General features: G+C 41.4%; 3 protein-coding genes across 3 annotated transcripts; 2 read left to right on the top strand and 1 right to left on the bottom strand.

Moving 5' to 3' along the window:
- Positions 1-20,916: 20,916 nt before the first annotated feature.
- Positions 20,917-23,298, bottom strand: LOC146617593 (uncharacterized). The gene has a single exon (XM_085373491.1). It carries the CDS (start codon positions 23,296-23,298, stop codon positions 20,917-20,919), a length of 2,382 nt encoding a protein of 793 aa, XP_085229617.1.
- Positions 23,299-37,264: 13,966 nt separating this feature from the next.
- On the top strand, positions 37,265-40,893 carry LOC146617592 (inositol polyphosphate-4-phosphatase type I A-like). Its single transcript, XM_085372542.1, has 4 exons — positions 37,265-37,387; positions 37,760-37,845; positions 40,100-40,283; positions 40,349-40,893. The coding sequence occupies exons 1-4, from the start codon at positions 37,265-37,267 to the stop codon at positions 40,400-40,402; spliced, it is 447 nt and encodes a 148-aa protein (XP_085228668.1). The 3' UTR covers positions 40,403-40,893.
- A 13,869-nt stretch (positions 40,894-54,762) lies between these two features.
- On the top strand, positions 54,763-57,144 carry LOC146617591 (uncharacterized). Its single transcript, XM_085373490.1, has one exon. It carries the CDS (start codon positions 54,763-54,765, stop codon positions 57,142-57,144), a length of 2,382 nt encoding a protein of 793 aa, XP_085229616.1.
- The last annotated feature ends 14,945 nt before the right edge of the window (positions 57,145-72,089 follow it).

Below are 72,089 nucleotides of genomic sequence, written 5' to 3'. Positions count from 1 at the left end.
GATTATAAGTAGAATACAAGGTCCGTACAATAATGCTGAGTCATAAATATACTCGGAAAACCGGTGATTTCTGCCAACATAAGGAAAGATATTGGAATTTAAGGATAAAAACACAGAAACTTCGTGAAACACCGCGTGAGTTGAGTACGAGCCAATGAGGGTACGAGCAAAAACAGGGCTCGTACTCAACCGACCAATCAGCACGCCCCTATGGTTTTCTGTCCGAAGGGGGTGAAGCAACCTGAGTCCAGGGTGTCATCATTCGGATTGGAAGTGGTCTGTGTGGCGGGTTTCTTCCTGTATTTATTGAAGGACTTTCTTCTCGGATATGCACTTCTGAGTAAGTTCTATGAACCAGTTGCTGAGTCTGCTAGCTTTAGCTTCCTACATTTGGGTAGTATTTGTGTAACCGGTAACAGCAAATGACCGTACAGTAGTACAGTGACACGTTAGCTCGTCTGACCTGACCGTCTGAAGCCAGCCAAGATGCCAACTTATATTCAACGGTGTCGATTTCCGTAATTGTACAAAGAAAACGTGCGCTCATTATGTGCTGTGTAAATGCTAAGTACACGCCGCATATCTGTGGTGGCAGTGGTGGCTCGCTGTGTGACGCAGTGTTTGTGTTGAAGAGCACCGGAGAGTTTGCTGCACAGAGCTCGTATCGTATACAAGACTGTACTGGGAGTAATCACTGCTAAATCACTTGATGTGACTCATCGGTGTCATTATATTAGGAACTGTTGCACAGATGCTGAGCGTTTTCTTGATGGTCCTTTTGTGATGTGTTGCTCGCTGATTTTGGCATTATGGATATTCACTCGGCATCACAGCAGACTGTACTTGCCAGATCTATCAAATTTAATGAGTTTGGGATGAGCTGGCATAAAGCACAGAGTAATGTAAGGTCCATCATTTAAACTTCCTGCTTCCCTCCCTATAGTGTTAACGGATATAACATCTGAGTCTCAAATTAAAAACCAGGCAGGTAGCCAAGAAGAAAGAGTTTAACATTGTACTACTGCCAAAAAAAATAGGAAACGGACAAATCAGCTGTTTTAGTCATTTGGAAGACACTCTGATTTTTCATTGTTTTGTCTCCTGAAAACCGCAGATATTTGTATTATTTTACATGAAACCGTTTTTTCTCTTATTTCCTGCAGTCTGACACTTGTGCCCATGCTCCATTTCCACACCTCAGCTGCCAATAACCACTCAAGAGGAAGAAGATGATTTTCACAGCCCGTTCAATCCTGTCACCACAAAGATCGTGCAAAAACCTCTCGAAGTAAGTTATTTATTGTGATAGACTTAGTATTAGAGTTGTCATATGTCTGAAAGTTTTCAAAACTGTTAGTTTGAAAGTTCTTTTTCTAGCAAATAACTTTACCCAGGAAACACTTTGTGATTTAAAGGATGTATCCCTCTGTCTTTATTGTTTCTTCAGGATGTGTCTTCAAATCTGCATATGGCTTTCTTTGGCGCTTACTTCAATAGTTGACGCTGTGGGTAAGTAGGTTTTGCTAAAAAGTTTGTAAACTACTGTTAAATCCTCGGTTACATTAGATTGCTATAACTGAGAACAAGACTAGTTATAACTGACTGTATTAATAGGTTATAAAGTCATTTCTTCCTTCACCCTCGTATTCCTCACACCTCTCTTCTTCTCTTGCTCATTCCCTGCTATGGCTGTGGGATATTATATGTATCGATTTAGAAAATCAACTTTTACTGCACTGCAAACAACTGCACTCAGAAAACAACTTAAATATATGAAAGAAATATGATAGTATTCCCTTAAAAGTAAATACTGGCTAGACAGTGAGCTCCCTTGGTGGAGGTTTGCGCTCTTGGAGTGCTTCTTGTTTAGTACATGCATTTCTGATGTATATTTTTATTCTTAAACCTCTGTCTTGTTTCTTTTGTCCTTCAGACTGCAAAAACATCATATGTTCACTTGGCCAGCAGGTCATTCTGCCATGTAATGCTCCTGGAAATATGGTAGTCCTCGCCATGCAGTGGTCCAGACGTGACCTGACAGAATACGTGCTGCACTATCGTGATGACCAACTTGATCCAGACGACCAGGATCCGTCTTATACGGGCCGGGTAAACCTGACCAATACCCACATGCAGAATGGGGATTTCTCAATGATACTGATGAACATGACGACTGCTGACATTGGAACATACGAGTGTATAGCCTTCCAGAGAAGACCAGGGATGGACTCTGAAATCCTCAGCATCGTAAACCTGAATGTCAGTCAGTCAGGTGAGTTTGTGCTCATGTCAAATGATGACACTTTAAAAGAGTTTTCACCTCCCTGACTCCTGACAATTCACACCAATGCATTTTTTTTTCTCGACAGATGAAGGAAGCAGGAATGGAGTCAGCAGTGGCGCAGCTACAGGAAGAAACCATCTTGGTCTCATTGTGTCACTGTCAGTTATTGCAGGGATCATTCTGGTGGCTGGTATTCTCTAATCTATATTAGGTGCCAAACTAACATTGGATCCTCAGCTTCCCCCCACTATGAAATGACATCAACATCTCAGCATGTCTAAATTAGAAAGACCCTCAAATTTATTCCAAACATCTAAAACTTAAAATGACAGTTAAAAGCTGAGGTGTGGCTTGTAGTGAAAAGCACAGAGAAGTTAATTAGAGTAGAATAATAGAAGCTCGGATCCATTTATCGTTTAACCTACATTAAGCAAATTCAGATTGTGGTTCGGCTCGGAACCACTTTGATTTGTGCCTTTGTCATATGTTTTCTAATGCTGGCCGTATATATGTCACGTGATAGATTGGCTGGGATTTTTTAGAGATTTCTTTGCACTGTTTACCACTAAGAGCGCTCTGGAGCCCATCGAGAATGAAATTTTAACTTTGGTTAAAAAAAAATTACCGAAAGAATTTATATTTCATAACGAAGTCAACAGAGCAAACATTATGGCGCACAACAAGTTCATGCACCAAATTTGGAACGAGTCCAAATTAAGTTTCTTTCAAAGCTTTACTTCACAACATGAACCTTAACAAGTCATACACTAAATGTGTAAACCTTATGCAAAAGTATTTATTATAATGCACTGAAACTTTTTCTTATTTATTTATTTGGTTTTTAGTATAAAGGTGCTTTTAAAACTCCTAAATGAAAAAAGGTCCTACGTTTTCCCGACAGAATTTTGTGTGTTTTACATCCAAGCACAAATTTCCTGAAAAGAGAAACATGTTTTTATTGAAGTTACTTTCTGCCAGTAAAATGTTTTCATGTTTGCAGATCCGTTTTGTCTTTAGGTTGTTCTAGCTGCCAAAAACAACAGTGTTGTGGTGCTAAGAGGGAAAAGTCCCGTAAATTGTTTAGTAAGATTTAAATTATGAGGGATTTTTACTGACACCGTCTTGATGTTTTCGAACTGGACATGACAATGAGGGATGGATCTCTCTGAAAAACTGAGTTTACTTACAGGGTACCCACACGCTTAAGGTATTACCCTGCTTCATCTCCCTTATGACTCTCATGGGGATCATGGTTTAGAAAGTGAGCATCATGTTTATCTCATAAGACTAGAAAAAGGTGGCTGACAGCATGAACTCATCTGGGAGATGTTTACAGAGTTCACAAAGTAAATCGCCAGTCGACCCCAAGCTGTTCAAGTATTTAAGCATTATTGTATTTTCACTAAAGCACTGCATTATACTGAATAATAGAAGTCTTTAACTTTGAGTAGCATTCCAGATGTGGTTATGTATTATGTGATACTGTATGGTAGACAATGTGCCCATTAAGCATTAGGGCACTTTATTAGATACTTTATCAAATGTTGAAAGTTGAATGTGAAGGATCATAGTCAGAGGGCTGTGGGACATTGGCTACCAGCTGCTTATCACTAAAGGAAAGAAAGGTGATTCATGCCTTACGTTTTTATCTTCTGTCGTTTTCTGCTTCATGGCCTGATTACAGTGAATTTGTGGGACCATACTGTATGTTTTTTGACTCCCCAAGAAATGCATTAGGCACATACAGAGTATACATTTTTGTAGCAATAATAACTGCTCTTTAACTGTTGAAATGGATGTTTTCAGGTACATGATCACATTTTTACCTGGTTAATGAAATTTCCTTGGTATCTCTAACAAAAGGGTAATGATAAGTGGCCCTATCATTATATTTATAGCGACAGTTTCATGTCTTTCAATGTGCTTTCCTATGTTACACTATTTAACATTGTGTTTGTTTTTATTTCCTTGGTCCAAAAAAGTTTGGGTTTAGTATTTTACAAAGGGCAAAGCATCCATACTTTTTACTGTGATGATGACATGATGACACTAAAGCCTTGAAACAAACTTTGAATATTTGTTCTTACTTTGTGAGTCTGTATATTGCTATGAACTGTGCTTTTTTTAAAAACATTTTTACAATGGAACATTCCAAGTGCCATCGTTTCTTTTGTATGTTCTGCACATGCTCTGTACAATCATGACCCTGAGACCAATAAAGATCTATTTATTCTTTCACTTGAGTGTGCTGCTCTTGTTGAGTCTTTATGGTTCACATAAAGATAATGTAGAGCAGAATTTGCGTTTTATTTTTTTTTATTAGTTTACATTTTTGTTTCCTCTTTAAATGTTTAGCTTTTGTTATTTTCAATGTCTGTTTTAGTTTTTAATTGAGAATATGAGGACTGTCAAATGGAAGATAGGTGTGACGATACACATATATACTAGCCTAATGATAAAATGGATCAGTTTGGCAAATATATTTTACAGTGTTTATTTATTCGACAAAATACGTTAAATGTCACCGTTATTATTGGCTGGCCGGAAACAGCGGGGGTGTCCAAATTCAGAGGCTGCTTCCACCTGAGGACCCGCCTTCGCGGTCTAAAGAAAGCCGCGTAGTACGTCACGAGCTCCCTCGGTGGAGTGAAACTGCTTCTGCTCCTTGCTGTCTAAAATGTAACCGGGCGCTGGCGTCAATTCTCCACCGTCTCACACTTTGTTTAATCAGTTTTCTGTTTGACGTTTATTCAGCTTTGTGAAAACCCCAGAGGACCCCTCCCGAGGGATTAATAAAGTTACATTTAAAGGAGCCAGCATCAGCTGAGAGATATAGAGGAGAACAGGGGGACAACAGACAGCTCTCTGTAGTTGACAGACTGGTAAAAACATTGAAAACAGTTTTTAGATATTTGCTTCCTGTATTTGCAGAAGTATCTCCAACACAAACTGTAACAGCTGCATGCAGGGAACCACTCAGTCATGTTTATCCTGCAGGACAGGATCTGACAGGGAAAGAAGGAAAAATAAGGGAACCACGGACAACTTTGATAATGCTTTGATTTATCCACAGTACATTTAGTTCAAATATTGTTTCCATCACAGAGGGATTGTGCTGGTTTCAGTGGGGAAAGTATGCAGCTCATTTAAATGTTCAAAGAGCTGTGAAAAGTTGTCCGTTCATAAAGTGTGTCAGTATTTTATAAGGATGCCATGTTTCTGTATCATCTCTCTCCTGTCAGAGCCTCTTCCAAACATCAGCCTGTTTAATGCTCTCATATCTTCAACATCTCGAGTAAATTATACTGCACAGTTTTCTCTCCAATAAAAGAATATTTACTGCATGAGTCTGTTTTCCATTTTATCTGAAACATTCAAGGAGGAGATCTTTTACTGTATTTTGGTGATATTGCCCTTAAATGTGACTAAAGCTTTCATACAGTGGTGATCACGGACATAACTCTGAGATCAGTCTGACTGAACTCTGAAAATCACTGAGTGTTATTTCACAGAACCATAATTAGATTAACTCAAACGGAAACACGCGGTGTTAAACAGTAGTATAATTATCATTAACTGTCAAAGTAAGTGCGTATTTTGCTTGTTTCCGTTTCCATCAAAAATCGAATTAATTAATAATTGTTTGATTTGTGTTGATGAAGGCCTGCCTCCTTCTCCTCACAGTCACTTTTTACGAGACCATGAGTGTGTTTCATTTTTTGTTCTGTCAGTCTTGGATGTGACTCCTGAAAAGAGATTCACCATGATTCTGGTTCTCCTTTCACAGTCAGTACTGCTGGTTTCTCTCTCAGACTGACTGAAGATGAGTGATCTGGAGTCTCCAGGATCCAGCCGTCTGTCTGTGACCGACACAAAGTAAGATACTGTCTCTAATGTACACGAAGGAAATAGAGAACATAGGTGAAATCAGTATGTAGAAACAATTACAAGTTTAAAAGGACAAGTAAGATTGAGTGGGAGAGGACTGGTTTAACAGGAAGAAGAGAAAATTCCACAGTATCCGTGCAAAAAGTTTCACTTTGAAATCTTTAAAAGAATGTGGACAAACAGGTGGACCTGGTGTCAGTGGAGTTTACTCCTGGAAGTTTGAGATTATGATGATTATTACTTCAAAAACACCTGTACAGACGTTTATCACTCATTCCATACCAGCGCAGTGCCCAGTAACACTTTGAGGTGACTGGAGCTTTATATATAAAATGAATGCAGTTGTGACGCCCACGAGTGTATGGTCACAATTGTAATTTTGTTGTGAATTGTTTTTGATGTAAAAGACCTGATTTTATGGTGGTATTGCACTTTTCATTTAGCGTTATGGACAATGTAATTGCGTGGCATTGCCACAAGGGGGAGATAGTGGTGAGTGCGATAGGCTGTTGCAACGCGTCTCGGCCTCAGACGAGGAAGAGCCTGCAGACCGAACGCAACTGATGTCTCCTGTCTCTGCTTTTCTGTTAAAAAAACAGGTCAGTAGTTCAAGTTTGCTCACCACAATGTACATATAAAGGCAAGAAACCTTTTTCTGTCTTAGTTTAAAGACCGCAAATGTTGTGAGAGAGTGTGTTTTCACTGATTGAGAGAAAGCTAACTATACCGCCATTTGTAATGGCAGCCGCCATTTCACTCATAGTCTAAATAGGCAGCTGGTCTTATTACCTGTTTTATTTTGTGACAAATGGAGCTCTTAGACACTTCTTTTATCCTGGCATTATTGGAAGTTACAGTTGATTAGGACCTACCCAGTTCTTATGTGTCAAATGTAAATAGTCTGATGTATACTGTTTGTGGATGATTGTGAACTGTTTGTGAGCAAGGGAAGAATATTTTTGTTTATTGGTTACAAATGTAATATATTGTTTGAATCTGTTAAAGTATAAGAAAAGTATAAAGGTGACATAAGCGGGTTAATTGCAGTGTTAGTGGTGCTGCACAGAAATGTTTTTGATGCTGAAATGCAGCAAAATTGGTTACAGATTTATTGTAAATAAGGACGTTCATATACAATGATTATTTTGTAAGTTTATTCTTGCGAGAGTGCAAGGTAACCAAAAGGGTTTGAGCTATGGACCTAATTGAATGTTTGTGTTGTTAAAAGCGAAATGTGTGTGTCTAAATGAAAAGAAAAGGACGTTGTTAAACTCTGTTAATAAATCAGACGAGGAAGAGCCTGCAGACCGAACGCAACTGATGTCTCCTGTCTCTGCTTTTCTGTTAAAAAAACAGTTTAAAAACAGACCCCATCGAAGGCCTGTAACATAATTTTGGTGGCCCGTACGGGGATCAGCATGCTACGTGGGTGACTGCTGATCCTTTAATCAACGAACCAGAGACAGCCATCACAGGGCAGGCGTGTTGGAACAGCAGACGTGCAACTGAGGCAGCAGCGGGACCTGTGTCGAGGAGGGGAACCCCTGCTGGAGAGGTGACGGGCTGCGTGTTTGAGCTGACTGCACTGTGAGGAGTGCTAGCCAAAAGACACAGAATGGAGGACAGTGAAAGAAAAGAACTGGCTTGGCAGATCAGAAAGAGTCTTTATGCACTGACAGCAGAGGAACTCTTCCAGATTGCTACAAACATCACACCAGTACCTGATGTGGACCCCGCAAGTGTAAGACGTGGTGATGAGGAAAGTTGTTTTGATTATGTTTGTGCTTATCTACGCTGTAAGACATTGCTTGACTTAGAGGATCAGGGGTTTTCACACCTACTGCTGTTGAAAGATGCTATTATTCATCTCATTGATAGTCATGCCGCTGAAGTATCTCACCCTGTAGTCTCAGAGGAAAATGTTGTTACTCTCACAACACTTAAGCACCCGGAACAGAGTGATGTACTTACCTCAGCTATATTGCCTCTTGAGTCTGTTAATCCACAAATAACAGAGTATGAAATGCTAAAGGCTAACTACGAGGCACTTGGTAAAAAGTTAGCAGATTTACAAGTGACATCTGCAACACAAGACACACCCACCCCCACTATTACACAGTCACTCCAGCCTCGAGCTGAGAGCGTGACAAACAGCCGCTCCACCACAGACATGCGACAATCTAAGCCTGATCACATGGTTTCCCTAAGAGACCTGCCATTTTTGCAACGCAGAGAGTTTAAAGTACATGGTGGTCAGGTTGGGGACATTGCATCTGACATTAGCTACCATGGACTGTGTAAGCAGATTGAGGAGGGGCTCAAGGTGAAGCACACAGAGGGAGAGATCATTCAAGGTGTGCTCCGTATTATCAAGCCTGGACAGTTTAAGGACATGTTGATCAGTAAAGATGACTTGACCCTCATTGAACTCAAAAGCTTACTATGTTCACACCTGAGTGAGAAGAGTGGGAGTGAGTTATTTCAGGAATTGTTGAGCACTAAGCAACATGACCATGAAACTCCACAACAGTTCCTCTACAGGATGATTGGACTGAAGCAGAAAGTCATGTTTGCATCCAGGCAGGATAACATGGACGTTGCGTATGAGACACGTACGATCCAAAATGTATTTCTACGCACCATTCATCAAGGTCTTCTACCAAAATATAGTGACATTCGTAATGAACTCAAGCCACTACTATCAGACTACAGTGTGTCAGATGAAGCCTTGATAAGGCAAGTGAACAAAGTGTCAAGCGAAGAGAGTGAGCGACAGCGAAGACTGGGATATTCCACTCGACAAAAGGTAACACATGCTCATACTGCTCAACTTGAACCTGCTAAAGACACTGAAATGACTGACTGTAAATCTAAGAGTAAGAATAAAGTCATAGAAGAGCTGGCTGCGAAGGTGGAAACCCTGACCAAAGTGGTTGAGTCTCTCACAGCCAGTCAGGCTCGTGAACCCACTTGTCAGTGTGCACACCCAAAGCAGAAGCCCAGACAAACTGCAAAACAGTATGGCTGTCCCAAGTGTATTGAAAGTGGGGCTACTTCATGCACTCATTGTTTTATCTGTGGGGAGACAGGTCACAGGGCAGTGGGATGTCTCAAACGAAGCCAACCCAGAAGCTCTAGTTGGCCTCCTGCTGATACACACACGCCCAGAACCAGTGGACAGCCAGACCCAAAATCACGAGGTATGTGCTCAGAAGAGTTTGCTCATGTCAGAAGTAGTTGGGCGACCCTTCCAACGAAAAATGCAGACACAGGGGCAAGTGAGAGAGTGGCACAGCTTGTTGGGAAAAAATGTAAAATCAAGTGTTACATTCATAGCTTTGCAGTGGACTGTTTATTGGACACAGGTGCACAAGTGAGTCTCATTGATCGCCAGTGGGCAAAAACCTACCTCTCTGACCACAAACTCCGGCCACTGACAGAACTTATTGGAGATAAGGCTCTTAGTGTGCTTGGTGTTAATGGCCAGCCATTACCCTACGACGGCTGGGTGGGCGTGATGGTGAGTCTCCCAGAGAATAGTGACCCAAACTTGACTGTACAAGTCCCCTTTTTAGTAAGCAGTGTGCCCATGGACTGCCCCCTGATTGGTTTCAATGTAATTGAACAGCTGATACTGGGGCCAAATGCTAGTACAAACCTCATACCCACCATTGTGAGCCTCCTGCGCAGCGCGATGAACCTCCAGGATGACACAGCGACGGCACTGGTCAACTTCATCCAGACCAAGCTTACCAGTGATAACGTGGTCAGCCAGAGTGTCCTAAAAGTGGGCCTGTATGATGTAGTAATTCCAGCTGGTCAAGTTAAGTATGTTAAGTGTAAAGTCTCCTCTACAGTTGACAGGTCCAACCCTCTCGTGCTCTTTGAGCCAACTGAGAGCAACCCACAACTGCAACAGCTTGATGTTGGCAACAGCCTCCTCACAGTTTGTGATGCCAGAGTCCCATATGTCAAAGTACCTATTGGCAACCACACTAAGCATGATGTGACCCTCACCGGCAGAGCAGCCCTTGGAACTATTGAACCAATAGCAGGAGTCGTACAAACTGACTTACCAAACCTCAATGAGCCCAAAGTGACTCAAGATGTCGACTCTGGTGTATCTCAAATACCCCAGCAGTGCAGTGAAGATCAAGCAACACAGGAATGGGATCCACCTGTCGATGTTAGCCACCTGACTGAAGACCAACAAACTGTTGCCAAGAAAATGTTAAGGGAAGAGTCAGGGGCTTTTGCACGTGATGAGAATGACATGGGGTGCATTCCCAGCTTGGAAATGACGATAACACTCAAAGACACAACTCCAATTCAGAAATCGTACACCTCAATTCCAAAACCCCTCTATAAGGAGGTTAAAGAGTATATTGAGGACCTCTTAGCAAGAGGATGGATTGTAAAGTCTAGATCCCCTTACTCTGCGCCAATAGTTTGCGTGCGGAAAAAGGATGGCTCCCTAAGGCTCTGTATCGACTACCGTCTCCTGAACCAGCGCACAGTACCTGATCGCCACCCATTACCAAGAATCCAGGACCTCATTGACACCTTGGGAGGGTACAACTGGTTCTCCATTTTGGACCAGGGAAAAGCCTATCACCAGGGCTTTATAGCAGAAGGATCCCGCCATCTGACTGCATTCATCACCCCCTGGGGCCTTTATGAATGGGTGCGAATTCCCTTCGGTCTTACCAACGCACCTGCTGCATTCCAACGCAGTATGGAAGAAATGCTGGCTCCCCTTCGGGATGAGTGCTGCATTCCATACTTGGATGACATCTTGTGCTACGCCAAGACTTTTGAGGAACATGTGGAAGGGCTGAGGAAAGTCTTGAGAGCCCTGCAGAACTACGGAGTCAAACTCCGGCCGACAAAATGTGACCTATTTAAAAGAGAAGTGAGGTATGTTGGGCGCTTAGTGTCAGCTGAAGGAGTACGCATTGACCCAAAAGATCTCGAGGCAGTGTACGCCCTGAAAAAGGAGACACCTGCTACAGTGGGAGATGTGAGGAGGATTGCTGGGTTCCTGAGTTACTATCGCTCATATATCCAGGATTTCTCGAGAATAGCAAAACCCATCTATGAGCTTTTGCAACCCAAGAAAACCAAAGAGGAGCATCTTCTGGGGAAGGTTACAGGACAGAAGGGGAAAGGCGCACAGTTACCATCCAAAACACCAGTTGAGTGGGCAGAGAAGCACCAGGGTGCCCTGTGTAAGTTGATTGATATGTTGGTAAACCCCCCTGTACTTGCCTACCCGGATTTTGAGCTTCCCTTCGTCCTTCATACAGACGCATCTGATAAAGGACTTGGGGCCGTTCTCTACCAACATCAGAGTGGGAAGCTAAGAGTGATTGGATACGGCTCCCGAACACTGACACCGGCTGAAAAGAATTACAGACTCCACTCGGGCAAGCTTGAGTTTCTCGCCCTCAAGTGGGCTGTCTGCGAGAAGTTCAGGGATTACTTGTTCTATGCCCCGTATTTTACCATCTACACAGACAACAATCCCTTAACTTATGTCATGAGTACCGCCAAGTTGAATGCGGTTGGGTTCAGATGGGTGGGAGAGCTATCAGATTTCAGGTTTGATATAAGGTACAGACCTGGCAAAGTAAATGTTGACGCAGACACCCTGTCGAGGAGTCCCCTTGACATTGACAGATACGTCACTGAATGTACAAAAGAGCTCTCCAAAGAAGCTGTTGCCGCTACTTGGGAGGGATGTGGAGCAGGCAAGCATGGAGATGTCGCATGGATCGCTGCTCTGGTTTTAGCGCAAGGTGACCAGCTTGAACCAGTAATCCAAGAAATGGTCACGCCCATCAATTTGGATGAACTACAAAGGGCTCAAAGAGCAGATCCTGCGATAGGTGAGATCATGAAAATGAAAGACTCAGATCAAAAGCTGACAGATGACATGAGACGGAATGTGAGAGGTCTGGCAAGGAAAATGATGCATGAGTGGACAAAGCTGAGCTTAGAAGACGGAGTTCTGTATCGTAAGACTGCAGAAAAGCGCCAACTAGTCTTACCAGCTAGCTTCAAATCCCTGGTCCTGAAACATCTGCATGATGACATGGGGCATGTCGGGGTAGAAAGAGTTCTCAGCCTGGCGAGGCAACGGTTCTACTGGCCATACATGAGGCGAGACATCGAAGCCTATGTCACCCGGCAGTGTCCGTGCATCAAACAGAAGAAACCGGTGACACATGTCCGAGCTCCCATGTCCAGCATTACCACAAGCTCACCAATGGAATTGGTTTCAGTTGATTACCTCCACTTAGAGCCAAGCAGGGGCGGATATCAGTATATCCTAGTTGTGGTAGACCACTTTACTAGGTATGCCCAGGCCTATCCAACCCGCAACAAGAGTGGCAAAACTGCAGCTGAAAGGATTTTCAGTGATTATATCCCCAGGTTTGGCTACCCTTTAAGGCTGCACCATGATCAGGGGCGGGAGTTCGAGAACGAGCTTTTCCGGACTCTACAACAGTTGAGCAATGTGGGGCACTCTCGAACAACTCCGTACCACCCTCAGGGCAACCCAGCTGAACGCTTTAATCGTACCATCTTGCAGATGCTGAGGACCCTGAGTGAAGAAAAAAAAGAAAGATGGAGAGAATATCTCCCACAGATGGTTCATGCGTACAATTGCACTCGCCATGAAGCAACGGGTTACTCGCCATTCTTTCTGCTTTTTGGTCGACATCCACGAATGCCAGTAGACCTCCTGTTCAAGTTGGTTACTGATGGAGAGCCACAAACTGCAAGAGGTTATGCTGAGAAATGGAAAGAACGAATGATTGAGGCTTACAGGATTGCATCTGGAAACAGCCAAAAGTCAAGTGATCGTGGAAAGAAACACTATGACCGGCATTTGAAAGGAGTGGTACTCCAACCTGGAGACAGAGTACTAGTGCGGAACCTGACTGAGAGGGGTGGTCCTGGCAAGTTAAGGTCCTACTGGGAGAACACCATTTATGTGGTGAAGGAACAGATCAATGACAGCCCAGTGTACAGAGTGACCTCAGAGGCAAAGGGGAAGAAAGTGCGTGTTCTGCATCGCAATCTATTGCATCTTGTCAATGAGCTTCCTGTGGACTTGCCTGCTGTAGATAAGGGGGACGGGCCATCCGCCGTCAAGAAAAAGAAACCAAAACCAGCTCAAGGAGAGACAGAGTTTCAACCCCACTCTGATGCAAGCTCCGATGAGGATGAGAGTTCCATGTATTATGAGTTGAGGTATGATTTGAGAAGTGGGAACAAAGAGGATGCACTACATACCTGTAACCATACTGTTGGACCCCCAAGAGGAACAGCTGAGTTCAGCAGAGTGGTCAACTGTGGAGCACCTCAGCCAACAGAAGCAACAGATGAATTGAGGGAACAAGGAATGGAACAAGATGGTGGACACCAAAGCACTGAACTTGACAACGACATGGGAGAGGAGGAACATGAGAGGGTACAGGAATCAGGAGTCACTGAAGTGCCTTTCACAGTCGACGAAGGAGAAGTTGGACTGCCGCTTTCAGAAAGGGCACAGTATACACCTAACGTGGCCCCGCCGACTAATGAATCAGTTCTAAGAAGGTCTACTAGAGAACGACGGCCTGTTACACATTTCACATATGACACCCTTGGCCAGCCCTCTCTCCGGGTGCATCCATCAGTCAGTTGTGCTGAAGTGCACGAGTCACCAAACACAACACACTACACCATGCCACCATATCCCCTGTTACCTTACTTCCCCCTAGTGCCATATCGCATTCCAACATCTCACTGTGCACACCCAGGCACCTTCCCTGTATATTATAACTGCCCAATCTATACATGTTAGTACACAAGGAATGTGGGTATGTGGGAAGGGGATGTGATTTGAGTTGTTTGAGTAATGAGTATAATGAGTTTTAAAGGGTAAGAGGTTAAATGTCAGGAGCCATTTTCTTTTTGTTGGGGAGTGTGTGACGCCCACGAGTGTATGGTCACAATTGTAATTTTGTTGTGAATTGTTTTTGATGTAAAAGACCTGATTTTATGGTGGTATTGCACTTTTCATTTAGCGTTATGGACAATGTAATTGCGTGGCATTGCCACAAGGGGGAGATAGTGGTGAGTGCGATAGGCTGTTGCAACGCGTCTCGGCCTCAGACGAGGAAGAGCCTGCAGACCGAACGCAACTGATGTCTCCTGTCTCTGCTTTTCTGTTAAAAAAACAGGTCAGTAGTTCAAGTTTGCTCACCACAATGTACATATAAAGGCAAGAAACCTTTTTCTGTCTTAGTTTAAAGACCGCAAATGTTGTGAGAGAGTGTGTTTTCACTGATTGAGAGAAAGCTAACTATACCGCCATTTGTAATGGCAGCCGCCATTTCACTCATAGTCTAAATAGGCAGCTGGTCTTATTACCTGTTTTATTTTGTGACAAATGGAGCTCTTAGACACTTCTTTTATCCTGGCATTATTGGAAGTTACAGTTGATTAGGACCTACCCAGTTCTTATGTGTCAAATGTAAATAGTCTGATGTATACTGTTTGTGGATGATTGTGAACTGTTTGTGAGCAAGGGAAGAATATTTTTGTTTATTGGTTACAAATGTAATATATTGTTTGAATCTGTTAAAGTATAAGAAAAGTATAAAGGTGACATAAGCGGGTTAATTGCAGTGTTAGTGGTGCTGCACAGAAATGTTTTTGATGCTGAAATGCAGCAAAATTGGTTACAGATTTATTGTAAATAAGGACGTTCATATACAATGATTATTTTGTAAGTTTATTCTTGCGAGAGTGCAAGGTAACCAAAAGGGTTTGAGCTATGGACCTAATTGAATGTTTGTGTTGTTAAAAGCGAAATGTGTGTGTCTAAATGAAAAGAAAAGGACGTTGTTAAACTCTGTTAATAAATCAGACGAGGAAGAGCCTGCAGACCGAACGCAACTGATGTCTCCTGTCTCTGCTTTTCTGTTAAAAAAACAGTTTAAAAACAGACCCCATCGAAGGCCTGTAACACAGTCCGATCAGTTTATGAGAATAGTCAAAGTGACTTTGGTAATATTAGTTGCCAATTTTTAGTTGGTATTGGTTTGTAAGATTAGTTTAAAATAAAGACTTCATTTTAACTGAATTTTTTTTACGTCTCAAGAATTTGGACGTTTAGCCTTAAGGACAAACCTAAGGAGGAGGTTGGACTTTAGAGTTGAGCCCAGAGATGTACGGCTGAGTGAGGGGCTACTTTTTGTCATCAAACTAAAAAGAAATAAAATGTAGGCTTAGAAGACACGGTTGGTTGTTTGGTTCAGCATCTCTGAATATCTTCAGAGCTGTAGAGGCTTCAGAATGTAGAAGTTTGGATGGAAACTCCAAATACTTGAAGCCCACAAGATGCATCTTTAAAAAGTCAAAAAGAAGCGAAGAATTGCTGTCGCTAAAACCAAAATAACATTTATAACAACAACAAAAGTGTATGATTTGGTAATATGATTGGAATGGAACAAATGGATTCTGAAAATCAGAGATTGAGTTTCCAAGTGAATAATGCAGCTGAAAAATTTTCCTGTTATATGAAGACTTTTAACCTGTAGTTCAGTATTGATCTGCCACAGTCAGCGAACAAAACTGCCAAAAAGGAAAAAGACATTAAGATCCTCAAAAGCTTGGCATAATATAGTCATACATTTTCACCTGAATACATCTGCCCTGTGCAAATCCGTTTCGAAGGCCTTTGCAGCTAATAATGGTCAATATATTAATTTAAAGAACACAGAAAAACAGCTGGTTCTTTTTCAGGGTTTCATAGCTTTTTTGTGTAGAATGCCAAGCTTTAATATTATAGAGATTTGCAAGTATCTACAAAGCATGATATGATGTGAAGTTCAACATCTGGGACATGTGTCCCGCTATGCATTGCAGAAAATGACTCAATCTCTTAGTACAGCAAACAAACAATGCAGGAGGGCGGGAAAATAATGGTCTCCTCTGCCGTGGCATCAGAAGTTGAGAATTGACGGGACAAAGTGTTGGGTTTCTCGTTTTGGGTTGCCGGGTCTATAGATCATAACACAGTTGAACCAAGCAAAGGAGAGGGCCCACCTGGTTTGTCTTGAGTGGCTGCTGTGAGATATGCAAGATGCTTGTGGTCAGTCAAACGATGAACAATGAGCAGGTGTTCTGCTCCCTCCCGCCAGCTAGCAGTTCCACTTCTCCCACGTCATAGTTTTGCTCAGTTCGAGAAAGACAGCAGAAGGGAAAAAGCTGCATTTTCCCTTCCTTGTTCTGGAACAAGATGAACTCCATCAACGATAAATTGTTGGGTGGTCACACACAGCTGACTGCAGCTTTCCAGTCTTATAAACAGTACATTTGTACAATGACTGAAACCAGCCCACTGGCTGTGACGTCAGTTCCTTGATCATGAATATGCAAATTGTCATGACCATTGATCAACAATCATTGATCAAAGACCATTGATCGTGGAATAATCTTCCACACTGCACCTAACGTGACAAACTGAAAGCAGTCATTGGGTGGGAAACCTTGAGGAGAACACTTTTGACCTTAGAGAAGAGCTCTGCATAGAAAAGGATCAGGTTTGAACTTAGTTTGTGCAGCTGTACCTTTAACTAAGGCAAGTTCCTGCATCAACTCGTCCTGTTGTCTTTTTGAACTGTGCTTCACTATTCACTACAGATGAATGCACTGTAAACACCTGCGTGTGAGTCACTTTGGTCACTTTGACAGTTGCACTGGTAATAATAATTTTCCCTTTGTGTCCTCAGAGAGAACAGTGATGTTGGTGTGGAGGAGGAGGAGCAGTTGTCCTGCTGTGCTTTGGGTCAAGATGTCTCAGAGGATTCAGTCGCTACCAGTTGTGGCATCTCTGTCCAAAGTAAGAGTCGGTATCTGTGTGCTGATGAACACATTTTTGAAAACTTGACTTCTTGTTTTGTAGGTGCATGAAAAAGATTTCATTCGATTTTTTATGGTATAGGTTTTTTTCCTGTTTTACTTTGAATGTTGTTTCCTTTCATGTCTCACGTTAGTTTTACTTCCTGCTTTGTGATTGTCTTAATTATTTTTCACCTGGTTTGCTAAAGTTCAGCTGTCATGTTCCCCACCTGCTCACAATATCAGGCAATCCTCAATATATACTACTCAAAACAATCAGAGGAACACACTGAAAACATAATGGCTCTCGCGCGGAGAAAAACATGCTGGAGATCAATACTGATGCAAACTGGGTGATGTGTTAGAAAAGAAAGGATTCAATTGTTTGTTGGAAATAAATGATCAAAATACTGGATACTGGCTGAATCCAAATACAAACAGAAAATCAGAGTAAAAAACGCTGCAGCAGGCTTTTCCATTTGGCTCTGATTTCATAGCAGCAGCTCAAAATGAAATAGTTTGTATGGCTGCGTGTGCTGCTGGGCCAAAAGTTTAGCTGGTCATTTGTAGATTTTTAGATGAAATAAAAAACAAAAAAAAACACTCAACAAAAGATCATCTAAAGAAGAGCAGAGTTCATGTACACACTTTATTAAGCAGCTACTGTACAACAAGAACAGAATCATGTAAATGGCCAAACAACAGCAACAGTAATCCCAGGGTGTAGCACAGCAGGCAAAGAGACGCAGTAGCACAGAGAGAGTAAAGGATCACATGGAGAACAAATGGAGCGCGCTCACGAGCCCTCTCTTCGTACAGAGCCAGAAACGTCTGACCCACAGAGCTCACTAAGACGACAATAACTCGTTTTTCCCACACAGATTACATATAACATCACACTGAATGAAATTACATGTAGCAGATTACATGAACTATATAAGATGAGGATTCGCGTATTAAGCATATTCAGAACTATTTCCTTCCATTATTTTCTTGGGTTAACAGTTTTTGTTGCTTTTCTGCTATCGCTTAAATTTTATTCATATAGCACCAAGTCACAACAGCCACCTTAAGGCACTTTATAGTGTTAGGTAAAGCCTCAGTAATAAAGCCTCAGACAACTCCCTACGAGCAACGACTTGGAGACATTAAGAAAGAAAAACTCTCTCTTTGTACAGTCGAACACTGAGACGGAACCAGGTTCAGTGACGGGCCGCCATCCACCACGACTGGTTGGAATGAGGGGAGGAGGGCAGGATAAAACCTGCAGGCTGAGAGCAAAGTGCTCCATCTATCTGATATGATACTGTGAGGCCTCTCAGATAAGATGGGGCTGTTTTATTATGGCCCTTTTTATGTGAGAAGCATTTTGAATTCAGCTCTGGATTTAACAGGGAGCCAATGATGTGAAGCCAGTATGAGGGGGATTTTACCTCCTCTTAAAATGTCTCATTAGGAACATTTTTAACAGTTGCTTCTTGTCTCTGCTGTGACAAAAAAGGGTTCTGATTATGAATCAAAATGTTTTAAATAAGTCACACACTGGTTATAACTTAATGCCGAAAATGTCATGTTACACGATTTACTATTTTCTGAAGCTTATTTACAATTTACAATGCTTAACACCATTCCCATCCCTCCCGTCAAAAGATAAAAGTCTGTTTTTCATGCAGTTTCACACACTAAAGACATTTCATTCTTTTTGGTTTCTTGTTGTCAATCAGCAGATGCGAGTCTGGAAGAGGTTTTAGAAGAATATAAGATCAGTCTGAGGAGGAGGTTTGAAAGTGTGACTGAAGAAACTGATAATACAGGAAGTGGAACCCTCCCGAACAGGATCTACACTGAGCTCTACATCACAGAGGGACAGAATGAAGACGTTCATAACCAACATGAGGTGATGCAGCTGGAGACAGCTTCCAAGATGGAGGCTCTTGATGACATTACAGTCAGGTGTCACGACACCTTTAAAGCCTTACCTGACCAACAGAGACCCATCAGAGTGGTTCTGACCAACAGCGTCGCTGATCAGAGACGAGCAGTACAGTCTTCTGGAGCTGCTCCATGTTTTCCATCCAACATTACAGAAGGTCACAGCAGAGAAGCTCGCTGTCTGTAAACTTTTGTTCATCTTTGACGGCCTGGATGAAAGCAGACTTGGATCATTGGATTTCACCAACGGGAAGCTGCTGTCTGATGTCACAGAGAAGTCATCAGTCAGCCAGCTGCTGACAAACCTCATCCAGGGGAATCTGCTTCCCTCGGCTCTCGTCTGGATAACTCCCCGACCTGCAGCAGCCAATCAGATCCCTCCTAGACGTGTTGACAGGGTAACAGAAGTACGAGGCTTCACTGATGCCCAGAAGGAGGAGTACTTCAGGAGGAGATTCAGTGATGAAGAGCTGTCCAGAATCATCTCCCACATGAAGACATCCAGGAGCCTCCACATCATGTGTAGAATCCCAGTCTTCTGCTGGATCACTGCTACAGTTCTGGAGCACATGTTGACTACAGAGCAGAGAGGAGAGCTGCCCAAGACCCTGACTGACATGTACTCACACTTCTTGTTGGTTCAGATGAAGAAGGGGAACAAACATGTGGGGGGACATGAAACAAGTGAGATGGCTGAAAGGAAATTTCTTCTGAATCTGGGGAGGCTGGCATTTAAACATCTGGAAAAAGGAAACACCTTCTTCTACCAAGAAGACCTAGATCAGTGTGGTCTGGATGCTACAGAGGCCTTGTTGCACACAGAAGTTTATACGGAGCTCTTTAAACAGTGTTTGTTAATCTTGAAGGTGGCTTTTATTTGTGATTCAGGTCTCAATGTCTCTTTGTGTATACTTATATGCAGAAGTAACACAAAAGAAGAAGTGGGAGCTGGCCTGACACCAGTAACTGACTTCCAGTGAAAGCTTTGGCTAATAATATTTTTTAGCGAACATTTTTCTTGTAAAACAAAGGGGGGCCTAGCAAAAAAGGTTTGGGAACCACTGCTCTACAAGGTTGGCGAAATAAAAAAAAATGTATTAACATTTTTTTATTTGGACTTTTATTAGTCCAAATTTTTTTATTTGGACTAAAAAAAATGTTCGAAGTGGACTAGGTGCTAATTTTCAGATGTCAGGTCTACATCTAGAATCAAAATGAGCACATACATAAACAACCAAAGTGAAGCATTAAGACAAAACATAGCAACGTCAAACAGCGTCCACACATTTTGCCACAAATACATGCAAAACAACTAAATTGGGCCACAAAAGTGATGTAAATTGACCAAACTAAGACACAAATCAGACAAAAACAGATGCAGGATGATCACAAACAGACACGTCGGCTACAAACTGATGCAAAATGACTAAAATCACACGTGTAACACTTTCTACATATTTGACAACAGAAGAAAAACACAAACAAACTTGGAATGCATTTTTAATTTGGATTTTTTTTATTTCATGCCGAATTAGATATTTTAAAAATCAAGCCAAAGTCTCCTCCCTGTTTGTACTGTAAGGTCAAAGCCCTACTGTACTACAGAGAACCCCAACAATCAAATGATCCCCCTCTGAGCAAGCGCGAGGCGACTGTGGGGAAGAAAAACTCCCTTTAACAGGAAGAAACTTCCAACGGAACCGGGCTCAGAAGGGACGGCCATCCGCTGCGACCGGTTGGGGGGATGGAAATCAAAAGGAGACGAGATGGCGTGAACTACAGTTCTAAAATTTGGATTTGAGGGCTGATCCCAAAATTTTATGGTGATGTTTTTAAAAAAAGGATTTGGTGCTAAAAGTCTGCTTCAAGATTTTAAAAGAAGCAGGGCAGTGGGAAAAGCCAAAATGGTCATTTTAATGATCTCTGGCTTTAGTGAACCACCTGAAGGGTTTTAGCAATGTTTTTCCCACCGCAGAAAAAAACCTGGATATTTTGGACGTCTTTGGGGGACCCGGGATGACTCCGAGAGTGATTTTTAGATGTCTAATCAGAGCCTCATCAAAAGATGAATCATTTGCCATCAAAGCCTTTAAGACATTGTCTGGGGAGCCAAACTCCTTGATGAGGCGTTTGGCTATTTTCTTGATGAACTTTGTCTTGTCATTTGTCAGACTTGTGGCAGACGCTGTGCTGCTGAGTTCAGGCTGCATTAGATTGCTCAGACGGTTGATGACCGTGTCTATTTCTTTTGTAGTAGTTGCGATCCGAGCAGCAAACTTTTGGGTCTCAGGTTTAGATTTATAGATGACTCTCATGATAAGGAGCAACGCAAGGTCATTGGAAATTTTCTCAACATCAGAAGATGAACCTGACACAGAATCCATCTCTGATATTTTGGAGGAATCTTTGAGAGAGTGTTTCAGGCTCAAGGCTCCAGATGATTTATCTGGAGAAATGCTCCCAGGTTGTGGCATTTGAGGTGGTTTTTCAGATGCCACAGAGCATTTATCTGGAGAAATGCTCCCAGGTTGTGGCGTTCGAGGTGACTTGTCAGATGCCACAGAGCATTTATCTGGAGAAATGCTCCCAGGTTTTGGTGTTGGAAGTGATGCACCAGATTCTTTTCCTCTGCCATCTGAATTAGGGCTTTTTTCCTGTGTTGTGGTCTGTGCTCTTTTAATAAAGTTGTGGATGTCTTCCAGGGCCCCAGAAATCTTGTCCATTTGAATCATTTGATCTTTCTCTTCATTGCAGAAGAGTAAAAGCTTCTGCAAAAACCTTTCTACTGTGTCATCTATGAGGACATAGAGGACTTCAGCAGAAATGCGACGCTTTGAGCCCTGTACTGATTTCGGAGTCCTGGAGATGACCGTGTCTGAGAGGGACCTACCCATTAGAGGTATGGGGATTTGATAGCCTCGATCCACCGTAAGTAGATCAAACAGGTTTGCCACTAAGTCCTCCGTAAAATTCCTGATATGCCCACTATTTTTAAAGTCCCCCAAGGTCTTATCGATGAGGAAGAGTTCTTCTTTCTTTGTTAATTTGTCAAATAACTGATTAACGTCTGATCTAATGACGTTAAAGTCGACTGAAGAAGAACGTTTAATTGCGGTTCCCAGGCTTGCCGTATGTGGAGAAGGGGAGCGATGAGCCTCTGTACTCTGGGGAGCAGCCGTTTCAGGTACTGACCCTGGGAGAATGAAAACTATACTTTCATTGGAGGGCGCAGTTTCCTTCTTGGGGTGATTGCAAATGTTTTGTAGACAAACAAAATGTTTCCTGTTTGCCTTTATTCTTTTTTTCAGCTCTGTTTTCATTTTTTCAAATTGTTTTTTTGCAAACATGGAAAAGTTGTGTTTGCGTGCTTTGAGCCTGGCGTGTGAGGTGGATGGCACACATTTGGAGAAGAAGTGTCTCACCTTGTGGATAATTAAGCCTGCATTAAAGGCAGGTTTGGGTAAGTTACATTTCTCACAGAGCTCTTCACTGCTTGAATCCATGTTAGCAAGTATCTCACCTACGATGTCAACTGCAACCATTTCTACTGGGGTTGGAGCCTGGATACTTTGTGTTTCTGCAGTGGGTTTTATATGGCTTTGTGATTCTTCTGGGAGCTCATCTTTATCTTTTCCTGTCATCTCTCCATCTGAGCTCCTTGTTGACAGAATAACAGAAATCTCTGCGATTGCTGATTTCACTGATATTTTTGAACCAGTACGTTCTGTACTGGAATGAGACCCATTTGTCCCACACTGGCAGCGCAGCTTACATGCTGCATACCTTTTCAGGCATGAGGCAGCGCAACAAACCATGCGGTGTAGTTTCTTAATACTACTAAATTTGCCGCTAACATAAACGGCAGGGTCTACTGGGAAATCGGGGCTTTTTTCAATCAGTGCAATGGTTGAGCTGACCTTTTCTGAGATCTCTTCCTCAACCATCAGCGTCAGCTTGTCAGCGCTCTTATCTTGCTGTTTTGAGACATTAAGAGCGCCGGCGATGGCAGCTGAGATCGAGTCTCCGAGGGACACCCTTATTTTCCCCTCATCCATAAACTCTTCCCTTATCATGGGTTCCTGAATAACAGAAAGGGCAATCCTCAGGATGCTGGCAGAGGCGATCTGAATGATTTCAGAAATCATATCAGCGAGCACGGCATGGACGCTGGAGTCGCATTTTCCATTTTCTATAATGCTCCACTGAACTTCAGAGAGCCTTTCAAAGCACCTGTTGATTGGCGGGATAATCTGGTCTGGTGTGACCACGATTGAATTTTCGTTGATGGTTTCCATTGTTGTGTCACAAATTAGATTTTCTCCGTTTGAGCGTGTGAGAATTTTCTTGTATTACAGAGCGCCGACTGCTGAACGTTTTGCAAACACATGAGCATCGAGTTCTGATTTTTCTGTCTGAGAGCCGTTATTTATAGGCTCGGTTGTCTGTGACGTTACTGACAGACCAGCGCGAACGCCTTTGATCTGCCAGTGACGTCACAAGAAACGCACGCGGAGAGGCGGCGTTCCTTGCGCGCTCACAGATTTGAATGACGCTTTGGAGTTGACGGCACGCCGCAATGCATTGTGGGAGCCCGGCACCATTTTCGGGGTCTACGAATCAAAACAAACACGCTGTGTTGGAACGACGATTACAAGATGCTTAAAAGCAGTTCCTGACCCACCAGGATTCATTGGAATCATAGGTTGGAGGACGTTTTGGGGAAATGGCCGACGGTCGAAGCGGAGAAGAAATAAACTCTTAAAAGTTAGTTCTGGGTTTTTATCCCACTTCATATATACACCAGGACACATGTTAGCATAATGAAAGAATTGTAGAATTAAGTGGAGTCAACAACAGCAGCATAGTGCAGTCATATCACAAATGTTAGCGTAATGAAAAAGTCTTACAAAGTCAAATTTAGCTAACCTTCGGCTAAGTTACGTGACGTTAGTGATATCGCCACTTAACGCGGCTCTTTGGTCGGTTAGTTAGTGTCATCCAGGGAAGACGGACGTTGTTTTGCTGTGCTGTATTTTTATGTGAAGTGTATATATTTATTTTTTATATTGCATGTATTTTGTGCAGTGTTTTATTTAGTTTGCATGTTTTTAGTTGCCGGCAAATTGTCCTGGAGAGACTCCGCCTTTTCCCCCCCGTTTTTACTAATTGGACACACCTGAGAGAAAAGAAAAGGTAATTTACAGAGTGCTCAAGGACACATAAGAGGTTTGGAGCCGGTGTTCAACAAAAATGTAACACGGAGAATGCGAGACAGACAGAGGAAAGACACAGACGATCAGAGGGGAGAGCGAGAGACGATCAGAGAGTAGAGATGATCAGATGGAGCAGACGACCAGCGACTGGGAAGAGAGATTACCAGCGACTGGAAAGGGGAAACGATCAGAGGAAAAAAAGGCAGATGACCAGCGACTAGGGACGCGTAGCGGCAGTCTGGTGGCAATAACGACAAGAGCCAGCTCGTGCACTGCGGGAGAACAGAAGCAGTGAGACCGCGGTGCCGATTGCAGTTTGAGGAAGCGGCGGGCGGAGTTGAGAGCTCTGCCCACCCGGGTAAGTCTTTGACTCATCCTTTTTATAAAGTAAACTGCCAAAGGAATAGTGACTGCCGCTCCCTCCCTTTCTTCAGTGCACCAGGACGTGGAATGCGGGGAGGAAGGCGAGGACTCCGCTGGGTTTCCCTCTTTTAATACTACGCTGGACCTCTTAGTTTTCTGTGACTTTTAGGCCGTGGTGGATTCCACTGGACTTCTAATGTTGTGTGTTATTGATTTTTATTGTGTCTTCCCTTGGCCAAGGTTGTTTTAATTCATTTTATATTTTTAACTATTTAAACATAATAAATTATATTTTTAATTCTACAGTTTTTGTATCGTGTGCTTTTCCCTCGGCGGCTCCACTGCTCTGCCCGCTTTGAGGAAGGTTTCCTTCCTTTTAAAAAAACACAAACCATCTTGGAAACATAATCAGCCTTTCCGCTCCGGTGTCATATTAGTTTAGGTTTGTGCCGAAGCTGGGTCTGTTTGTCAGTGTGAAGCCAAACGTGCTTTAACGTTTTAGGAAACACCGAGCAGACGGTTCATACTTGCCAACATTCAAAGGGCTGTTGGGGGGGGCAAATATATTTTACAGTGTTTATTTATTCGACAAAATACGTTAAATGTCACCGTTATTATTGGCTGGCCGGAAACAGCGGGGGTGTCCAAATTCAGAGGCTGCTTCCACCTGAGGACCCGCCTTCGCGGTCTAAAGAAAGCCGCGTAGTACGTCACGAGCTCCCTCGGTGGAGTGAAACTGCGTCTGCTCCTTGCTGTCTAAAATATAACCGGGCGCTGGCGTCAATTCTCCACCGTCTCACACTTTGTTTAATCAGTTTTCTGTTTGACGTTTATTCAGCTTTGTGAAAACCCCAGAGGACCCCTCCCGAGGGATTAATAAAGTTACAGCTGAGTAGTGAGTTGTATGTGAGGCTGGACACTAAGGAGAAAATGATTTTTAATGAATGGCAAGGCACATAAATTGTGCTGGAAGAGAGTAACCAAGTATAGAGATGGAAATGTGCTAATGTGAAGAAAGTGTGTTGAGAAGGAGTACTTTGGACGAAAATTGAATTAGAGAAGGAAGTGAGGCAACTCTGAAGAGGATGGAGACGGGAGGCATAGAGAGGGTAGGAGTGAAGGCTATGATAAGGTGCGAAGAGAGTAACTGTGGTGCTGCATAAGAAAGTCCTGAGGGGCAGAGAAGTATGTGATGGGTTGAGATTACATCAGAGAGAGGCTCTGAGCCCCTTCTTGTTTGCACTGGTGATGGAGAGGCTGACAGATGAGATCAGGCAAGAGTCTCCGTGGATGATGTTTTCAGACAACCACAGAAAGGATTTGTGGATGTAGTGAAGGTGGACATGCAGGGGGTTGGTGTGACTGAGGAGGATGCTAGAAATAGAGAGATGGAGGCGGATGATCCACTGTAGCGACCTCTAAAGGGAGCAGCCGAAAGAAGAAGAAGCACAAATAATTCTAATCATGCTTTTCTTTTATTCTCAGTACTAAGCTATGTAAAGGAAGTCAAGGTTGTTTCCTCCTACAATCACTTTGGTCATGCTGTTCTTACAAGTGTGGAGGTGCCAGATGGTTTAGACTTGTTTAGATTGGTGCTCTGTCTCCCTTTATCCAAACTAAAACTTTGATGGGGTTTTTTATCTTCACTAAACACTTTTTTGCTTTGTGTTTATTATTGTGCTACTGCAAGTATTTCATATATTAGTCAGTTGATTGTTACTGTAGGGCAGCTCTAGGACAATCCCAGATGTGATGTAGCTTGCTTTTATCCAGCAGATACGACATCTCATGAGGAGGTTCGAACCCTGTACCCTGACCCTCCTGCTGACGCACAAAGTCTGGACATCCAGCAGCAGGCCCTTCTACGTGAACAACAGCACAACAGTTTCTATTTCTTTTAATATTAGAAGTCAGTTATTCATTAATGAATACAAATGGTGACTGAAGTTATTTAGACAGGACATTAAACAATAAACTTCCAATAAATGATGAACAATGTGTGACTGAATGTGTTCAGTGAAAGACTTTGAAAATATCGCAGCATAAAACCAGTGTAAAAGTACTCAGACTACTTTTGGGGGTATTTATTTGATGATGCAACCAGAAAATGTGCAGGTTGTGAGTTTAACATTTTCAACACTGGAGAAGAAGTACATGTACACAGACTAGCTAATGACAAACATTTTTTTTAAATTAACCTTTATTTAAACAGGTTGTTCATTTTTCTGAGCTTATCTGGTGTCCAGTTTCGGTGGCAGTAGCATAAGCAGAGAAGACCCAGACCTTACTCTCCCGAGCCAGCTCCTCCATTATTTGGGGGACACTGAGGCATTCTCTGCTGAGTGCTGTGATCTCCCCAACATGTCCTGGGTGTGTCCTGTCTGTCCTGGTGGGACATGCCTGGAACATCTCACCCAGGAGGCGTTCAAGAGGCACCCTTGTCAGATGCCTGAACCTCCTCAACTGGCTCGTTTAGATGTAGAGGAGTAGCAGTTAACTCGGAATGAGACAGACAGCACCTACTGCTGGGGTGGGCCTACAGGAGGGAGAGCTCATGTCGTCTCTTCAGGACACATCACTGGACCCCAAGAAGCTCTCCCCGGAGCTCCCTTTGGCTGCTGGGGTCGGCATACGTTCAACTTTAAAATCACTCTTGGTTCTTGGCTAGCTTTGTGTTAGCATCCTTTGTGTACTGATGCTTGCAAGAAGCTAAAGTTGCTTTGGCAGAATTTTCTTTCTCATATATGCACACATAAGGAGAGAGATGTTTTATAAGCTTTAGTCATCACCGTGCACTTTTCCTGATTCACACAAAATACAGCAATCTGGCACCTTCCCACAGGGTCTTGCACGAGTATTAAACATGTTCATTTGTGCTTTGGACTGTCACCAGATTTCTTCTAGAAGTTTCTTGCCAGTCAGCAACTATCTTGGCAACACCACTTGAGTTTGTGTGTTGCATGCTAACATCCTTATCATATGTGTAATAATACTAAAGCTTCATCTTATGCACACACAAAAAACAAATATGGCTCCTTCGTGCAGGGTTTTCTGGTATGTTCATTTATGCTTCCCAATTAAAAAAAAAAAAAGAAAAAAAAAAAGAAGAAAAAGCAAAGTTCTTGCTTCTCAGCCACTGCGGCCACATCCTCACCGTTTTTTAGGCAGTTATATAAACATACTGTGAGTGAGTCATAAGCTTAAATACAATAGTTGAAGGAACAAAAACTTAATGTTTAAAAATACCAGTCAAATCTGATTAAAGTAAATAAATAATAAGTATACAATGTAGTTTTAAGACTTCTCAATGTTTCGTAACATTAATGTTCTATGAACTCGTGAGTCCAGAAATCTGAATGTCATGAAAAGTTTATTATTCGTGTATTATTATTTTACAATACAAGGTTGTTTTTTTCCTGATACTTCATGCAAACCACATTTCTCCAGGCCTGTCCTAATCAGCTTACTCAGTATCACTAGATCCAATGCTGCTCCTCCAGCAGAGCACACAAAAGTAGGAGAGACCAGAGATGCCATGGCTTAGTTAGGAGACTGTTTGCTTCAAGGCCACTAGAGGGTGCTGCCATAAAACTACAATAAATGAATTGACCTTTTGACCTGCTCACACTCTTTTATGCAAAACCCTGTTGATGTTACACACACACACACACACACACACACACAAAGAGATTCTAGGTCTGACCAACCGTGGGCAAAAAGATGACAGTCAATAAAATTCTAAAATTTTATTTATAAACACAATGAATAGTAGTTAGAAGTCCAGTGTCCCATTTAGGTACAAAGTAAAAACACACAGTCCAAGGCCAGAGCCAGCTATGCCACAAAGCCAGTTGCACTCCACACGTTGTTCACTTCAACAGGGGTAGCAATTGTCCTCTGAGACCCACCACCCTGTAAGTAGAAAGCCTGCACAGAGCGACAAAATAAGACAATTCACTATATAATTCACAGCCCATCCATCCCAAACATATCAGATCATTAGAGGTTTTGTCACATTACATACCTGCACTGAGAGACAAAATAACACAGCAGTGTTTGTAATGTGGGCTATAAGTAGACTAGCATATCAGTGCAATCAATTACACCTGCCTCCAATTAGTCCAGCCCTTTTACAGTCATTGACTGGGTGAGAAAACACGAGCAAATCAACCCAAGAGACAAGCAGGAAGACTCTCTGAAGGCTCCTGTGGCTGCACAGGCAGTCTTACAATTACGAGGTTGGAGAGTTGTTGTTTCAAAATGTTCACACTGATTTCACATGCTCATTAACTCACAACCAGCTGACCATATATATTTCTGCTGCTGAGCTGCTTTTTGATGGAGATTTTCTGAATTTATTTTGCTACCATAAGAGCAGACTCCATGCTGAAAGCATGTGCACTGTCACTTGCAATGAGTGGCACTAATGACGCTAAATTTAATTACAGGTCATGGACAGCCTTCATAAATGCTCATATTACTCACCCACACTGAATTCCAGCACAGGTTCATCTGGGTCCTGACTATTTCCTGCAAAGTAACACAAACGTCATCAGAACATTAAGTCAGAGAAACAACATTTGGAGCTTTTGTACATGATAAATTATACTGCAGTAGTAAAACAAAGTCAAGCAGCAGTACATTTATTAAAATCACCTTCAGCTGTAATATTTAAACTGATTTAGTGTCAATTTAGATTATGTTTAGATTAAAATGAAACTAGTACCCTTGTAATGTCTTTTTAAATTAGAGGTAAATATTTGTATATTTTTTACATAATATAATTATATTTACTGGATTTTCTCTCTATTGTAGTTTAGTATTATAGTTATTACTTGTTTTTTATTGACTTGTCTTGTTTTTACAATGATTTGCTCTGAATGCAGCCTTTAAAGAAAAGACTATCTGTTCAGTAACTATCCATCAGACTGGGTCCATGTTACCAGCCAAATGGGTAATAATTAAAGTAAGTTTTGAATTACGTATATTTGGGTGTTTAGGTGACACTTTTGCAAAAAAAAAATATATAATTAGGTTTAAAAGAACTAAACATGTATGTATTTAAAAACAATAAGTGTGTTAGAATTACTACAGCAACAGGTTGTAGCTCACTGTACTATTTTTGAGCACAACTTTGGTGCTTTTGCCTCATTTTTAAATCAGTGATCCCAGTAGCACAGTCTAAGCAGAGACCTCAGTGCTTGGCAAACAATCAATAGAATCAATATAATTATTAAAAAGAAACAAAATAAATGCCAACCATATAAAAAAAAACATAAACTTAAGGAAAAAACTAAACTTGATTTTGTGTCTTTAGGCTATTGTTAACAGCAAGCATGAGGTTAGTGCATATGTATTATTATTGGAAAGATTACTGCAAAGAAAAAAAGGTTGAACCAGGAGGGGGCGATATTGCTCTTCTTACCATGAGTTACATGCAGGCTATTACTTACCATGTCACTCACATTTATTTCACAAAACAGCTGAACCCACTTAATTCGATTTAATTGTATTTATGCAGAGCTGAATCACAACAACAGTCTCCTCGAGGTGGTATAGATTGTAAGGTAGAAAGTCTACAATTAAAAAGAAAAAACCTCAATACAGTGGGAAGGAACAACTCACTTTTAACAGGAAGCACCCTCTGGCAGAACCACGGTCAGGGAGGGGCAGCCCGCTGCGACCCTTTGGGGATGAGGAGACGAAAAAGGGGACAAAAGACACACTGTGGACGAGAGCCAGAGATGAACAAGAACTAATTATTGAATGCAGAGAGGTGTATAAACACATGGTGGGAATCCCCCAGCAGGGTAGTCCCAGGGTAACTAAGGGAGGATTCATGGTCACCTGATTCAGCCCTAGCTATATGCGTTGGCAAAAAGGTAACTTTGAAACTTAATCTTAAAAGTAGAGATAGTGTCCGTCTCCTGCATTCAAACTGGGAGCTGGTTCCACAGAAGGATGATCCCCTTCTACTTCTAAATATCCTAAAAACCACAAGGAAGCCCACAGTCTGAGAGCAAACTATCAAACTACGAGGTCTTTAAAATAAGATGATTATTCAAGACCTCATGTGTGATGGGAAGGATTCTGAATTTGATGCTGGACCCACAAATCATAAAAGAGAAACACTAACTCACACACACCAGAAAGTGCCAAGAATTATAATTATATGTAATTTAGTTTTGCGTTCCTTTATAATGCTTTCAACTATACAAATAAGACACTTCATGGGGGCGCCTGAGCCTTGTAGACACAACAAATACTGAACAAACCTCATGCGCCCTGTTGTTGACAAAACGATAAAAATGAATGTGTACTTCTGTCTTATTTAGGTCATTTTTGTAGTTTTTGTAGACAGACTACTGTAATTTCTCAATAAAATGTCGCTTATTATCGCTCACTCTCAAGAACAAAAACGTGAGTAATTTCCCAGTAGCTCACCATATTTGGGATCTTCTAACATCCACACTTCATGTTTAAACGGTGGTGCGGAGGCGGTGTACCGTCGCAGGCCGGATGTAGCATTCAGCGCGGTGTGCCTTTTTTTTCAGTTGCTAAGCAACAGATTTGTCCCGCCCCTTTCGTTATGACGAGCCGGGCCAGTCCTTTGACTGGTGACGTTACAAAGAAACGTCAGGTGACGTTACAAAGAAACCTTAAACCGACCTTATATATAGACCTGGCTGTTCAGTTGAAACGCATTCACACAGCGGGACAGCAGCGCTTTAAACGTTCAAACACGGAGTTTAACACAAAACAACATTTTAGACATAAAAAACAAAAAAGTGAAATGGCAAGCTCGAACTGTAACACAATGACAAATGATGAAACAGTTCAGACCAATGGGGATAATTCTACAGTACATGCTTTGGTATCCCTCTTGAATAACTTGTTCAGTAGTTTTTCGATCAAGCAGTGGGGAGAGCTTATCTCAGGCTATCCGGATTGCTTCACTGCTAAGCGGCTTGTAGGTTTTGTAGAGGAGGTAATGGACCTGTGTGCACAGTCAGTAGCAGTATCACCACTGAGGTCTTCCCAGAAGTCCCCTGTACATGAAAACTGTTCTGTCCACACCACTACTGGCAAAACGGTTTTGTCACGTGTGAAATTTTTGGACGATTCTGCTGAGCAGGAGTTTGATACAGCACAGAATATAGATGCTAACAGCCAAGAAACAGCTAACACAGAAGAAAGCTGTCAAAATGCTGACCAACACAGTGCTGCAAAAGCAGAAAACAATCCAATTCCAGATCCCCAGCAGCAGAAATCCTGTGTTGAACATGAAGCCAGCATCCCACCGTTAACAAACGTAAGTCAAACGGAGTCATATAAAAAGATACAGCATCACAGATCTTCTGTAGACTGTGAGCCACCTGAAAAAACCTTAGACTTTGAAAGATGGTTAGAGACATTAATTCAGGCTGTGCTTTCAAAGCTTGGTAAACTTTTAAAGTGCCCTCATTCTCACCAAAAACGTTTGTTGGATCTACTCTTGGACAAATTCAAGGGGATGGATTTGCATTTAGACCGAAAAGTGCAGAATTATTTTGACTGCATTGCTAATGCGATTTTCACTGATATTTGTGACAAATTACATAAATTGTCACTAATATCATTGAAAATGGGGAGGAGTGGGGAGGAGGATTCAATGAATTTAATGGAACAACCAATATTTAATATCATAACTACTTCAGTATTCCAAGAACACCTGTTGGCAGTAACAGTTACTGATAGACTGGAATCATATGAAAAGAAAGAAAGATGCAGATTTTCAGTGGAAATCTTTGTGGAAGGACTGATTTCCCAGGTTTCAAAAAAATCAGGCACAGTCTTCAGCATTGAAAGTGCTGAAGCTATCTCCAACCGGCTTACCATGAAAATCTGGACTGAAATCAGGGCCAGATACGACAAAATCCCACCAGAGAAGTTCAAGAAACTCAGCGAGAGGGTTTTCAAATCCCTCTGTAAAAGATGGAAGCATGCATCTTTGGTGACATTCTGGCAATTAAACTTCCAAGATCTTGATGAAGATATTGTTAAAACTTTCAAAAGAAAGATATTCACAGAACCAAGTTGCATATCTAAGTGCTTCTCATCGGTGCGGGCATTTTTTGGGAGGTGTAAGGGAAGAAACAAAGTTTCCACTTTATAGTGACATCGTGATATCAACAGCAAAATATTTTCTAAAACTCACTGGACACTTTAAATGAGCTAGTTTTACATTTAGATCAGATCAAGTCATTTTTGAAATCCCCAGGAATGGTCGCGGCAGATGGCCACCCCGCCCTGAGCCTGGTTCTGTCGAAGGTTTCTTCCTCTTAAAAGGGAGTTTTTCCTTCCCACTGTCGCCTCGTGCTTGCTCAGAGGGGTTTGTTCTTTTGGGGTTTTCTTTTTAATACTGTAAGTTGTTACCTTACAGTGTGAAGCACCTTGAAAACACCATTGTTTCCTTTGGTGCTATACAGATTGAAGTGACTTGCACTGATAACATAACTAAGCTGGGACTTTAATTTAACATCAATAAAATTATAAAAATATTACATCTTGATTTCTGCTTGTTTTCATTGTCTGTGACTTAATGAATACAAATGTGTAATTTAACAGATTCTTTCTTTATGTTAGTCTGACCGGTGATTCCACGTTGGCCTTAGGTGTTGGCGCGGATACGCTGCAGCCCCTGAGCCATTAATGGCCCAGCACACTACAGTAAAAACAAAACAACAGCCATCTGTCCAACTAGGAAAGGAAAATAATAAACTGCCTCCTTGGAGGCAACCTGACTCAAAACAGTTGCAGTCCAACTCAGACCGACTGCAATCACTCTCAGGCAGATTGATGAAGATCTGCAAATAACTGTTGTCTAATTTATAAACGCAGACAGATTGCCAACACGTCTGTTCACAATAGAGGACTGTACTTACATGGTTGCAAACTGGTTGTTATCTTGCTTATATGAAAACATTGCTTTGGAGCAATGAAACTCAAACACATTCATTTTTAAAATGCTTCAAAATGAAATTTTGAAGCATTTGGCTTTATGCTTTGAAAGTGCCGTTGTGAGTGGGAGTGTGAAATCCTTACTTGATGTGTTCCCTTTGCCTTTACTGTTTTCAGTTTTATCAGTTTTCAGTTTTATTTGTCATATGCAAGTTAGCACAGGGTCAACATTGCAATGAAATGTGTTTGACGAGCAGCAGTCACTCAGCAGCATGGTACAGTAGAAGAAAATATAATAAAATATAATAAAATAAAATAAAAAATAGAAAAATAGTAAAGAGCAAAATATTTGAAAGACGTGGTAAAAGAGAAAAGATGACTAAATATATATATATATGTATCTATAAATATATGTACACTAGTGATTAAATAAGAAAATCTTGAAAAGAAATATGACGGGAGGTCAGATGGGATATTGCACAGGAATGAGCAGCAGAAAATTACAGTATTACTCAGACTTTTAATAGTCATATTGTCAGTTTTGGCCGACGGTCATGGGTCACTTCCACTAAAATAGCACGAGACTGGAGTAAAATGTACTTTATTAATGAGAACACATGGTGATACAGCAAAGAATCCAACCCTTCTGAAAAGCAAATGGCTTCCTGTTATACTCTACCTGATTCAGGTGAGCATCTGGAATAGACCAAGTCTGGGGGTCAGCAAACCAAAGGGAAACAAAACCCTCCCCATAAGAAAACCACTACAATATAACCAACACATCATAGACATATGAAGATTTGTAACAAGTCCTATAAATAACTCCATAACATATAAACTTCAGTCTCTTCTATATACATTAAAACAGCGGTCCCCAACCTTTTTTGCGCCACGGACCGGTTTATGCCCGACAATATTTTCACGGACCGGCCTTTAAGGTGTCACAGATAAATACAACAAAATAAAACTAGTACCGATACCGGAAAAAAAGAATATTTATTCATAACACACGTGAAAGACCCAGGAAAACAGAGTTAACGATAAAAACGATAACAAAATAACGATAAAAAACGATAAAAACTCTGAAAACCATACATTTCACACCCGAGCCTCATCTCTCGACCAAACGACGGTCCGTGGCCCGGCGGTTGGGGACCGCTGCATTAAAACACCTTAACCACAGTTAGGTTTCAGCCCTCGCTGACTCAGAACAAAGTAAGACAATCAGAGTTCGATTGGTTTTTACTTGTGCAGGGGAAGCCTGGTCGGATTCTCAGAGTTGCAAGCTCTACACCCAAACTCAGACAACTCCAACTCCAGCCTCCACTCGCAGCCTTTTATTGAATGAAAACAGTTACACAACCGCCCATTGTAAACCCCATATGTTGTGTGGTAAAAGCTAAGGCACTGTGTGTGTGTGTGTGTGTGTGTGTGTGTGTGAGTGAGAGAGAGTGTATGTGTGTCTGTATACGTGACTTCCTGCTTACAAACGTTTTAACCGCATCTCTAGTCATAAAAGGGTCATCTCCCCTCAACCTCGTATATGGCTTAACCTCTCTAACAGTCCACCATTTACATGGTGAGCCCATAAAGGGCAGGAAGTGAACACTCCTTACCAAATAAGGAAACCAGAATCTTACATAGATTGTGCCTGCAGTTGAAAACTATAGCTAGTAACATCCCCAACATCCTACATGTGGGGGAGGAACAGAAAATATCTGAACATACAGTTCAAGACAAGGTCCAAGCACAATAATGACAACTTTTAACAAAATCACTCCAACACACACTCCCCTAGCCTGGCACATTGGTTTTCTCCAGGAGCTCATAAGCAGGTGATTGAGCTGCTTTTACTCTTTACAAAGTGAGTACTGTTAACACTTCTCTTTTTACATATACAACTAATTTAGGTTACAGACAAATGATTAAATGTGAACAGCTCTAACACAGGTTCTTTTCCTGACACAGGTAGGATGGCCAGTCCCCCTGTCTCTTCACCTTTAACGAGTCACTTAAATAACAACCCAAAAAGCCTAATAAAGAATCACAATCAACCAGTGTGTGTTTTTCTTCATTACGGTTTTTAAATACAAATCAGTCAGTCAATTAATAAAAATACAAGTAAGGGTAATGGAACCCCTGGTCTCCATTACACACATAAATACCATAAAGACACTAAGTCGTAGAGCTCTGAACTCCTTGCTTCTATGATATTTACACTTCTTCTTGGCCTTCTCCTTCACTCTGAGTCACTCCAGGATAAACGCATCAGCTCAGACATACAATAATTAAAATATGTGTAGGTGACCGTTTGGCAGAAGACGATGTCGAGGCGGTACTGCAGTGACACGTCCGTGGCTATCGTCGGGGCGGTGTCCTGCATCAGAAGGAAGTCAATAGACTTCTTGGCTTTGTTGCTCATCATGGCGCTGTAGTCCGTGGGCGTGGCCTGCAAAAAGTGTAAATAAACCATCAGAGACCAAACACAAATATGCCTTCCAACCACTAGTTTAGACAACATCTTGCAAAGAGTGTGTATTTCAGAGTGCAGTTGTTTTTAAATTTGACAGAAACAGAAAAAAAGACGGAAGAGAAGGACAACAGGGAAAGCAGAAGCACCGACACACTGAAATCTTTTAGGGTCAAGCTCCAGAACTAGCCACAAATCCTGCTGGAAAGAACCTAAAAATACTTAAAAATACTTGCAGAGATCGAATGGAGCCGTTAACTCAAAAGCCTGGTGTCAGGCATGTTCTTTAATAAATAAGAAACGAGCTGATATGTTACAGACCCCAGTCTTTACGTAAAGAAAAAGCTGACATTTAGAGAGAGAGGTCTGGGCTTCTCTGCTTGGGCTGCTGCCCCCGCGACCCGGCTCTGGATAAAGTGGAAGAAAGTGGATGGATGAATGAATCTTGAAAATGAACAAGTCTTCCAGTACAGAGTAAAATGTGAGAGTGAAAATATTGCGTGTACTTAAAACCCCTGGAGGGTCTTGGGTCGATTTGTGGCTATTTTCAAATTTTGATTACATGCCATTTGCACAGTGTTGAATGGACTATAGCCAAATTCTCCAAAAAAAGAGTTTGATATGATTTTATTTCAAAATTCAAGTCTGACTTCCTTCAATTAGCTTCAGTGGCTAAGCTACAGACAAACTTACACTATTGTGCTTAGTGGTCGATTTGTGCCCCATTGAAACCCATTATAAACGCTATTTTTCACTGCAAATTAATTACGGTCAAAGGGATCGTTGATGTTTAGCGTTCATTTTCATTTTGCAGGACGGGCCTTAGAGTTGTAATGTTTTTATTTGTCCACCGGGTGGCGCCCTTGCTCCACATTTGACCCCGGGCTGGAAAACAGCGGGCTGCTTAGATAGACCTGCGGGAAATGAAGCCTCATTTCCGGCGTGCAGCAGCGGCTTCGCCCGCTGATCGGGCGGGACAATTTTTTGGTCCCTAGGACCGTGAGAGGGTGCTTTTTTTTTTTTTTAGTCAACAGGAAATGACGTATTTGTTGTCACGTGGTATCGGGCGTGTGTGCTGGAAAAACGGGTCCCCGGTGATCGTGCCCCGGTAACAATGGCGTGTCCAGCGGGGTGGCCTGGGGGGGCACAGGCCACCCCCCAAACCAGACTGGCCACCCCAGGTGCCACCCCAAAGGCAAAACAATAAAATTCAATCAAATATCAAATGTCCGATTATGTTTTCACGGTGACGCTCAGATATCCGAGTGTAAGTGAATGCAGCATCGCTTCTGCGCTATGTGCATCACGTTAGCAAAGGTAGGAGAGCCAAGCGCGAAAGATGGCACTGCAGGAAAGAATTTTTCGGTGAAAGAAAATGAGGACAGAATAAATGTCCCGGTAAGTAATATCAAGTTTGTTGAGTTTAGTAAACTTCGGTGAAATTAGAATACCAAGGAAAAAAATAACACTTAAAGAATTATTGCAGCTGTGGAATATTTCAGACAGTATGCTACTGAGGGCAGCTAACATAAGAGTTATGCGTTATAAGATATAATCTAAGTCGTAACATTGCTGTATGGAGCTGCAGATTTGGTTGCAGGTTAACATAGCTGGACTGGCCATCGGGCATACCGGGCATATCCCCAGTGACTTATTTTTTATTTTTTTTGTAATGGCATGAACAATGAGAGGTGGTGGATTGGCCAGATGCAGGTCGATGTGTAGAAATAACTCCGTTGTTTGGTGGTGGCTATGACGGGGCTTCCACAGAGGCAACAGGTGGATGAGGGAAGGGGAGGCAGGAGGAGAGACCCGAAGCAGCCACCAGTCCGAGTGTCAGGTGAACTGAACTTCAGGTAAGAAGTTATGACCTGCAGTCTATCTGGGTCAGATATAAACCAAGTTTAGGTGGAGTTTATTTTCATGTTGCTGACTTTTTACTGTCAGTTGCAATAACTCATACTGCGTTCTAGCCAGTTTGACGGAGTTTTTATACAGCTGGGTGGGTGCTATGATGTTACTGATAGTGAACTTTATTTTATTCATAAGGTTAGTAGAGTTGCCAACGGCTCCTTAAAAAAATGGAATGGTCCCTCATTCAGAGAAAATATTACACGTTTCGTATTGAGCTGAGAAGAGACGCAGTTTGTCCCGGACTTTAGCTAGAATGGAAAAAAGACACAAAGCTGGATTTATTCTGTCTTTATGCTGCACAGCTGCCTCTTCTCTCATTCTCTCCCCCTCCCTCTCCTGTTGCTACTTCAATCATGAAACTGATCAATGATCAGCTGATCGGCTTTTCTCTCTTGTTTATCGCCCACTTTGCGCCAGAAAGAGGAAACCAGCAGATGTTGCGCTAAACAACAGCAGCACGTTTAAGCTTGATCGGCTGTTGTTAGAATGTATTTAATATTAATTTCTAGTATCAGCTGATGTTTGCTGGAGCCACAGCTGTAAAGCTGCTGGTCATGATGTCTGTTTAGATATGTGGTGAGAGGGAAACATGAAGATGAAACCAGGAGATGTCCTTACTGAACCATCAGAGCTGAACAGGTGATGGAGAAACAGGTTTACCTTTTAGGTGACATGAATGAGTTGAAGGGAAGTTATGAACTGTTTCTGAGAGACAAATAACACCAGGATCCTTTTTTATGTAGCAGACAGCTGGTAACTGTGCAGGGGCGGGTCTAGCAAAGTTTTGCCAGGGGGCCAGGTAGGGCATTAACAGGGAAAGGTGGGCACAAAGAAATACTTTTCTTTCTTATTCTCATTTAAAATACCTAGTTTTTATTAAATAATTATCTAAATCTTACAACCAAAGTTTTTATCTGACGTAAAATGTATAGAAATCATACATATACCAACAAGACTGTACATCACTGTCACAACAGGGTTTGTTTTCAGTCAAAGTCTTTATGGCTTTACTACCTGGTGGGTCGGTCTGTAGTAAAAATGCCCAATTTTTTTGTCCCAGTCCAGCCCTGCAGGTTAATACTGGCAGTGTCACCATGCCAGCTGACTGTATTTTATCATCAGCCAGTGTTGTTCTTTATCAATATTACCAAAGTTTACGATAAGGCAGCATAGAAAGTATTTACTTGCTTTCAGGTTTCATTCAAATGTTAGTCTTTTCAGTTGTTTCCCCACTTTTTTCCTGTTTCAAAATCAAACACCAGTTTGTGAGAAGATTATCTTCTTTTTTTAACAGGCAGATAAAGTTTTGCATTGGCATTGGCTAATTTGTCAATTGTTTGTTACAAATGTTCGTATTTTAATTTTCAAAAATGTTTTTGCCCAAAACATATGTGCACTATATGTCAGTAAAAATACTATGCAAATATTGTTGTCCTTGACTGCTGAGTAAACACTGACAAAGCACTGATTGTATCTCTTGTACTTTATCAACGCAGTATCTAAAAACTTTGCACCGTAGTGGTTAAAATCTCATTCTAATAAGAGTTAAAAGTGCATTTGGTTATTAGGTTTATAGGATTATTGAATTATGGTTAAGGGTTGGTAGAATTTTTTTTTTAAACATTATCTGCCAATTAAATCTGCCACCCTTCTCCAAATCTGTGCCCCTACCTGGCCCCCCCAACAAAAATTTTCTAGACACGCCACTGTACACAGATGGTCTGAATTTGTGAAGCGAGTGGTATCGCATTTATCGAAGTCGGCTCCTCGTTGTTTTTTCTAAGCCACGATTAGGCTCATTGAGAGCAGGCATGTGCATGCAGACAGTGTTTGTTTTTACATCTGGTGGGTAACGTCCCTCCCTATATTTTTGGAACAGTACCTCTGAAGCTTGATTTAGATTTCTGCAGGAAATTTACGTTCTAACTTCAGATGTAACACCTCTTAACACTAAACCGGTCCATCATGCTGTTGTTTCCAGTTACAGCGTATATTTCCTGCTGAAGCATATTTCAGGCATAAGACAGAAACATTACAAAAATATACACCTGCAGGCCACTCTATTGTCTTTATTTGACTAAATGCACTAAATTGCTGCCACAAGCTTTTGAACACATGTACCTAATAAAGTGGCTGGTGAGTGTCCTCAGTCCCAGCTCGGATACAGATGTGTCGGTGTGTCTTTGTTCCCTGCAGTAGTGCCCTCTCCAGCTCAGTCATCATCCACATACCCCAGGACACTGTCCGAGCCAAAGAGATCATCGCCTACGTCAACACGCTGAAGACTCAGGTCAGCTATTACGCAGAGAGGCTGTCTCAAGCTGCCAAAGACCAATCGGCCAGCGGACTGGAGTGGACGCTCGCCAGTCTGGTTGACAAGGTACTAAAAGTGTTTGACGTTACGTGGGGACGCTTCATATTTCATTCATACCCTCTTCCTTTCAGACCCGTCAGCTGGTGGCAGTGTGCGGCTGCAAGCTGCTAGCTTCAGCTATTTAGGCCCTGAACGCAGTACGAGTACATCGCAACCAAAGCTTCTCCTTCCGCTGAGTCTGAACAAGTAGTGCTCCGCAATGACCAGGATACGCTGAGAGCAAAGTACAGCGGTCACAACAGCCAGTCGTCACTGCACGTGGACTGGCACGAAGAGGAGTGGGTGAGTTGATCAGCAGTTATTGGCTGTTTTCTGATTCCAGATTTTTTATTTCTTTAGCATGACAACAGACAAGCTTAGTTTCTTGGCACACATTGTGGATACAGCTTGATATCTTAACTACACTCTGAACTCTGTTTTTCTTTTCTTGTTGCTTCTTCTTCTTCTTGAGTCATCCCTCTCATGTTGATTTCCAGCTCAGGTCACTCCTTACTTTTAAGAAGTTGGAGGATTCGTGAGCAGATTTTTCCTTCACCATATCAGCCGACTTTATTCTATGAGAAAATACTCTTAAATGACTCGTCTTTAAAAAGTGTTCAGTGTTTTATGTCTGGTCTGTGTGTCATCTTTGTCTTTACAATGTTGCAGCAATACTTTAGTAATGATATGATATGATATGATATGATATGATATGATATGATATGATATGATATGATATGATATACCTTTATTAGTCCCACAAGGGGAAATTTAAATGTTGGTTTAGTGTAAGCTCAGCTTTTTAACTAATGTAAGAAGTGTTATGACTGACTCGTTTTTAATACCTAAATCTGGCCTCAGTGCACAAACCTAAATGAATCGGTACATATGAAAGCGCCCAAGTCACGAGCTGTGTTCAAGGACATGGATAAAACAAAAAGGTTCAAATTTGTGCCCAAAAACCCCACAAATCAGTGTCACTGTTTTAAAATCTGCTGCGAGACCGCTCTAAATGTCAGCTTTTTCTTTACGTAAAGACTGGGGTCTGTAACATATCAGCTCGTTTCTTATTTATTAAAGAACATGCCTGACACCAGGCTTTTGAGTTAACGGCTCCATTCGATCTCTGCAAGTATTTTTAAGTATTTTTAGGTTCTTTCCAGCAGGATTTGTGGCTAGTTCTGGAGCTTGACCCTAAAAGATTTCAGTGTGTCGGTGCTTCTGCTTTCCCTGTTGTCCTTCTCTTCCGTCTTTATTTCTGTTTCTGTCAAATTTAAAAACAACTGCACTCTGAAATACACACTCTTTGCAAGATGTTGTCTAAACTAGTGGTTGGAAGGCATATTTGTGTTTGGTCTCTGATGGTTTATTTACACTTTTTGCAGGCCACGCCCACGGACTACAGCGCCATGATGAGCAACAAAGCCAAGAAGTCTATTGACTTCCTTCTGATGCAGGACACCGCCCCGACGATAGCCACGGACGTGTCACTGCAGTACCGCCTCGACATCGTCTTCTGCCAAACGGTCACCTACACATATTTTAATTATTGTATGTCTGAGCTGATGCGTTTATCCTGGAGTGACTCAGAGTGAAGGAGAAGGCCAAGAAGAAGTGTAAATATCATAGAAGCAAGGAGTTCAGAGCTCTACGACTTAGTGTCTTTATGGTATTTATGTGTGTAATGGAGACCAGGGGTTCCATTACCCTTACTTGTATTTTTATTAATTGACTGACTGATTTGTATTTAAAAACCGTAATGAAGAAAAACACACACTGGTTGATTGTGATTCTTTATTAGGCTTTTTGGGTTGTTATTTAAGTGACTCGTTAAAGGTGAAGAGACAGGGGGACTGGCCATCCTACCTGTGTCAGGAAAAGAACCTGTGTTAGAGCTGTTCACATTTAATCATTTGTCTGTAACCTAAATTAGTTGTATATGTAAAAAGAGAAGTGTTAACAGTACTCACTTTGTAAAGAGTAAAAGCAGCTCAATCACCTGCTTATGAGCTCCTGGAGAAAACCAATGTGCCAGGCTAGGGGAGTGTGTGTTGGAGTGATTTTGTTAAAAGTTGTCATTATTGTGCTTGGACCTTGTCTTGAACTGTATGTTCAGATATTTTCTGTTCCTCCCCCACATGTAGGATGTTGGGGATGTTACTAGCTATAGTTTTCAACTGCAGGCACAATCTATGTAAGATTCTGGTTTCCTTATTTGGTAAGGAATGTTCACTTCCTGCCCTTTATGGGCTCACCATGTAAATGGTGGACTGTTAGAGAGGTTAAGCCATATACGAGGTTGAGGGGAGATGACCCTTTTATGACTAGAGATGCGGTTAAAACGTTTGTAAGCAGGAAGTCACGTATACAGACACACATACACTCTCTCTCACTCACACACACACACACACACACACACACACACACACACAGTGCCTTAGCTTTTACCACACAACATATGGGGTTTACAATGGGCGGTTGTGTAACTGTTTTCATTCAATAAAAGGCTGCGAGTGGAGGCTGGAGTTGGAGTTGTCTGAGTTTGGGTGTAGAGCTTGCAACTCTGAGAATCCGACCAGGCTTCCCCTGCACAAGTAAAAACCAATCGAACTCTGATTGTCTTACTTTGTTCTGAGTCAGCGAGGGCTGAAACCTAACTGTGGTTAAGGTGTTTTAATGCAGCGGTCCCCAACCGCCGGGCCACGGACCGTCATTTGGTCGAGAGATGAGGCTCGGGTGTGAAATGTATGGTTTTCAGAGTTTTTATCGTTTTTTATCGTTATTTTGTTATCGTTTTTATCGTTAACTCTGTTTTCCTGGGTCTTTCACGTGTGTTATGAATAAATCTTCTTTTTTTCCGGTACCGGTACTAGTTTTATTTTGTTGTATTTATCTGTGACACCTTAAAGGCCGGTCCGTGAAAATATTGTCGGGCATAAACCGGTCCGTGGCGCAAAAAAGGTTGGGGACCGCTGTTTTAATGTATATAGAAGAGACTGAAGTTTATATGTTATGGAGTTATTTATAGGACTTGTTACAAATCTTCATATGTCTATGATGTGTTATATCAGCCCGTTCTCACTCCCGAGGCGTAACATGTCGACGTTTTGTCACGTCCCGCGGCGTTCCTGAGGAACGTGAAAGGAGACCTTCGGCGTTCTTATGGTACGCGGCGGGCTATGGCTGGAATCCAGTGCAATGACGCTCCCGCGGTAATAGACGTTCCAGCCCTGTATTCCAGCCCTAAACCTAACCTTATCCCTAGCCCTGACCATAACCTTATTCCTGACCTTAACCAGGACTTTAATGATGTTAAATAGCGTGTTTCTAAGCGATTTGAAGAAAAAGAGCAAACATGTGTAGATTCAGTCCAGACAGTTCTCATATTTCCTCTTTTTTCCGAGGTCGTCATTCAGGAACGTGGTGGGTAGCCGAAAACGTAATATGGTGACGATTTGTCACCTAGCGTAAAATGTTACGCTTTGGGAGTGAGAACGTGTTGGTTATATTGTAGTGGTTTTCTTATGGGGAGGGTTTTGTTTCCCTTTGGTTTGCTGACCCCCAGACTTGGTCTATTCCAGATGCTCACCTGAATCAGGTAGAGTATAACAGGAAGCCATTTGCTTTTCAGAAGGGTTGGATTCTTTGCTGTATCACCATGTGTTCTCATTAATAAAGTACATTTTACTCCAGTCTCGTGCTATTTTAGTGGAAGTGACCCATGACCGTCGGCCAAAACTGACAATATGACTATTAAAAGTCTGAGTAATACTGTAATTTTCTGCTGCTCATTCCTGTGCAATATCCCATCTGACCTCCCGTCATATTTCTTTTCAAGATTTTCTTATTTAATCACTAGTGTACATATATTTATAGATACATATATATATATATTTTTAGTCATCTTTTCTCTTTTACCACGTCTCTCTAATATTTTGCTCTTTACTATTTTTCTATTTTTTATTTTATTTTATTATATTTTATTATATTTTCTTCTACTGTACCATGCTGCTGAGTGACTGCTGCTCGTCAAACACATTTCATTGCAATGTTGACCCTGTGCTAACTTGCATATGACAAATAAAACTGAAAACTGATAAAACTGAAAACAGTAAAGGCAAAGGGAACACATCAAGTAAGGATTTCACACTCCCACTCACAACGGCACTTTCAAAGCATAAAGCCAAATGCTTCAAAATTTCATTTTGAGGCATTTTAAAAATGAATGTGTTTGAGTTTCATTGCTCCAAAGTAATGTTTTCATATAAGCAAGATAACAACCAGTTTGCAACCATGTAAGTACAGTCCTCTATTGTGAACAGACGTGTTGGCAATCTGTGTGCGTTTATAAATTAGACAACAGTTATTTGCAGATCTTCATCAATCTGCCTGAGAGTGATTGCAGTCGGTCTGAGTTGGACTGCAACTGTTTTGAGTCAGGTTGCCTCCAAGGAGGCAGTTTATTATTTTCCTTTCCTAGTTGGACAGATGGCTGTTGTTTTGTTTTTACTGTAGTGTGCTGGGCCATTAATGGCTCAGGGGCTGCAGCGTATCCGCGCCAACACCTAAGGCCAACGTGGAGTCACCGGTCAGACTAACATAAAGAAAGAATCTGTTAAATTACACATTTGTATTCATTAAGTCACAGACAATGAAAACAAGCAGAAATCAAGATGTAATATTTTTATAATTTTATTGATGTTAAATTAAAGTCCCAGCTTAGTTATGTTGTCAGTGCAAGTCACTTCAATCTGTATAGCACCAAAGGAAACAATGGTGTTTTCAAGGTGCTTCACACTGTAAGGTAACAACTTACAGTATTAAAAAGAAAACCCCAAAAGAACAAACCCCTCTGAGCAAGCACGAGGCGACAGTGGGAAGGAAAAACTCCCTTTTAAGAGGAAGAAACCTTCGACAGAACCAGGCTCAGGGCGGGGTGGCCATCTGCCGCGACCATTCCTGGGGATTTCAAAAATGACTTGATCTGATCTAAATGTAAAACTAGCTCATTTAAAGTGTCCAGTGAGTTTTAGAAAATATTTTGCTGTTGATATCACGATGTCACTATAAAGTGGAAACTTTGTTTCTTCCCTTACACCTCCCAAAAAATGCCCGCACCGATGAGAAGCACTTAGATATGCAACTTGGTTCTGTGAATATCTTTCTTTTGAAAGTTTTAACAATATCTTCATCAAGATCTTGGAAGTTTAATTGCCAGAATGTCACCAAAGATGCATGCTTCCATCTTTTACAGAGGGATTTGAAAACCCTCTCGCTGAGTTTCTTGAACTTCTCTGGTGGGATTTTGTCGTATCTGGCCCTGATTTCAGTCCAGATTTTCATGGTAAGCCGGTTGGAGATAGCTTCAGCACTTTCAATGCTGAAGACTGTGCCTGATTTTTTTGAAACCTGGGAAATCAGTCCTTCCACAAAGATTTCCACTGAAAATCTGCATCTTTCTTTCTTTTCATATGATTCCAGTCTATCAGTAACTGTTACTGCCAACAGGTGTTCTTGGAATACTGAAGTAGTTATGATATTAAATATTGGTTGTTCCATTAAATTCATTGAATCCTCCTCCCCACTCCTCCCCATTTTCAATGATATTAGTGACAATTTATGTAATTTGTCACAAATATCAGTGAAAATCGCATTAGCAATGCAGTCAAAATAATTCTGCACTTTTCGGTCTAAATGCAAATCCATCCCCTTGAATTTGTCCAAGAGTAGATCCAACAAACGTTTTTGGTGAGAATGAGGGCACTTTAAAAGTTTACCAAGCTTTGAAAGCACAGCCTGAATTAATGTCTCTAACCATCTTTCAAAGTCTAAGGTTTTTTCAGGTGGCTCACAGTCTACAGAAGATCTGTGATGCTGTATCTTTTTATATGACTCCGTTTGACTTACGTTTGTTAACGGTGGGATGCTGGCTTCATGTTCAACACAGGATTTCTGCTGCTGGGGATCTGGAATTGGATTGTTTTCTGGTTTTGCAGCACTGTGTTGGTCAGCATTTTGACAGCTTTCTTCTGTGTTAGCTGTTTCTTGGCTGTTAGCATCTATATTCTGTGCTGTATCAAACTCCTGCTCAGCAGAATCGTCCAAAAATTTCACACGTGACAAAACCGTTTTGCCAGTAGTGGTGTGGACAGAACAGTTTTCATGTACAGGGGAGTTCTGGGAAGACCTCAGTGGTGATACTGCTACTGACTGTGCACACAGGTCCATTACCTCCTCTACAAAACCTACAAGCCGCTTAGCAGTGAAGCAATCCGGATAGCCTGAGATAAGCTCTCCCCACTGCTTGATCGAATAACTACTGAACAAGTTATTCAAGAGGGATACCAAAGCATGTACTGTAGAATTATCCCCATTGGTCTGAACTGTTTCATCATTTGTCATTGTGTTACAGTTCGAGCTTGCCATTTCACTTTTTTGTTTTTTATGTCTAAAATGTTGTTTTGTGTTAAACTCCGTGTTTGAACGTTTAAAGCGCTGCTGTCCCGCTGTGTGAATGCGTTTCAACTGAACAGCCAGGTCTATATATAAGGTCGGTTTAAGGTTTCTTTGTAACGTCACCTGACGTTTCTTTGTAACGTCACCAGTCAAAGGACTGGCCCGCCCCGTCATAACGAAAGGGGCGGGACAAATCTGTTGCTTAGCAACTGAAAAAAAGGCACACCGCGCTGAATGCTACATCCGGCCTGCGACGGTACACCGCCTCCGCACCACCGTTTAAACATGAAGTGTGGATGTTAGAAGATCCCAAATATGGTGAGCTACTGGGAAATTACTCACGTTTTTGTTCTTGAGAGTGAGCGATAATAAGCGACATTTTATTGAGAAATTACAGTAGTCTGTCTACAAAAACTACAAAAATGACCTAAATAAGACAGAAGTACACATTCATTTTTATCGTTTTGTCAACAACAGGGCGCATGAGGTTTGTTCAGTATTTGTTGTGTCTACAAGGCTCAGGCGCCCCCATGAAGTGTCTTATTTGTATAGTTGAAAGCATTATAAAGGAACGCAAAACTAAATTACATATAATTATAATTCTTGGCACTTTCTGGTGTGTGTGAGTTAGTGTTTCTCTTTTATGATTTGTGGGTCCAGCATCAAATTTAGAATCCTTCCCATCACACATGAGGTCTTGAATAATCATCTTATTTTAAAGACCTCGTAGTTTGATAGTTTGCTCTCAGACTGTGGGCTTCCTTGTGGTTTTTAGGATATTTAGAAGTAGAAGGGGATCATCCTTCTGTGGAACCAGCTCCCAGTTTGAATGCAGGAGACGGACACTATCTCTACTTTTAAGATTAAGTTTCAAAGTTACCTTTTTGCCAACGCATATAGCTAGGGCTGAATCAGGTGACCATGAATCCTCCCTTAGTTACCCTGGGACTACCCTGCTGGGGGATTCCCACCATGTGTTTATACACCTCTCTGCATTCAATAATTAGTTCTTGTTCATCTCTGGCTCTCGTCCACAGTGTGTCTTTTGTCCCCTTTTTCGTCTCCTCATCCCCAAAGGGTCGCAGCGGGCCGCCCCTCCCTGACCGTGGTTCTGCCAGAGGGTGCTTCCTGTTAAAAGTGAGTTGTTCCTTCCCACTGTATTGAGGTTTTTTCTTTTTAATTGTAGACTTTCTACCTTACAATCTATACCACCTCGAGGAGACTGTTGTTGTGATTCAGCTCTGCATAAATACAATTAAATCGAATTAAGTGGGTTCAGCTGTTTTGTGAAATAAATGTGAGTGACATGGTAAGTAATAGCCTGCATGTAACTCATGGTAAGAAGAGCAATATCGCCCCCTCCTGGTTCAACCTTTTTTTCTTTGCAGTAATCTTTCCAATAATAATACATATGCACTAACCTCATGCTTGCTGTTAACAATAGCCTAAAGACACAAAATCAAGTTTAGTTTTTTCCTTAAGTTTATGTTTTTTTTTTATATGGTTGGCATTTATTTTGTTTCTTTTTAATAATTATATTGATTCTATTGATTGTTTGCCAAGCACTGAGGTCTCTGCTTAGACTGTGCTACTGGGATCACTGATTTAAAAATGAGGCAAAAGCACCAAAGTTGTGCTCAAAAATAGTACAGTGAGCTACAACCTGTTGCTGTAGTAATTCTAACACACTTATTGTTTTTAAATACATACATGTTTAGTTCTTTTAAACCTAATTATTATTATATTTTTTGCAAAAGTGTCACCTAAACACCCAAATATACGTAATTCAAAACTTACTTTAATTATTACCCATTTGGCTGGTAACATGGACCCAGTCTGATGGATAGTTACTGAACAGATAGTCTTTTCTTTAAAGGCTGCATTCAGAGCAAATCATTGTAAAAACAAGACAAGTCAATAAAAAACAAGTAATAACTATAATACTAAACTACAATAGAGAGAAAATCCAGTAAATATAATTATATTATGTAAAAAATATACAAATATTTACCTCTAATTTAAAAAGACATTACAAGGGTACTAGTTTCATTTTAATCTAAACATAATCTAAATTGACACTAAATCAGTTTAAATATTACAGCTGAAGGTGATTTTAATAAATGTACTGCTGCTTGACTTTGTTTTACTACTGCAGTATAATTTATCATGTACAAAAGCTCCAAATGTTGTTTCTCTGACTTAATGTTCTGATGACGTTTGTGTTACTTTGCAGGAAATAGTCAGGACCCAGATGAACCTGTGCTGGAATTCAGTGTGGGTGAGTAATATGAGCATTTATGAAGGCTGTCCATGACCTGTAATTAAATTTAGCGTCATTAGTGCCACTCATTGCAAGTGACAGTGCACATGCTTTCAGCATGGAGTCTGCTCTTATGGTAGCAAAATAAATTCAGAAAATCTCCATCAAAAAGCAGCTCAGCAGCAGAAATATATATGGTCAGCTGGTTGTGAGTTAATGAGCATGTGAAATCAGTGTGAACATTTTGAAACAACAACTCTCCAACCTCGTAATTGTAAGACTGCCTGTGCAGCCACAGGAGCCTTCAGAGAGTCTTCCTGCTTGTCTCTTGGGTTGATTTGCTCGTGTTTTCTCACCCAGTCAATGACTGTAAAAGGGCTGGACTAATTGGAGGCAGGTGTAATTGATTGCACTGATATGCTAGTCTACTTATAGCCCACATTACAAACACTGCTGTGTTATTTTGTCTCTCAGTGCAGGTATGTAATGTGACAAAACCTCTAATGATCTGATATGTTTGGGATGGATGGGCTGTGAATTATATAGTGAATTGTCTTATTTTGTCGCTCTGTGCAGGCTTTCTACTTACAGGGTGGTGGGTCTCAGAGGACAATTGCTACCCCTGTTGAAGTGAACAACGTGTGGAGTGCAACTGGCTTTGTGGCATAGCTGGCTCTGGCTTTGGACTGTGTGTTTTTACTTTGTACCTAAATGGGACACTGGACTTCTAACTACTATTCATTGTGTTTATAAATAAAATTTTAGAATTTTATTGACTGTCATCTTTTTGCCCACGGTTGGTCAGACCTAGAATCTCTTTGTGTGTGTGTGTGTGTGTGTGTGTGTGTAACATCAACAGGGTTTTGCATAAAAGAGTGTGAGCAGGTCAAAAGGTCAATTCATTTATTGTAGTTTTATGGCAGCACCCTCTAGTGGCCTTGAAGCAAACAGTCTCCTAACTAAGCCATGGCATCTCTGGTCTCTCCTACTTTTGTGTGCTCTGCTGGAGGAGCAGCATTGGATCTAGTGATACTGAGTAAGCTGATTAGGACAGGCCTGGAGAAATGTGGTTTGCATGAAGTATCAGGAAAAAAACAACCTTGTATTGTAAAATAATAATACACGAATAATAAATACTTTTCATGACATTCAGATTTCTGGACTCACGAGTTCATAGAACATTAATGTTACGAAACATTGAGAAGTCTTAAAACTACATTGTATACTTATTATTTATTTACTTTAATCAGATTTGACTGGTATTTTTAAACATTAAGTTTTTGTTTCTTCAACTATTGTATTTAAGCTTATGACTCACTCACAGTATGTTTATATAACTGCCTAAAAAACGGTGAGGATGTGGCCGCAGTGGCTGAGAAGCAAGAACTTTGCTTTTTCTTCTTTTTTTTTTTCTTTTTTTTTTTTTTAATTGGGAAGCATAAATGAACATACCAGAAAACCCTGCACGAAGGAGCCATATTTGTTTTTTGTGTGTGCATAAGATGAAGCTTTAGTATTATTACACATATGATAAGGATGTTAGCATGCAACACACAAACTCAAGTGGTGTTGCCAAGATAGTTGCTGACTGGCAAGAAACTTCTAGAAGAAATCTGGTGACAGTCCAAAGCACAAATGAACATGTTTAATACTCGTGCAAGACCCTGTGGGAAGGTGCCAGATTGCTGTATTTTGTGTGAATCAGGAAAAGTGCACGGTGATGACTAAAGCTTATAAAACATCTCTCTCCTTATGTGTGCATATATGAGAAAGAAAATTCTGCCAAAGCAACTTTAGCTTCTTGCAAGCATCAGTACACAAAGGATGCTAACACAAAGCTAGCCAAGAACCAAGAGTGATTTTAAAGTTGAACGTATGCCGACCCCAGCAGCCAAAGGGAGCTCCGGGGAGAGCTTCTTGGGGTCCAGTGATGTGTCCTGAAGAGACGACATGAGCTCTCCCTCCTGTAGGCCCACCCCAGCAGTAGGTGCTGTCTGTCTCATTCCGAGTTAACTGCTACTCCTCTACATCTAAACGAGCCAGTTGAGGAGGTTCAGGCATCTGACAAGGGTGCCTCTTGAACGCCTCCTGGGTGAGATGTTCCAGGCATGTCCCACCAGGACAGACAGGACACACCCAGGACATGTTGGGGAGATCACAGCACTCAGCAGAGAATGCCTCAGTGTCCCCCAAATAATGGAGGAGCTGGCTCGGGAGAGTAAGGTCTGGGTCTTCTCTGCTTATGCTACTGCCACCGAAACTGGACACCAGATAAGCTCAGAAAAATGAACAACCTGTTTAAATAAAGGTTAATTTAAAAAAAATGTTTGTCATTAGCTAGTCTGTGTACATGTACTTCTTCTCCAGTGTTGAAAATGTTAAACTCACAACCTGCACATTTTCTGGTTGCATCATCAAATAAATACCCCCAAAAGTAGTCTGAGTACTTTTACACTGGTTTTATGCTGCGATATTTTCAAAGTCTTTCACTGAACACATTCAGTCACACATTGTTCATCATTTATTGGAAGTTTATTGTTTAATGTCCTGTCTAAATAACTTCAGTCACCATTTGTATTCATTAATGAATAACTGACTTCCAATATTAAAAGAAATAGAAACTGTTGTGCTGTTGTTCACGTAGAAGGGCCTGCTGCTGGATGTCCAGACTTTGTGCGTCAGCAGGAGGGTCAGGGTACAGGGTTCGAACCTCCTCATGAGATGTCGTATCTGCTGGATAAAAGCAAGCTACATCACATCTGGGATTGTCCTAGAGCTGCCCTACAGTAACAATCAACTGACTAATATATGAAATACTTGCAGTAGCACAATAATAAACACAAAGCAAAAAAGTGTTTAGTGAAGATAAAAAACCCCATCAAAGTTTTAGTTTGGATAAAGGGAGACAGAGCACCAATCTAAACAAGTCTAAACCATCTGGCACCTCCACACTTGTAAGAACAGCATGACCAAAGTGATTGTAGGAGGAAACAACCTTGACTTCCTTTACATAGCTTAGTACTGAGAATAAAAGAAAAGCATGATTAGAATTATTTGTGCTTCTTCTTCTTTCGGCTGCTCCCTTTAGAGGTCGCTACAGTGGATCATCCGCCTCCATCTCTCTATTTCTAGCATCCTCCTCAGTCACACCAACCCCCTGCATGTCCACCTTCACTACATCCACAAATCCTTTCTGTGGTTGTCTGAAAACATCATCCACGGAGACTCTTGCCTGATCTCATCTGTCAGCCTCTCCATCACCAGTGCAAACAAGAAGGGGCTCAGAGCCTCTCTCTGATGTAATCTCAACCCATCACATACTTCTCTGCCCCTCAGGACTTTCTTATGCAGCACCACAGTTACTCTCTTCGCACCTTATCATAGCCTTCACTCCTACCCTCTCTATGCCTCCCGTCTCCATCCTCTTCAGAGTTGCCTCACTTCCTTCTCTAATTCAATTTTCGTCCAAAGTACTCCTTCTCCCTTCTCAACACACTTTCTTCACATTAGCACATTTCCATCTCTATACTTGGTTACTCTCTTCCAGCACAATTTATGTGCCTTGCCATTCATTAAAAATCATTTTCTCCTTAGTGTCCAGCCTCACATACAACTCACTACTCAGCTGTAACTTTATTAATCCCTCGGGAGGGGTCCTCTGGGGTTTTCACAAAGCTGAATAAACGTCAAACAGAAAACTGATTAAACAAAGTGTGAGACGGTGGAGAATTGACGCCAGCGCCCGGTTATATTTTAGACAGCAAGGAGCAGACGCAGTTTCACTCCACCGAGGGAGCTCGTGACGTACTACGCGGCTTTCTTTAGACCGCGAAGGCGGGTCCTCAGGTGGAAGCAGCCTCTGAATTTGGACACCCCCGCTGTTTCCGGCCAGCCAATAATAACGGTGACATTTAACGTATTTTGTCGAATAAATAAACACTGTAAAATATATTTGCCCCCCCCCCAACAGCCCTTTGAATGTTGGCAAGTATGAACCGTCTGCTCGGTGTTTCCTAAAACGTTAAAGCACGTTTGGCTTCACACTGACAAACAGACCCAGCTTCGGCACAAACCTAAACTAATATGACACCGGAGCGGAAAGGCTGATTATGTTTCCAAGATGGTTTGTGTTTTTTAAAAGGAAGGAAACCTTCCTCAAAGCGGGCAGAGCAGTGGAGCCGCCGAGGGAAAAGCACACGATACAAAAACTGTAGAATTAAAAATATAATTTATGTTTAAATAGTTAAAAATATAAAATGAATTAAAACAACCTTGGCCAAGGGAAGACACAATAAAAATCAATAACACACAACATTAGAAGTCCAGTGGAATCCACCACGGCCTAAAAGTCACAGAAAACTAAGAGGTCCAGCGTAGTATTAAAAGAGGGAAACCCAGCGGAGTCCTCGCCTTCCTCCCCGCATTCCACGTCCTGGTGCACTGAAGAAAGGGAGGGAGCGGCAGTCACTATTCCTTTGGCAGTTTACTTTATAAAAAGGATAAGTCAAAGACTTACCCGGGTGGGCAGAGCTCTCAACTCCGCCCGCCGCTTCCTCAAACTGCAATCGGCACCGCGGTCTCACTGCTTCTGTTCTCCCGCAGTGCACGAGCTGGCTCTTGTCGTTATTGCCACCAGACTGCCGCTACGCGTCCCTAGTCGCTGGTCATCTGCCTTTTTTTCCTCTGATCGTTTCCCCTTTCCAGTCGCTGGTAATCTCTCTTCCCAGTCGCTGGTCGTCTGCTCCATCTGATCATCTCTACTCTCTGATCGTCTCTCGCTCTCCCCTCTGATCGTCTGTGTCTTTCCTCTGTCTGTCTCGCATTCTCCGTGTTACATTTTTGTTGAACACCGGCTCCAAACCTCTTATGTGTCCTTGAGCACTCTGTAAATTACCTTTTCTTTTCTCTCAGGTGTGTCCAATTAGTAAAAACGGGGGGAAAGGCGGAGTCTCTCCAGGACAATTTGCCGGCAACTAAAAACATGCAAACTAAATAAAACACTGCACAAAATACATGCAATATAAAAAATAAATATATACACTTCACATAAAAATACAGCACAGCAAAACAACGTCCGTCTTCCCTGGATGACACTAACTAACCGACCAAAGAGCCGCGTTAAGTGGCGATATCACTAACGTCACGTAACTTAGCCGAAGGTTAGCTAAATTTGACTTTGTAAGACTTTTTCATTACGCTAACATTTGTGATATGACTGCACTATGCTGCTGTTGTTGACTCCACTTAATTCTACAATTCTTTCATTATGCTAACATGTGTCCTGGTGTATATATGAAGTGGGATAAAAACCCAGAACTAACTTTTAAGAGTTTATTTCTTCTCCGCTTCGACCGTCGGCCATTTCCCCAAAACGTCCTCCAACCTATGATTCCAATGAATCCTGGTGGGTCAGGAACTGCTTTTAAGCATCTTGTAATCGTCGTTCCAACACAGCGTGTTTGTTTTGATTCGTAGACCCCGAAAATGGTGCCGGGCTCCCACAATGCATTGCGGCGTGCCGTCAACTCCAAAGCGTCATTCAAATCTGTGAGCGCGCAAGGAACGCCGCCTCTCCGCGTGCGTTTCTTGTGACGTCACTGGCAGATCAAAGGCGTTCGCGCTGGTCTGTCAGTAACGTCACAGACAACCGAGCCTATAAATAACGGCTCTCAGACAGAAAAATCAGAACTCGATGCTCATGTGTTTGCAAAACGTTCAGCAGTCGGCGCTCTGTAATACAAGAAAATTCTCACACGCTCAAACGGAGAAAATCTAATTTGTGACACAACAATGGAAACCATCAACGAAAATTCAATCGTGGTCACACCAGACCAGATTATCCCGCCAATCAACAGGTGCTTTGAAAGGCTCTCTGAAGTTCAGTGGAGCATTATAGAAAATGGAAAATGCGACTCCAGCGTCCATGCCGTGCTCGCTGATATGATTTCTGAAATCATTCAGATCGCCTCTGCCAGCATCCTGAGGATTGCCCTTTCTGTTATTCAGGAACCCATGATAAGGGAAGAGTTTATGGATGAGGGGAAAATAAGGGTGTCCCTCGGAGACTCGATCTCAGCTGCCATCGCCGGCGCTCTTAATGTCTCAAAACAGCAAGATAAGAGCGCTGACAAGCTGACGCTGATGGTTGAGGAAGAGATCTCAGAAAAGGTCAGCTCAACCATTGCACTGATTGAAAAAAGCCCCGATTTCCCAGTAGACCCTGCCGTTTATGTTAGCGGCAAATTTAGTAGTATTAAGAAACTACACCGCATGGTTTGTTGCGCTGCCTCATGCCTGAAAAGGTATGCAGCATGTAAGCTGCGCTGCCAGTGTGGGACAAATGGGTCTCATTCCAGTACAGAACGTACTGGTTCAAAAATATCAGTGAAATCAGCAATCGCAGAGATTTCTGTTATTCTGTCAACAAGGAGCTCAGATGGAGAGATGACAGGAAAAGATAAAGATGAGCTCCCAGAAGAATCACAAAGCCATATAAAACCCACTGCAGAAACACAAAGTATCCAGGCTCCAACCCCAGTAGAAATGGTTGCAGTTGACATCGTAGGTGAGATACTTGCTAACATGGATTCAAGCAGTGAAGAGCTCTGTGAGAAATGTAACTTACCCAAACCTGCCTTTAATGCAGGCTTAATTATCCACAAGGTGAGACACTTCTTCTCCAAATGTGTGCCATCCACCTCACACGCCAGGCTCAAAGCACGCAAACACAACTTTTCCATGTTTGCAAAAAAACAATTTGAAAAAATGAAAACAGAGCTGAAAAAAAGAATAAAGGCAAACAGGAAACATTTTGTTTGTCTACAAAACATTTGCAATCACCCCAAGAAGGAAACTGCGCCCTCCAATGAAAGTATAGTTTTCATTCTCCCAGGGTCAGTACCTGAAACGGCTGCTCCCCAGAGTACAGAGGCTCATCGCTCCCCTTCTCCACATACGGCAAGCCTGGGAACCGCAATTAAACGTTCTTCTTCAGTCGACTTTAACGTCATTAGATCAGACGTTAATCAGTTATTTGACAAATTAACAAAGAAAGAAGAACTCTTCCTCATCGATAAGACCTTGGGGGACTTTAAAAATAGTGGGCATATCAGGAATTTTACGGAGGACTTAGTGGCAAACCTGTTTGATCTACTTACGGTGGATCGAGGCTATCAAATCCCCATACCTCTAATGGGTAGGTCCCTCTCAGACACGGTCATCTCCAGGACTCCGAAATCAGTACAGGGCTCAAAGCGTCGCATTTCTGCTGAAGTCCTCTATGTCCTCATAGATGACACAGTAGAAAGGTTTTTGCAGAAGCTTTTACTCTTCTGCAATGAAGAGAAAGATCAAATGATTCAAATGGACAAGATTTCTGGGGCCCTGGAAGACATCCACAACTTTATTAAAAGAGCACAGACCACAACACAGGAAAAAAGCCCTGATTCAGATGGCAGAGGAAAAGAATCTGGTGCATCACTTCCAACACCAAAACCTGGGAGCATTTCTCCAGATAAATGCTCTGTGGCATCTGACAAGTCACCTCGAACGCCACAACCTGGGAGCATTTCTCCAGATAAATGCTCTGTGGCATCTGACAAGTCACCTCGAACGCCACAACCTCGGAGCATTTCTCCAGATAAATCATCTGGAGCCTTGAGCCTGAAACACTCTCTCAAAGATTCCTCCAAAATATCAGAGATGGATTCTGTGTCAGGTTCATCTTCTGATGTTGAGAAAATTTCCAATGACCTTGCGTTGCTCCTTATCATGAGAGTCATCTATAAATCTAAACCTGAGACCCAAAAGTTTGCTGCTCGGATCGCAACTACTACAAAAGAAATAGACACGGTCATCAACCGTCTGAGCAATCTAATGCAGCCTGAACTCAGCAGCACAGCGTCTGCCACAAGTCTGACAAATGACAAGACAAAGTTCATCAAGAAAATAGCCAAACGCCTCATCAAGGAGTTTGGCTCCCCAGACAATGTCTTAAAGGCTTTGATGGCAAATGATTCATCTTTTGATGAGGCTCTGATTAGACATCTAAAAATCACTCTCGGAGTCATCCCGGGTCCCCCAAAGACGTCCAAAATATCCAGGTTTTTTTCTGCGGTGGGAAAAACATTGCTAAAACCCTTCAGGTGGTTCACTAAAGCCAGAGATCATTAAAATGACCATTTTGGCTTTTCCCACTGCCCTGCTTCTTTTAAAATCTTGAAGCAGACTTTTAGCACCAAATCCTTTTTTTAAAAACATCACCATAAAATTTTGGGATCAGCCCTCAAATCCAAATTTTAGAACTGTAGTTCACGCCATCTCGTCTCCTTTTGATTTCCATCCCCCCAACCGGTCGCAGCGGATGGCCGTCCCTTCTGAGCCCGGTTCCGTTGGAAGTTTCTTCCTGTTAAAGGGAGTTTTTCTTCCCCACAGTCGCCTCGTGCTTGCTCAGAGGGGGATCATTTGATTGTTGGGGTTCTCTGTAGTACAGTAGGGCTTTGACCTTACAGTACAAACAGGGAGGAGACTTTGGCTTGATTTTTAAAATATCTAATTCGGCATGAAATAAAAAAAATCCAAATTAAAAATGCATTCCAAGTTTGTTTGTGTTTTTCTTCTGTTGTCAAATATGTAGAAAGTGTTACACGTGTGATTTTAGTCATTTTGCATCAGTTTGTAGCCGACGTGTCTGTTTGTGATCATCCTGCATCTGTTTTTGTCTGATTCGTGTCTTAGTTTGGTCAATTTACATCACTTTTGTGGCCCAATTTAGTTGTTTTGCATGTATTTGTGGCAAAATGTGTGGACGCTGTTTGACGTTGCTATGTTTTGTCTTAATGCTTCACTTTGGTTGTTTATGTATGTGCTCATTTTGATTCTAGATGTAGACCTGACATCTGAAAATTAGCACCTAGTCCACTTCGAACATTTTTTTTAGTCCAAATAAAAAAATTTGGACTAATAAAAGTCCAAATTAAAAAATGTTAATACATTTTTTTTTATTTCGCCAACCTTGTAGAGCAGTGGTTCCCAAACCTTTTTTGCTAGGCCCCCCTTTGTTTTACAAGAAAAATGTTCGCTAAAAAATATTATTAGCCAAAGCTTTCACTGGAAGTCAGTTACTGGTGTCAGGCCAGCTCCCACTTCTTCTTTTGTGTTACTTCTGCATATAAGTATACACAAAGAGACATTGAGACCTGAATCACAAATAAAAGCCACCTTCAAGATTAACAAACACTGTTTAAAGAGCTCCGTATAAACTTCTGTGTGCAACAAGGCCTCTGTAGCATCCAGACCACACTGATCTAGGTCTTCTTGGTAGAAGAAGGTGTTTCCTTTTTCCAGATGTTTAAATGCCAGCCTCCCCAGATTCAGAAGAAATTTCCTTTCAGCCATCTCACTTGTTTCATGTCCCCCCACATGTTTGTTCCCCTTCTTCATCTGAACCAACAAGAAGTGTGAGTACATGTCAGTCAGGGTCTTGGGCAGCTCTCCTCTCTGCTCTGTAGTCAACATGTGCTCCAGAACTGTAGCAGTGATCCAGCAGAAGACTGGGATTCTACACATGATGTGGAGGCTCCTGGATGTCTTCATGTGGGAGATGATTCTGGACAGCTCTTCATCACTGAATCTCCTCCTGAAGTACTCCTCCTTCTGGGCATCAGTGAAGCCTCGTACTTCTGTTACCCTGTCAACACGTCTAGGAGGGATCTGATTGGCTGCTGCAGGTCGGGGAGTTATCCAGACGAGAGCCGAGGGAAGCAGATTCCCCTGGATGAGGTTTGTCAGCAGCTGGCTGACTGATGACTTCTCTGTGACATCAGACAGCAGCTTCCCGTTGGTGAAATCCAATGATCCAAGTCTGCTTTCATCCAGGCCGTCAAAGATGAACAAAAGTTTACAGACAGCGAGCTTCTCTGCTGTGACCTTCTGTAATGTTGGATGGAAAACATGGAGCAGCTCCAGAAGACTGTACTGCTCGTCTCTGATCAGCGACGCTGTTGGTCAGAACCACTCTGATGGGTCTCTGTTGGTCAGGTAAGGCTTTAAAGGTGTCGTGACACCTGACTGTAATGTCATCAAGAGCCTCCATCTTGGAAGCTGTCTCCAGCTGCATCACCTCATGTTGGTTATGAACGTCTTCATTCTGTCCCTCTGTGATGTAGAGCTCAGTGTAGATCCTGTTCGGGAGGGTTCCACTTCCTGTATTATCAGTTTCTTCAGTCACACTTTCAAACCTCCTCCTCAGACTGATCTTATATTCTTCTAAAACCTCTTCCAGACTCGCATCTGCTGATTGACAACAAGAAACCAAAAAGAATGAAATGTCTTTAGTGTGTGAAACTGCATGAAAAACAGACTTTTATCTTTTGACGGGAGGGATGGGAATGGTGTTAAGCATTGTAAATTGTAAATAAGCTTCAGAAAATAGTAAATCGTGTAACATGACATTTTCGGCATTAAGTTATAACCAGTGTGTGACTTATTTAAAACATTTTGATTCATAATCAGAACCTTTTTTTGTCACAGCAGAGACAAGAAGCAACTGTTAAAAATGTTCCTAATGAGACATTTTAAGAGGAGGGAAAATCCCCCTCATACTGGCTTCACATCATTGGCTCCCTGTTAAATCCAGAGCTGAATTCAAAATGCTTCTCACATAAAAAGGGCCATAATAAAACAGCCCCATCTTATCTGAGAGGCCTCACAGTATCATATCAGATAGATGGAGCACTTTGCTCTCAGCCTGCAGGTTTTATCCTGCCCTCCTCCCCTCATTCCAACCAGTCGTGGTGGATGGCGGCCCGTCACTGAACCTGGTTCCGTCTCAGTGTTCGACTGTACAAAGAGAGAGTTTTTCTTTCTTAATGTCTCCAAGTCGTTGCTCGTAGGGAGTTGTCTGAGGCTTTATTACTGAGGCTTTACCTAACACTATAAAGTGCCTTAAGGTGGCTGTTGTGACTTGGTGCTATATGAATAAAATTTAAGCGATAGCAGAAAAGCAACAAAAACTGTTAACCCAAGAAAATAATGGAAGGAAATAGTTCTGAATATGCTTAATACGCGAATCCTCATCTTATATAGTTCATGTAATCTGCTACATGTAATTTCATTCAGTGTGATGTTATATGTAATCTGTGTGGGAAAAACGAGTTATTGTCGTCTTAGTGAGCTCTGTGGGTCAGACGTTTCTGGCTCTGTACGAAGAGAGGGCTCGTGAGCGCGCTCCATTTGTTCTCCATGTGATCCTTTACTCTCTCTGTGCTACTGCGTCTCTTTGCCTGCTGTGCTACACCCTGGGATTACTGTTGCTGTTGTTTGGCCATTTACATGATTCTGTTCTTGTTGTACAGTAGCTGCTTAATAAAGTGTGTACATGAACTCTGCTCTTCTTTAGATGATCTTTTGTTGAGTGTTTTTTTTGTTTTTTATTTCATCTAAAAATCTACAAATGACCAGCTAAACTTTTGGCCCAGCAGCACACGCAGCCATACAAACTATTTCATTTTGAGCTGCTGCTATGAAATCAGAGCCAAATGGAAAAGCCTGCTGCAGCGTTTTTTACTCTGATTTTCTGTTTGTATTTGGATTCAGCCAGTATCCAGTATTTTGATCATTTATTTCCAACAAACAATTGAATCCTTTCGTTTCTAACACATCACCCAGTTTGCATCAGTATTGATCTCCAGCATGTTTTTCTCCGCGCGAGAGCCATTATGTTTTCAGTGTGTTCCTCTGATTGTTTTGAGTAGTATATATTGAGGATTGCCTGATATTGTGAGCAGGTGGGGAACATGACAGCTGAACTTTAGCAAACCAGGTGAAAAATAATTAAGACAATCACAAAGCAGGAAGTAAAACTAACGTGAGACATGAAAGGAAACAACATTCAAAGTAAAACAGGAAAAAAACCTATACCATAAAAAATCGAATGAAATCTTTTTCATGCACCTACAAAACAAGAAGTCAAGTTTTCAAAAATGTGTTCATCAGCACACGGATACCGACTCTTACTTTGGACAGAGATGCCACAACTGGTAGCGACTGAATCCTCTGAGACATCTTGACCCAAAGCACAGCAGGACAACTGCTCCTCCTCCTCCACACCAACATCACTGTTCTCTCTGAGGACACAAAGGGAAAATTATTATTACCAGTGCAACTGTCAAAGTGACCAAAGTGACTCACACGCAGGTGTTTACAGTGCATTCATCTGTAGTGAATAGTGAAGCACAGTTCAAAAAGACAACAGGACGAGTTGATGCAGGAACTTGCCTTAGTTAAAGGTACAGCTGCACAAACTAAGTTCAAACCTGATCCTTTTCTATGCAGAGCTCTTCTCTAAGGTCAAAAGTGTTCTCCTCAAGGTTTCCCACCCAATGACTGCTTTCAGTTTGTCACGTTAGGTGCAGTGTGGAAGATTATTCCACGATCAATGGTCTTTGATCAATGATTGTTGATCAATGGTCATGACAATTTGCATATTCATGATCAAGGAACTGACGTCACAGCCAGTGGGCTGGTTTCAGTCATTGTACAAATGTACTGTTTATAAGACTGGAAAGCTGCAGTCAGCTGTGTGTGACCACCCAACAATTTATCGTTGATGGAGTTCATCTTGTTCCAGAACAAGGAAGGGAAAATGCAGCTTTTTCCCTTCTGCTGTCTTTCTCGAACTGAGCAAAACTATGACGTGGGAGAAGTGGAACTGCTAGCTGGCGGGAGGGAGCAGAACACCTGCTCATTGTTCATCGTTTGACTGACCACAAGCATCTTGCATATCTCACAGCAGCCACTCAAGACAAACCAGGTGGGCCCTCTCCTTTGCTTGGTTCAACTGTGTTATGATCTATAGACCCGGCAACCCAAAACGAGAAACCCAACACTTTGTCCCGTCAATTCTCAACTTCTGATGCCACGGCAGAGGAGACCATTATTTTCCCGCCCTCCTGCATTGTTTGTTTGCTGTACTAAGAGATTGAGTCATTTTCTGCAATGCATAGCGGGACACATGTCCCAGATGTTGAACTTCACATCATATCATGCTTTGTAGATACTTGCAAATCTCTATAATATTAAAGCTTGGCATTCTACACAAAAAAGCTATGAAACCCTGAAAAAGAACCAGCTGTTTTTCTGTGTTCTTTAAATTAATATATTGACCATTATTAGCTGCAAAGGCCTTCGAAACGGATTTGCACAGGGCAGATGTATTCAGGTGAAAATGTATGACTATATTATGCCAAGCTTTTGAGGATCTTAATGTCTTTTTCCTTTTTGGCAGTTTTGTTCGCTGACTGTGGCAGATCAATACTGAACTACAGGTTAAAAGTCTTCATATAACAGGAAAATTTTTCAGCTGCATTATTCACTTGGAAACTCAATCTCTGATTTTCAGAATCCATTTGTTCCATTCCAATCATATTACCAAATCATACACTTTTGTTGTTGTTATAAATGTTATTTTGGTTTTAGCGACAGCAATTCTTCGCTTCTTTTTGACTTTTTAAAGATGCATCTTGTGGGCTTCAAGTATTTGGAGTTTCCATCCAAACTTCTACATTCTGAAGCCTCTACAGCTCTGAAGATATTCAGAGATGCTGAACCAAACAACCAACCGTGTCTTCTAAGCCTACATTTTATTTCTTTTTAGTTTGATGACAAAAAGTAGCCCCTCACTCAGCCGTACATCTCTGGGCTCAACTCTAAAGTCCAACCTCCTCCTTAGGTTTGTCCTTAAGGCTAAACGTCCAAATTCTTGAGACGTAACAAAATTCAGTTAAAATGAAGTCTTTATTTTAAACTAATCTTACAAACCAATACCAACTAAAAATTGGCAACTAATATTACCAAAGTCACTTTGACTATTCTCATAAACTGATCGGACTGCATTCATTTTATATATAAAGCTCCAGTCACCTCAAAGTGTTACTGGGCACTGCGCTGGTATGGAATGAGTGATAAACGTCTGTACAGGTGTTTTTGAAGTAATAATCATCATAATCTCAAACTTCCAGGAGTAAACTCCACTGACACCAAGTCCACCTGTTTGTCCACATTCTTTTAAAGATTTCAAAGTGAAACTTTTTGCACGGATACTGTGGAATTTTCTCTTCTTCCTGTTAAACCAGTCCTCTCCCACTCAATCTTACTTGTCCTTTTAAACTTGTAATTGTTTCTACATACTGATTTCACCTATGTTCTCTATTTCCTTCGTGTACATTAGAGACAGTATCTTACTTTGTGTCGGTCACAGACAGACGGCTGGATCCTGGAGACTCCAGATCACTCATCTTCAGTCAGTCTGAGAGAGAAACCAGCAGTACTGACTGTGAAAGGAGAACCAGAATCATGGTGAATCTCTTTTCAGGAGTCACATCCAAGACTGACAGAACAAAAAATGAAACACACTCATGGTCTCGTAAAAAGTGACTGTGAGGAGAAGGAGGCAGGCCTTCATCAACACAAATCAAACAATTATTAATTAATTCGATTTTTGATGGAAACGGAAACAAGCAAAATACGCACTTACTTTGACAGTTAATGATAATTATACTACTGTTTAACACCGCGTGTTTCCGTTTGAGTTAATCTAATTATGGTTCTGTGAAATAACACTCAGTGATTTTCAGAGTTCAGTCAGACTGATCTCAGAGTTATGTCCGTGATCACCACTGTATGAAAGCTTTAGTCACATTTAAGGGCAATATCACCAAAATACAGTAAAAGATCTCCTCCTTGAATGTTTCAGATAAAATGGAAAACAGACTCATGCAGTAAATATTCTTTTATTGGAGAGAAAACTGTGCAGTATAATTTACTCGAGATGTTGAAGATATGAGAGCATTAAACAGGCTGATGTTTGGAAGAGGCTCTGACAGGAGAGAGATGATACAGAAACATGGCATCCTTATAAAATACTGACACACTTTATGAACGGACAACTTTTCACAGCTCTTTGAACATTTAAATGAGCTGCATACTTTTACAGCGCCCGGTTACATTTTAGACAGCAAGGAGCAGAAGCAGTTTCACTCCACCGAGGGAGCTCGTGACGTACTACGCGGCTTTCTTTAGACCGCGAAGGCGGGTCCTCAGGTGGAAGCAGCCTCTGAATTTGGACACCCCCGCTGTTTCCGGCCAGCCAATAATAACGGTGACATTTAACATATTTTGTCGAATAAATAAACACTGTAAAATATATTTGCCAAACTGATCCATTTTATCATTAGGCTAGTATATATGTGTATCGTCACACCTATCTTCCATTTGACAGTCCTCATATTCTCAATTAAAAACTAAAACAGACATTGAAAATAACAAAAGCTAAACATTTAAAGAGGAAACAAAAATGTAAACTAATAAAAAAAAATAAAACGCAAATTCTGCTCTACATTATCTTTATGTGAACCATAAAGACTCAACAAGAGCAGCACACTCAAGTAAAAGAATAAATAGATCTTTATTGGTCTCAGGGTCATGATTGTACAGAGCATGTGCAGAACATACAAAAGAAACGATGGCACTTGGAATGTTCCATTGTAAAAATGTTTTTTAAAAAAGCACAGTTCATAGCAATATACAGACTCACAAAGTAAGAACAAATATTCAAAGTTTGTTTCAAGGCTTTAGTGTCATCATGTCATCATCACAGTAAAAAGTATGGATGCTTTGCCCTTTGTAAAATACTAAACCCAAACTTTTTTGGACCAAGGAAATAAAAACAAACACAATGTTAAATAGTGTAACATAGGAAAGCACATTGAAAGACATGAAACTGTCGCTATAAATATAATGATAGGGCCACTTATCATTACCCTTTTGTTAGAGATACCAAGGAAATTTCATTAACCAGGTAAAAATGTGATCATGTACCTGAAAACATCCATTTCAACAGTTAAAGAGCAGTTATTATTGCTACAAAAATGTATACTCTGTATGTGCCTAATGCATTTCTTGGGGAGTCAAAAAACATACAGTATGGTCCCACAAATTCACTGTAATCAGGCCATGAAGCAGAAAACGACAGAAGATAAAAACGTAAGGCATGAATCACCTTTCTTTCCTTTAGTGATAAGCAGCTGGTAGCCAATGTCCCACAGCCCTCTGACTATGATCCTTCACATTCAACTTTCAACATTTGATAAAGTATCTAATAAAGTGCCCTAATGCTTAATGGGCACATTGTCTACCATACAGTATCACATAATACATAACCACATCTGGAATGCTACTCAAAGTTAAAGACTTCTATTATTCAGTATAATGCAGTGCTTTAGTGAAAATACAATAATGCTTAAATACTTGAACAGCTTGGGGTCGACTGGCGATTTACTTTGTGAACTCTGTAAACATCTCCCAGATGAGTTCATGCTGTCAGCCACCTTTTTCTAGTCTTATGAGATAAACATGATGCTCACTTTCTAAACCATGATCCCCATGAGAGTCATAAGGGAGATGAAGCAGGGTAATACCTTAAGCGTGTGGGTACCCTGTAAGTAAACTCAGTTTTTCAGAGAGATCCATCCCTCATTGTCATGTCCAGTTCGAAAACATCAAGACGGTGTCAGTAAAAATCCCTCATAATTTAAATCTTACTAAACAATTTACGGGACTTTTCCCTCTTAGCACAACAACACTGTTGTTTTTGGCAGCTAGAACAACCTAAAGACAAAACGGATCTGCAAACATGAAAACATTTTACTGGCAGAAAGTAACTTCAATAAAAACATGTTTCTCTTTTCAGGAAATTTGTGCTTGGATGTAAAACACACAAAATTCTGTCGGGAAAACGTAGGACCTTTTTTCATTTAGGAGTTTTAAAAGCACCTTTATACTAAAAACCAAATAAATAAATAAGAAAAAGTTTCAGTGCATTATAATAAATACTTTTGCATAAGGTTTACACATTTAGTGTATGACTTGTTAAGGTTCATGTTGTGAAGTAAAGCTTTGAAAGAAACTTAATTTGGACTCGTTCCAAATTTGGTGCATGAACTTGTTGTGCGCCATAATGTTTGCTCTGTTGACTTCGTTATGAAATATAAATTCTTTCGGTAATTTTTTTAAAATCAAAGTTAAAATTTCATTCTCGATGGGCTCCAGAGCGCTCTTAGTGGTAAACAGTGCAAAGAAATCTCTAAAAAATCCCAGCCAATCTATCACGTGACATATATACGGCCAGCATTAGAAAACATATGACAAAGGCACAAATCAAAGTGGTTCCGAGCCGAACCACAATCTGAATTTGCTTAATGTAGGTTAAACGATAAATGGATCCGAGCTTCTATTATTCTACTCTAATTAACTTCTCTGTGCTTTTCACTACAAGCCACACCTCAGCTTTTAACTGTCATTTTAAGTTTTAGATGTTTGGAATAAATTTGAGGGTCTTTCTAATTTAGACATGCTGAGATGTTGATGTCATTTCATAGTGGGGGGAAGCTGAGGATCCAATGTTAGTTTGGCACCTAATATAGATTAGAGAATACCAGCCACCAGAATGATCCCTGCAATAACTGACAGTGACACAATGAGACCAAGATGGTTTCTTCCTGTAGCTGCGCCACTGCTGACTCCATTCCTGCTTCCTTCATCTGTCGAGAAAAAAAAAATGCATTGGTGTGAATTGTCAGGAGTCAGGGAGGTGAAAACTCTTTTAAAGTGTCATCATTTGACATGAGCACAAACTCACCTGACTGACTGACATTCAGGTTTACGATGCTGAGGATTTCAGAGTCCATCCCTGGTCTTCTCTGGAAGGCTATACACTCGTATGTTCCAATGTCAGCAGTCGTCATGTTCATCAGTATCATTGAGAAATCCCCATTCTGCATGTGGGTATTGGTCAGGTTTACCCGGCCCGTATAAGACGGATCCTGGTCGTCTGGATCAAGTTGGTCATCACGATAGTGCAGCACGTATTCTGTCAGGTCACGTCTGGACCACTGCATGGCGAGGACTACCATATTTCCAGGAGCATTACATGGCAGAATGACCTGCTGGCCAAGTGAACATATGATGTTTTTGCAGTCTGAAGGACAAAAGAAACAAGACAGAGGTTTAAGAATAAAAATATACATCAGAAATGCATGTACTAAACAAGAAGCACTCCAAGAGCGCAAACCTCCACCAAGGGAGCTCACTGTCTAGCCAGTATTTACTTTTAAGGGTGTTGGGGGAAAACTCTGTAAAAGACCCAGGAGAAATAAAGACACAATGAGACAAGATCACTTTTTATGCTTTAACGTGCACACGGGTAAGCTGTTCAGAACAACTCACACCGTGTACAGAGGCTGGGCACTTTTATAGGAAAGACAGTGAGAACAGGATAAGAAAATACAAAACAGATAAAATAAACAACTCCATATGTGGCGCTAGTCTCGTCAGCAGAGAGCTGGGAGAAAGCTGTGAGAGATAAAACAATCTAAAACAATATGTCCCAGAAACAAGATGTGTTTGCTGGGAAAGTCTAAAAAGATAATTCTAAACTAATCTAACCATAGGCAGAGGGCAGACAAAAGGCATCTTTGTACATTTAAAAGAAGGTAAAGAAACATAGAATCATTTTTCCTGTAACATTCCCTCCTGTTTTAACTTATTTTAAATGTATACAACAATTGTCTATGAAGGTTATTTATTAAGTATCTTAGGCAATTTTTTAATTTTCAAAATGTCAGCATAGCAGAAATGGAAATCATTTGGTTTAAAGAATAAAACAAAATAAAATAATAAAAAGAAAAACATAGTAAATGAAAATCATAGTAAATGAAATAACAAGTGGAATAAACAAGAAAAAATAATAAAACTAAAACTACAAAAAATAAAGGATAAAACCTTATATTTTAAAATGAAAACTACAAAAAATAAAAGGATGAAAACTAAAATGAAAACTTTGTATTTAAAAATGATGAAAACCTAATATGTAAAATGAAAACTTCAAAAAATACAAGGATGAAAACCTTATATTTAAAATGATGCAAACCTTAAATTGAAAACTTTATATGTAAAATGATGAAAACTTCATATTTAAAATGAAAAACTTTATGTTTAAAACTGAAAACTTCAAAAAATAAAAGGATGAAAACCTGCATAACCTACTAATGTTTTAATCAGTGCATGATCACTTGAAAAAGGCAGAAGTCATTTTTAATCACCACGTCATTCATTAGCAGTTATTACAAGTTCTCCTCTAACAGAATTGCAACGGGATGCTGTTCTTCTTGAGGCACGGCAACATAAGCAGTCATTGTAGTTGTTATCATCTTTGAAATCATTACTCTTAGGCATGGCAACACACACAACACTAATATGAGCAGTGCTATCATGATGAGACCTAGAAGGAAAAATGACTTTGCTACAGCAGCCAGCCATGAACCGCTGAACAGCCAGTCCAGCCAGCCTTGTGCTGTAGCTGCTCCAGGTGTGTGGTCAGTGACATATTTTTGCAGAGCGGTCAAATTCTGCAAAGCTTCATAAATGTCTCCTCCAGTTTCGTATCCATCAGGGATAAAAGTGCAACATGTTTCCCCGATCAGCTTGCAAACTCCTCCTTGTGATGCTGTTAGCAGGTCTAGTGTCAGTGTGTTCTTCAACACCATCGTTCTGATGGCCTTCTGTTCTCCTGCTAAGGCCGTTCCCAGGGCCTTAGTTAAGTTGATGTGTCGTAGCAGAGCATATCGGTTGATTTCCACGTGATCCCGCACCTCGGCAACTCCAATGCCGGGGATCAAGCTCTGTAAGAATTTCACTCCTCCTCAGATGCGAAACTCTGGTTCCTTTACTGCTTGGTGCCGTCCGTGCACATCCTGTCTGGTAATGAGTCTTTGTTTGTAGTATCATCCGGTAGCTGTAGTTGGAGCGACAGTTGAGGCTCATCAGTGTCGCGTTACTGGCACAGGTTTCGTTGAGTGAACAGTCCATACACTTCCTCTCGTTCCTCGGTGGGCAGAAAGTGTATATGTATTTGCATAGCAGTCAGTTTTATTATTCAAGTGAGCTGTAGTGTTCATAAACTGCCACCAGAAATTAGTGGCATAGCCATGGGGAAACTTGGTGTACTTTCCTTTGTCATACAGTGTCTGCCTTTTCTTCATATAGCGTGACTTATTGTCCCTCACGGAAGCAAAGATGAGGAGCCCGGCCATGGTCAGGGCCGCTGCAGTTGTTAAGAGCCACCACCTCATGACGACGGGACACACCCTCCTGTCGCGAGTAGACCCCCCGGCCAGGAAAGCTGACCCCTCCACCGGGCGAGATCACAACAAGTGGGCAAGCCTGCCGTCAGCTGTGTTTAGATGGCTTCACTTACTGGCTCTGATGGATGCAAGATGGTCGTTCCGCTATTTTGCAAGCTCCAGTTTTTCCTTTGGAGCACTTTGATCAGAACCCAGTCACCGGGCTGTGATCTGCAAGACACTTGATAGACATCATTACATTCTTCGTCATTTACAATCATCTCTTTATTTTCCTACAACTTAGACATACATTTTGCTACTGAAATTGTATCTGCCTTTTTCACTGGGTAGATTTCTGGCCACTTTGAGAATACATCTATAACCACTGGGGTGTATTTTTACCCTTGGCATTCATTTAGCTCAATAAAGTCCATATGGATTGTGTGGTCTCAGGTTTCCCTGAGCATTACATTTTTGACACGTCATGCACGTTCTGACAAATTGTTTTGCTGAGGTTTCAAAATTTACAGTGTAGAAATGAGGGTTGACAATACTGGTCAGTCCCCCCGTTGACAAATGCGTACAGCCATGAGTCACTAATGCCGCCATTTTGTGGAGGAATTTTTTGGCAACACTGGCTTGCCATAACACATCATTAAGTCGTCTGTCAGAACTGCACCGTGTTTTAACCATTTTGCCTGCTCTGCTGTGCTTGCTGCTTTTGTTCATTTTTCAACACATCCAGTGGAATCTGATGTGTGTTTACTGCCATCAATGTGATGTTTGTCTTTTGTGCCGCCTATTTTGCTGCTCTGTCAGCAAAATTGTTGCCTGTAGTAATGAAAGAGTCAGTAGGCGTTGTAAGAGGTTGGCATGGTGAACCGGTTTTCCAGTTGGTGTAATCATTCCTCTGTTATGCCAAATTTTTTGCAAAATGATGCACAGCAGAGAAAACATACTGGCTGTCTGTATGTATATTTATTAGTTTGTCTTTGTGTATTTAGCTTTCGCGTATCACAGCTATCAGCTCAGCGCTCTGTGCAGGACATGAAGAAGAAAGTGGTTTTGCTTCTATTATTTTACTATCTGTGGTTACTGCGTAACCTACACAATTTCGGCCTGTGCTGTAAGGTCAAATGCTGTTCTCCTAGCTTCCACACTTGCTGATCATAAGGTGGATCTGGGCCTGGAGTTTGTTTAAATCTCAGAATGTTGTGATACTCGGTCGGTTTCTGGCACTCAGGTGTAATACCAGAAAAGAATGGCATGACTGCTATCTTAAGTTTTGTCAGAGCGTCTCTACCTAGCAAATTTACTGGACACGACGGGTCATATATGCATTTAATAAAGCACCTGCGGCCACTTGCTGTGTGTACTAGTTCTAAAAGGGAAGTTAATTGTTGTACAGTTGTGTGGCCTGAAGCTGACTTTACAACTAATTTGTCCTCTACTCCTACAATCTCGTGTGAAGTGACCTTCCTCTCCACGGTTCTAGCAGGCGTTGTCTCTATGTTATCTGCTGTTTCTGCGTGGCTGTCTGCAGCCTTGGTGTTTGTGACTTTGCTCGCCTCTCTGTTCCTGATAGCCACCTGCGGATTAGTGTTTTAGTCTATTGTCAACAGTCAGCCTTATTTTGAAGTTACAGAAAGCTTCTCCTTTTTTTTTTTTTTTTTGTATGGGAGAATAGATGCAACTCTACATTTTCACTTAAGGCAGTTTTAGATAATTTCTAGTTCTTCAAACAATGCATGGATCTCACACATTTCAAACTTTCAAGTTACGGTTGTTTCCCATTTATACAAATATATATATATATTTAACTTTGCATTGCTCACAGCTCATAGCTCACAGCTCTAAACCTAGGCATTTTTCAATCATATGCCTAATCACTATGTGTCATTGTGACTCTCAAGTATTGTCACAAGTTCGTTTAAAATCGTTTCCAAAACCAACAAAATAATCAAACAAAAACAAAAAACATAAACGTGTCAGGACACAAAAGAAAAAGAAAAATGCTGCCACCCGAACAAGGCAGAAGTCTGCATATGTTGGCTTTTAATAGCATGCAGCTTGTAACATGGTAGACTAATGTGCCTGTGTTAATTCAGCTCCATATTATTGTGTGAAGTTGCACTGGGTTGGGAGTGGTTTTGTGGTTGTCACATTTTTGGTGAGCCAATGGCTGGAATGGGGTTGGACTAATTAGAGGCAGGTGTACTTGATTGCACTGATACACTGGTCTACATATAGCCCACACTACAAACACTGCTGTGTTGTTTTGTCTCTCTGTGCAGTCCAGGGCCTATTATATGCCACAGCCTAAAGGCAGCAGAGTTCCAGAGGCTTGAGTGACCACTGACTATATGCTTGCAGGGTGGTGGGTCTCCAAGGACGACTTCTAACCCTGTTAAAGGCAACATGTGGAGTGCAACTTGGCTGTGTGGCATAGCTGGCTCTGGCCTTGGGACTGTGTGTTTTTATACAATTCATAAGTGGGACACTGGACTGTTTTATCTTTTATCTCTTGATATATTTTTTGTCAATAAATTATCTTTTAGAATTTTATTGACTGACATCTTTTTGCCCACGACTGAAACGGTTGGTCAGACCTAGAGTCTTTCTTTGGGTGTGTTACAGCAGCTTCTGCTCTAAAAGAAACAAATAAATAAAAAGAAAAAGAACATGTGGAACATGCTCATCAGCTTAGCAGTGTCTACATATTTAATTCAGCTTCTCAATCCTGTAGTTTTAGCTGTTGTCTACAGGGTTTTGCTTATTGGTTGTTATTATAGGTGTGCTCTATATCTCAGCAATGTGTCATTCTAGGATGATAGGTTTCAAGCTGGTCAAGTGCCTCTATGCACTTCATTAGTTTAGTTATTCTCTGTATTGTCTTCATCTCACATGTCATTACACTGAGTTTCAGCAAACCTTAAGCTT

Source organism: Diplotaxodon limnothrissa, linkage group LG15, assembly GCF_057381915.1.
Source record: "Diplotaxodon limnothrissa isolate DT_005_m linkage group LG15, D_limnothrissa_male_GT1.1, whole genome shotgun sequence".
NCBI classification, from domain to species: Eukaryota; Metazoa; Chordata; class Actinopteri; order Cichliformes; family Cichlidae; genus Diplotaxodon; species Diplotaxodon limnothrissa.
Note: the sequence above shows the minus strand (reverse complement) of the source record. Positions and strands in the feature narration are given on the sequence as shown.

Bases quoted from the DNA above. Each gene is read 5' to 3' on its own strand.
- LOC146617591 (XM_085373490.1), top strand. From the start codon at position 54,763: ATGGAAACCATCAACGAAAATTCAATCGTGGTCACACCAGACCAGATT.
- LOC146617593 (XM_085373491.1), bottom strand. From the start codon at position 23,298: ATGGAAACCATCAACGAAAATTCAATCGTGGTCACACCAGACCAGATT.
- LOC146617592 (XM_085372542.1), top strand. From the start codon at position 37,265: ATGCAGCATCGCTTCTGCGCTATGTGCATCACGTTAGCAAAGGTAGGA. The intron at 37,388-37,759 runs GTAAGTAATATC...GGGCTTCCACAG, and splicing joins AGGACAGAATAAATGTCCCG to AGGCAACAGGTGGATGAGGG. The intron at 40,284-40,348 runs GTACTAAAAGTG...TCTTCCTTTCAG, and splicing joins TCGCCAGTCTGGTTGACAAG to ACCCGTCAGCTGGTGGCAGT.